Raw genomic sequence first — 71778 nt, 5'->3', positions numbered from 1 at the left:
AGTTTCATCGTGGAGTTGCCATTAGTAATCAACTCAACTCAATTGACTCTTTACATATTGGAATACCAGTATACCACACATTCATTCATTCTCAATTCTTTCGATCGATTGGAGATATTTTCCTCCAAGGGATTCTGTGAGTGATCCTCACTTCTTAAGTCGTGTTACTTGTATGTAGATTGTTTCTAGTTCGTTTTTCGTTAGATCTTGATTAATTTTATCTCGATTGTTGAATTAAGCAAGTACTATGATGAAAGATCGCTAATTTTCTGGACAAGGAACGTAGCAGAAAATGGTGGAACGAATAACACTTGGTTTCAGATGTTAAAAGAGTTTTTTTGATACAACCAAAAATATGAATTTGAAAACTAAGATTCGCAGAGGTTTTTGACAATTTTAATTTGTCTTGTGCTTGCTTGTTTCAGATTTTAAGGAGCAGTCATGATGTTTTGGAGAAAGAATTCCCATAAGGAGAATGGATGTGTTCATCAGTTTCAGGCTGATGAAAAGGTAATCAGAATAACTTCTTTATTTATTCTCCACTCATGCTAGGGGAAACCCCATATCTGATTCAACCTACATCAATCGATAAACTGGCTTTGTATTGACTTTCTCGTTGCTATTTTCTTCAAATTAATGAAAATTGCAGACTCTCGCACTTGCTGAATATGGGACATTTGCTCATTGCAACACTCCCATGTTTAGGGTATCTGCATTTAGATTTAGCAGTTGTGTGATATCAATCGCAGTAGGGCTCTATGTTATCTGAAAATAAGCAAACTTATTATTCTCTAAGCAGGTCAATGAGCTAAGAGCTGCTATGGGGAGATTAACCAAAGCCAGTGAACACTTCTGCACCGATGCATGCTTGAAAAGATATCTGGAAGCTCGAAACTGGGACGTAGACAAGGCAATGAAAATGTTAGAAGAGACAATTCAGTGGAGGTCAACATTTAAGCCTGACAGTATCCGTTGGGTAAGAGGTTAAACATTTTTTGCGTACCTTCAATCTTTTTATTGTTTATAGTACTTGGTAAGCTGTAAGATGCTTAACAAATAACAACAGAGAACAAACACTGATTCACGTAAGCTTGCACATATAATGTTAATGTATTTTGGTTATCAGAATGACATCGCAATTGAAGGTGAGACAGGCAAAGCATACCGAGCAAATTTTTTTGATCGACAAGGGAGAACTGTTCTTATACTGAGACCGGGAATGCAGGTTCTGTAGTAAACCACTCTAACTCGCACAAGTTAAGCATGGGCCTTTTGATGGATTATGAGAAATTAACCTCATGATATGACTTGTTTTGCAGAATACAACAGGATGTGAAAATCAGATGCGCCATTTAGTATATCTCTTAGAAAATGCTATTTATAATCTTCCCAAGGATCAAGAGCAGATGGCCTGGCTAATAGACTTCACAGGATGGTCAATGAGCAATGCTGTGCCAGTTAAAACTTCTAGAGAGACTATTAACATTTTACAGAACCACTACCCCGAGAGACTAGCTGTAGCATTTTTGTACAACCCTCCAAGGATATTTGAAGCAAGTTGGAAGGTCTGAGATCTACTCTCTTTTCATTGCATCTCTTTGTGAAATATTTCAATCTTAATTTTCTGCTTCAATCTTCCTCATTATATTCTGCACAATTACCTATACAGATTGTCAAGTACTTCTTGGATGCAAAAACATTTGCAAAGGTGAAATTTGTCTATCCAAAGAACAAAGATAGCGTGGAGCTTATGAAGACATATTTTGATGATGAGAACCTTCCAGCTGAGTTTGGTGGAAGAGCTAAATTGCATTACGATCACGAGGAATTCTCAAGATTGATGAACGAAGATGAAGCAAAAGCTGAAAGAGAATGGAAATCGGAGAACAGTAACGGTCACATTAACAACGGGAAACCAGAGGTGTGTCATGAGGCAGCCATTGCACTTCCAGCTAGTTGAGCAGTTCATCTATCAGATTGCTGCTATGGTAAAACAAGTTCTAATCGAGTTCACTACCTCCTATGTTGCAGTCACAATCTTAGCTAATCATATATGTTATACACAACACTGATGATGTAAAAGTGTAATAATAAATGTGGATTCGAGGTTATATTTTCTGATAGAATAACAAGGAAGACTTGTTCGAGGTTATTGGTAATAATTCATCTATAAATTTCTGTTTCCTTCAAAAAAAAAATAAAAAAAAATCTCTTCCCGGTCTGTGACTGAATTTTGATGATTCCTTTTGTTTTTCTGAATGCTCATGGTATCCACAGTTATTTGTCCCCGCCATATTCAGGAGCGACTTACTAGGAATTTTATGATGAGAATCTCATGTATACGAAGTCCTGCTTACTCATTGGGTTTGAATACTTTTTTCAACATGGTCTGGTCTGATCACGGCCTTGGATAGACTTTTCAGATATGATCATAGGTCTGGGTAAATACTAATAGTTGTAATTTCCAAAAATCATTATCCAAAACAACAACAATAATTGCTCCATCTTAACCCACCCACCCTCCGCCAAGTTTGGAAGGAGGCAAGGGTAACTAAAGAGTCATCAGAGCTTCTCTATCTAGGTATCAATGTCTCAGCTATATCTTTCACTTGCTGTGCACTTCGAGAGCAATTGAGCATTTTGTTAGTTTCATACTTAAATGATGTTGCAGCTTGGATAGTCGTAATGTTTTGGAGAAGATATTCTCACAAGGAGATTGGGTTATTTGATGAGAAGGTATCTTACATCACTGTGGAGTGGTAGTCTCAAAGCTTTGTTTTCATTACTTCTCTGTATAGTTACATACAGAAAATGAAACATTAAGCACTTCATCGCCTACTTCGAAAATCACCAAATCTTTTGTCTTGAAACAGGTAAATGAGCTAAAAGCTGCTTTGGGGCACTAATCGAATCTAGCGATGCTTAATGTACTGAGGCATGCTTAAAGAGACATTTAGGAGCTCGGGATTAGGACATTGTTAAGGCAAAGAAGATGGTGGAAGAGGGAAAATGCTATATAACCAGCTGCATAACAGCTGAGTAACAGCGTTTTCCATGTGGCTACTTATGTGGCGGAAGGAGATTGTTCTAACTTTTGTCATGTTAGTCTGAAATTAGGAAAAAAAACGGCATAAATTCTTTCTTCTCTTTGTTCGTAAATTATTTTTATCCGAGTACCAGTTTATTCAATAGTGAATGGAAATTCTTCCTAGTTCCTATGGAAGATAAATTAAATTTAACATCATGCACAATCAAGCCATCTTTCATCTTTTGATCTGTTTTTCTTCTGCTGCGAGAATCTTCCACCGCCATTAATGGCTAGTTTAAAATCAATAAAAAATTTTTACATTAATAAGCCTCTAATTAAAACTAAATCCAGATCTCATGCTTGTGAGATATGATTGATTAAGAACACTATTCGTCGAGATGGAGAAAAGTGGGATTGTCAATTTGAGTTAACTGAAAACTCCATCTTTTTTTAAGTTTTTAAACTTTGTTCCACAGATTTTTCATTTGCTTTCGATCCTTGATGATAATCCTGGCTTCAAAAATTAGTCAGGATTTTAAATCCTGATCTTGCCGTGAAAAAGAACAAAAGAAGAGGATGTATGTTTCCAGAGAATCTAAACTCTACTTTCCGTTTGGTAAATCCAAGTTCCAACTGATGATTTTTTTCTTTCTTTTACTGTGACGTGTTAATAGCAACATATGTCTCTCTCCGACTCACACATTGCCATGTAGACATCGCGGTCAAGCAGTTGTTACCCAGCTGTTCAAGTAGCAGGATCGGTGGAAGAGAGAATTCAGTGGAGGTTAACATTTAAGCCTACCGATATCCATTGGGTAAGCTTAACTACGTGTTTACAACAATTTGCGGAGAATTTTATCTTCGTAGTTTGCTACTGTTAGACTGTAAAATATAATAATTAACTAGATGACCGCTGCCACAGTGCGGACGGCCGGCCGAAGAAAAAATGAAACACTGTTGTAATTGGATTATAAAAGAAAATTTGTGCCTAAAGTGAAAGTATCACTTTTCTTGAAACGGAGGGAGTCCATCGTTTTATTAGTTGCAATAGAAAATTAGTTGATGCATAAACCAAAATATGTTATTGCATCATTTGTGGTGGTTTTTGCATAATGACTATAAATCAATTTATGAAAATTGTGCCTAAAATGATAAATACCTCCGAATTTTTCGTAAAAACTTTAAATTTGATATCGTTGTGTGTACTCATCGCGTAGATTCTTTTAAAACTTTCCAACGATATAAAATTTATAAAATTCCAAGCAGGGCGGTTCCTGATAGGCAAGTAGGGCAAACCCCACTTGCAGGCGACACAGGTCCGGGGCAACAAAAAACTCATTTCTGATTGGGGTTTTCATTAAATAAAAAAACAGATGGACTAAATTATTACTTATAATATAAACGATTTTAGTTTTTTTCTCCATCTCTTTCATTCTCTTCCCCGGTCATGCATCCTCCCTTTTCTTCTCCATAGGCCAGTTTACTAATAACCACAACCAATAGACTATCTAAAATAGACTTTTATTTAAAAACAAAAGCATTTTTTTTTACCACTTCACCTATCTTCCATTTTTCTTCCATAAACTATACAAATATTCTTCATGATCATTTTTGATTATTGTTTTTTTATTTTAACTGTAGTTGTCTATTTTTGTAGTAGTATTCTATTTGTAAATTAGAATTACAAATTAACTACGCCATTCGTTCAAAAGAATTCTTTCCGCGGCCTTCGGCCGCCTCACATATTAGTGACATTCTAATCATACACAAGAAAAAAATTATCTCCAGTACAGGAGCAAAAGAAAAATCGTTCGCTTCGCGGCAAATTATTTTCAGGAACGGCCCTGATTCCAAGGAACGGATTTTTAGATATGTTATATTAAAGTTTGGTTGTCAATTATACCCTTAAAAAATAGGATAGTTAAGGAATTATAATACAATCAACAACCTAAAAACTCAATACCATCCCTCACTCCAGAATAAAAGTAGCACTGATGGAGCTTACCCTCTCTCCTATTGGTCGATGAGCGTAACCTCGCGCTCTCATTGGCTAATTGAGAAACCATTCGTATTCGTCGGATGAAATTTCGTTAGATATGGTGCGTTGATCTGACAATATGCGGTATAGATTGGGTGGATTATTGGGACACACGCGACGGACGGCCCTCATTATTTAGAAAAATTGCAAGATTAATTTCACGCATTTATTGTGAAAACCCAGAAAATAAAAAAAAACTACTATATTAATTTCGGACATTTATGATTAAAATAATAAAAAAATCAATTCAACATATTTATGGAATAAAATAATATAATTTATATTCTTTGAATCTTTTATAATTTCATGTATTTATTATAGAAAATCCAGCAAATAAAAAAAAATAGTATATTAATTCTTACATTTATGAATAAAATAAAAAAATCAATTCAACGTATTTATGAATAAATTTATGTGATTTATATTTTTAAAATCTTTTGTAAGGAAAAGAAAAAGAAAAAAATATAGAAATGACAAAAAGATTATTATATTAATCTTTATTAATCTTTTATAATTTCATTTAGTTATTATAAAAAATCCAGAAAATAAAAAATATACTATATTAATTTCGTACATTTATTGAAATAAAAATATCAACTCAACATATTTATGGAATAAAATAATAAGTTTTAAATTTGTAAAATCTTTTGTAAGAAAAAACAATTATGGAAATGGTAAAGAAAACACCTATATTAATTTTGGCATTTATGATTAAAATTAAAAAAATTAATTCAACATATTTATGGAATAAAATAATAAGATTTGTATTTGTTGAATCTTTTATAAGGAAAAAAATCATTAGAGGTAATATATTATATATTTGACAGCAACAGGTAAAAAATCCTGATGGAAAATCTTTGAATTTAATTTTTCAAATGTAAAAAATTTCTTTAATATGGCTTTAAAAAAAATCAAAGTTTTTACCTACACGGTTTAATATTGTAACTTTTAGGGGTTGATTAGTCTTATTTCCTAAACATATTATTTCTTTTATGGAATTTCTTGGCTTGGTTGTTCTCTATATAAACCACTCGAGTGGAGAAAGATCTCATCATTTTCACGTTGTTTTTTATTTTCTTAGGGTTTTTCTTTTTTCATCTCATATTTCTAGAAGTATGAAATTTTGTTGTCGATTTTTTAATATATGTTGTTGATTATGTTGTTTGTTTTGCAGTTGTTGATGGTATTTCTTGAAGAGGATCAAAAACAAAAACCTGCAAGAAGGGAAAATCTGAAAACATAATCAAGGTTTATTTTTTTGGATTTCCTGATAGGTCTGTTGTTTATTATTGTTTTTTTGATAGACGGTATTAAGAAATCTTTCATTATGAAAGCATGATAATATTCATTAGTTAAGGATCTTAGTTACGCTAAACAATATTTTCTGAGATGCTAATGAATTTAGCGTCTTTTTTGTTTTCAAATTGCAGGATGTCACTGCGATATTGCCAATAGTGAGAATAGGTTCTTCGAAGAAAAAAAGTGAGAAATTATGGAAAGATGTACATTTTCTTTTATCGATCGGCAGTGAAAATATCCTGTTGGCTATTACATGAGCAACATTGTTACCAGATCTATTTACATATTTTATAATAGTACCTAACTTAATAGATAGTTGATGCTTTATTTCATTTACAAGACCCTGATGCATCCACTGTACATGTGGGATAGCATCATTGATAGAAGAGACAACATTTTGACAATATGACTTAAGGGATAGCATCATTGATAGAAGAGACAGCATTTTGACAATATGACTTAAGCAAAAAAACGATCATACTCAAAGTTGCTGCCCCAATTTAGTGCTTCTTTTCTATGTTGAGGTCTCATGTTCTCTATATGTTGATCTTCAGTTTTTATAAGGCTCCTCCACTGCTTTCATTCTTGATTTTTCTTATAGTGGAAAATGTGTTTTTTAAGTCTGTTTGGGATTTATAAAAACGACTTCCGATGGCTTTATGTATGCATCAAGCTTGCTATGGTAGATTGTTGGGGTCAAAAACAAGAGCACCCGAGGGAGACTTAATATTCGGGGTAGTTCAGTAAATATAGATTATGCCACGTGGATTCTAATTAAGTCTGTTAAAGGAACTAGTTTATAGTCCCATATTCCAAGGCGGAATTTTTATTAGATTAATACCATTTCTCACTCTTCATATGCACCTTACAAATTAACCCGAGATCCCCTTCAACAAAATTACAGACCCTATCTTTTCTTTCATCACCATCAACTGTTTAACTTGAAGAACAGTTTATTCATTTCGCATACTCAAAATCAACGAAACCCTAGAATAAAAATCTGGGTTGTTTCTCGTTTCACAGATCGAAACTTGCTGTTAGAAATCATTTATCCTAACCTCTATCTCAAATTCAAAATCCATGTACCAGCAGAAATCAGAAGGAAACTTTGTAACTCTAGATCTAATTGTTTTGCTCCTGAAATCATTAGGGTAATATCGATTTAATTCTTGTTTCATAAATTTGATAAACTTTTTAGTATTATTAACGATTTGAATTTCTTCATCTTCTCTCATTTTTTGCAGGAAGCTGTTTCATTTTTCTATTTTTCCCGACAACAGAACTCATCAAAATGGGTAGAACATCACTTCTTATAGTGTAATAAACAAAATCCCTAAATCTAATTTGAATATTACTATGATTATATTTTGATCTTTAAACCTAACTAATGGTTTATTTTGTTGTTTTTTGAGTCTTTTAGGTTGAGGGAGACGTCTGCAACTTCACAAAGAAGGGTTTAAGAACATCATAGATTGGTATTAATTTCATGATTCTCATGGTATTGCTCAAGTTAATAGTTTTCTCTTAATTGGTTTATTCTTTGTTGCTTTTCTCCTGTTGATTTGTATGCGTTTGATTTTTTTTTGTTTTTATAAAGGTTGGTTTAGGTTTTTGATTAATGGGTTTTCTTAATTTTTAGGTAAGATATATTGCTTACAGCCTTGACACATTCGAAAGATGTGTGGGTTGTTTGTTGTCTAGATCTGTTTGCAATGAGGTTGTTTGTTGATGATTCCCCACGGAAGAAGGTTTTATTTCCAACACTCTCAGGTTAGTGTTGTCCTGTCACTTTTGTGGCCAATTGATGAATGTAGCTTGATTATGTGGATTTTCTTGTAAGAATTTGAACTGAGTGTGTAGTCTATTTGATGTTTAATTAGGTGAGTAGAAGCTGTTGACACCACAATCACGACAGAGGACAGGTTTCTTCTTAGTGCTGGAATCTAGTATGGTACCTCTTAGCAGTTAGCACTACGAGTGAAGCTTGGGTTATCCAAGCATGGAAAGCCAGTTGGTCTTGAGTAGAAGCTCAAGGTAGATTTGATAGTTATTGGTTCGGCTGTAGACTGGAGCATGGCTTGGTAAAGGTGAGGTAAGGAATTCAACTCGATTGTTTATACCACTTGCTCGTATGAAAATTGTTGGTGGGATTGAATTACTGCTGGGAATCAGAATTATTATTGTCATGGTGTACGAGAGTAAAACTATTAGATGAAAGAATTGATACCTATTGATTAGGATTAGTAGTTTGACACAAGGACATCTTTGGGTAAAGTGAGGGTAGCGATATTTCAAAGTATACTTCGGAGCGGCTACGATGTGGTCGGGCCACATACTTCAAGTATGTGGCCCCTATTTATATTTTGACACACATTGTAAAGTAGAAAAAAAAGTTTAAAAACTGTTTTATTACACAACTGTTTAACTAAAAAAGAAATTAACTTCCCACTTTTTCTCAAAAAGTGAATGCTTTACGGGGATTTAGAGGGGGCAGGTTTTTAGGTTATACAGGTGTCAAGAAATAAAGATGGGCCACATACTCATTGTATGTGGCCCGACCACATCGTAGACGGAGCGGATATATTAATTGCAGTATAATTCATCTTTCATTAAATAGCTGTAAGCAAATTTCTCGTGCACATGGTTTTGATAGTGGTACAACATTCTCAGAGTTTCTTTTTTATTATAGTTGGAAAGTCAGCATGATGCAATGTGAATAACATGAAGCAGAGTCTGTTGATTATCATTGTATGACATACTTATACATACTTTAGAATCACCCTTCCTGTTTCAGAACTTTAGAACTGAAATTAAGGTTGTCATTTTATTATTATGGATGGTGACGCCGCTGCAATGCGCATTTCAGATATGAACTGTTTATTTGGAACAGCGTAGGTAGGAGGATTTTGAGAATGTTAATCGTTACTCTTCTTGTTCTGTACTAAATATGAAGGTTGTCTAAAATTACAGTAGTGAACTGAAATGAGTATCCAAGATGTTACAGTGATATGCTAGGATCTGTTTATATACCTATTGGTTCTATTAAGTATTACACCTATTACAAGAAGGCTTCAGCATGTATGTTAGCTCTTTCCAGCGCTACAGGGCATGGAACCAACATGATTGCAGGCATTGGTTTAGGTTCATGATCAATTTCTCTTCCTGTTCTTGTAATGAGTGTGGCCATTATTTGTAATAAGCCACTTTTGATTGTAGAAATTGGTTCTCGGTTTAGTTGTTGTCGTTGTTGTTTCATGGAGTAATCATGGTTGTGGGTATATACACTTTGTCATGGAGTAATCAATTTGCATTTGTGTCTTGTTATATATACACTTTTGTTTCATGGAGTAATCATATATACCTATTTGTTTGTTTATATCTGACCTATATCATATAAGTATACATAAAGATGGTTCTGTTATTTCAACTCATAATTTTGAATTTACCTGTTGATTGCAGATGAGTCGAAGAACTTTCTGGCTCGCATAGCAGACCTGAAATTCCTTTACTTTGACAATCCTAGCGATGTCCTAGAGCTTAGATTTTGGGCTTCTTACCGCGGACAAATATTAGTCTGGACTGGTAATTTCTTAAAACTTTTTGTCATGTTTTGTTGGTTTTTTTTCACAATATAAATAGTAGTGTAAATGAAGTACAATTTTTTTGTCTTTAAGATGTTTGCTTCTACTATTTTCAGGAAACTCTTCTTGTACGTAAAGATTTGTTGACATCTGGTAGTTTAAATGATCTTGTTGGAGGGCTGTGTTAGGTCAAGTTTATCAAAGCTCATGATGTTAGAGTTGTATTGACCACCATATTATCGATATGGATTGTGATACTTTTTAGGTTAAGTTGCCTTGGTAGTTTTATCAAAAGAAAACTCAGATTTGGATCATGAGTAATTCCATTTTTTATAAGTTGTATAACAAATTTTGTTTTTTAATATAATGTTGATTCAAATTCTTGTTCGTTTTTAGGATAGATATTTGAATTTAGTTTCGTATTCATATACAGTTCTAGCTTAAGTTTCAGTTGAATCAGTTTTGGATTCAGCTGAATCCTTTTTTTATTTTAATATAATCCAGGAAAACGTCTACCCTGTCAGCACTTCTATATAGACAAAAACCAACGGGTCCCAAAAGCAGACGTTTTGAGAAATAAGAGTATATCCAGATGTTTCAAACACGCAACTTTAGTTAGCTTTGCTCTTAACTTGATTATGATCAACAAGTGCATGTTAAGGTCTTAGTTTACAACTTATTTTCGGCCTTGACAGCATTCATGTGTGCGATGCAGGTATTCCTGCACGAGGACTATCATTTTGTATACTCGATTAATTTTACGTGTTTAATTAATAAAAATCTAGCTGATTCTTATTGAAACTTCGGTGGCATATGTCACGTATCATACCTCACCCAAATAATAGAGGAAGGTAACCTCAATACATTGCTCATAGCTCATGAGACTAAAAAGGAAAAGAGGAAAAAAACGAAGCTACAAATGTAAGTGAGCACGAGTTTGCAATTACAATATTCAATTAGAGCTTACCATGGTTAACTTAAGTTGATATATATAGTTGGCCATGAACCTGATTAACATTTTCTTGACTATCAAAGACGAGATATATGAATTGGTCAACAATTTTAAATTCCTTTCTTAAGTTTGGGACTCCTTAAAAAGGAGACCATTGTGATTTTCTGTCCTGCCAAAGTCTCCGACACGCATTTATTTGGTTTCTATACAGGGGAGGACAACTGAAGAACAAAAATGGATATATGGATATTTCGAAAATGGTTTACTTCACGTAGACAAATATAAGTTGAAACAGATGTTTGCAAATTGTAGATGACTTCATGCCATAGTACGTAGTAATTTTTTTTCCACACCAAAAGTATTTTCCTTTCCCCCATACATCGATTTTTTTTTTTGTATGGGCATGGGTTTTTAATGTTGGTTTGAGAAAAAATTTTGTTGTTAACGGTCATGAGAAATGCAATGGGGTGGATGAAAGTGATCGAGGGTGGCGTTAAAATCTCATACTTACAAACGGAAGCTTTGCAGGAAAAATATGCCCCTGAAACTCCGAAACATTCAACTATGATCCATTTTTCCCTAATAACTTTTATTAAACATACTTTTCGTAGTTTTATGAGCGAGACACTATAGGTTGTCTCCGTCATCACTGTGAACACATAAATCACGAAGTCATCCACGTGTTCACAAACAATATTCACATACATTCTAATTCTAGGATTGTACGTCGTATGTGTAAAGGGGATGATTATATCGATTCATCGACTCAAAGCCTTCGAGCTTGTCATTGTCTAGTCGAATATTATCATAAGTAAAGTTCGTATAAAGGAATAAACAGAGAAACAAGTATAAATGTAAAGCACATGAAGTTCAACGCTGAATGTAAAGTGCTGAAATGTAAATAAGACAAAGATTTACGTGGTTCGGCACTAAGGCCTACATCCACGGGGCTGGTGTTTCACTATATATTGAATGATTCCAAAGATAGTAGCTTTAGAGTATACATAGGTCTGCGGAAGTAGGGTGATTACTTACTCTTCCTATTTCTCTCTCCTATATTCTCCTATAATTTCTATGGATTGGTCGGCCCCTTCTCTCTTAGTGGAGAGGGGTATTTATAGGGTTGGAGCGTGGGTCCTACTTCTGAGGTGCCGTTGTAATCTTATCTTCTTGTGCTTTGTGCCCATTACGCAGAGGTCTTAGACATATGCTGCGGCCTGAGCTTGAATACGAAGGGTTATCCTCGCCTCTTCCACGAGCTGATTGACACGTGTATATCTCTTTGGTATTTAATGCGGGTAGATGGATGTCTGCTCGTGTCAGACAAGTGTCTCTTTGTCTGGTCACATCTGTGTCAGTCAAACTTCCTCTCAGCCGTTGATCTGGGATCTTCCTCGGGATTGGGTGTATTAACTCCCAAGGGGTATTATCTGGTGCTCCTCTAAGCTATCATACCTCTGCGATCCTCTGTCCCTGACCGTCAGATCTGCTGACCGGTGGCATCTTCTGATGAGATGCTTGTTATCATGTTTTGATATCTTGTTTTGCATGCCTTCCACGTGTCTCTTTCTGTACACGTGGTGGATGATGAAAGGTGTACATACAATTTGCCCCTCTTCTTCTGACTTGGGCGCATTTTGCAATTTAGAAGAAGAAAGGTCGTCCTACACGTTTCCCACCTTGCATTAACTTTCTCCATAACTGCTCCTTGGTACGAGGGACAGTTATTGTCTTCTCTAGCTTCATAAATAGGAAAGATAATGTGAAAAGAAATTTTTATCCTCTTCTTGTCAGTGTTCATCCTCTTCTTGTTTTCTATTCTTGTTCTTTACTCATTTATTATCGTCATTCTTGTGAGGAAGATAACGGCATTCAATTTTCTGTCTCTTTCGTTCTCGATTGATGTTGCCCCTGTATCGCAGACAACTAGCTTCCGATCCTCCTTTCTTCGACTGTGGTTGGTGCTTGTCGTCCTCTTCTTATACAGGTATGGGGTTCTTCATTAGCTGCTCATCATTGATTTATCCATGTATCTACCCGTTTGTTTCCTGCTGTTGTATTCTTGGCTTTGTGATGAAGAACACACATGTTGAAGCATATATGCTTGCCCCTGTTCTTTGTTACAAAGTCTGTGAATCTGTATCTAAGTGTTATCCCTGGAGTTGGATGGAGTATTTCTGGTTTTTTAGTTCTTAGGGTTTTTAATGTTTATCCGGATGAACCATCAATTATGGGTTTTTTGATCTTTAGTGATCTCCTCGTATTCTTCCCTAAACTGTTTTTCTGTTTCCTTGTAGATATGTCTGATCGTCCGCGGGCTCCTTACAAAACCCCGTCGTCTAGTCCGCCAAGATCCCCTCCGCGTCGAGATTCTGAAAAATCTCCACTTGGGGAAGGTCCTTACAAGTCTTCGCAATCGGATCCTCGGGGTCATAGGGTTTCATCTTCCTCTGGTGCGAAGGTTGTGCCTACTAAGAAAGGGGATGTGCCGAAGGGTCCTTCTGGGTCTAGGTATGCTGTTAACCGTGCCCCTTATCGTTCTCATGAAGATTTTAGGAGTGCGCAGGCTCCCCCTCGTGATGACTCTAGGAGTACGCGGGCTCCTCCTCCTCGTAAGGAAGCATTGGATGTTCCGCCCCTTCCTTCTATGGATCCTCCTTCAGTGCCTCCGCAGAAATATTTTCCGCCTCCTCCCACGGTTTCTTTCAAAGGGAAGTTCTCCAAGGGTACTATGTCGAGAGTTGATCCGTCTAAAAATCTTCCTTCTAAAAGGAAAGCTTCGGAATTGAGTCCTACTACTGATTCCGCAGACGAAGAAGAAACTGTCCCCGTGATACGCAGCATTTCAGTTGGTAAGAAGAAGGTCACTTTCAAGCATATTGATCTTGAGATGTTCAAGGAAAAACATGATCTTCAAGCTTTTGAGGTTCGCTTCTATGCCCCTGACGATGATATCACTTACGAGCTCCTTGCTAAGTATCATTTTGACGAGTTTCATCTGTTGACTACGGTTGGAGCCTTCGAGGCGGGTCTCATGTGGCCCCTATATAAGTCGGGTGACTCCTTTTATTATGACGTGTTGGCTAGTCGCGAAGGCTCTTCCACGAACACTCATAATCTTTCCGTGTTACAACTATCTGGGAATTATCTTCGTTCACTGAAGGAATGTTACCTGCGAAGCAAGGGAGAGACTATGATGACCTGCTATGTTCCAAATCCTGCTGAGAGAGAGTGGTACACTCCTCAGAATTTTAACAGTTCCTTTGGGGATTATGTCAACAGTAGAAACCGTAAGCCGTGGAGTGTTAGTCTTCGTAATATTGCTGCTCCCCGTGGTGAAATTCGTCTTTTGAGTGAGGTGAGTGATGCCAAGATGAAGTATGTTCCTGGTACTGAGGGATCTGCTAAACGGAAACTCTTTCCTGCTCGTGAAAGGATTAAGCGTGACCATGATTATGAATGGCATGCTACTGTTATTGAGGTAGTTGGTCCTTGGGCTTATGATTGGATTCCTGGTCCGCGCGGCTGGCGTCTTTCTGAAAACAGCAAGCCTCGTGAAACTCCTCCTGCTCTTTATGGAGATTTCTGTCCTTGGTGTCCGAATTTCGCGGGCATGAATTTTCCTTACGCTCTTGATGTCGTTGATGGAGATGAGGAGGAGGGTTCTGGTGCTACCCATCCACCGAAGAGTGCTGCTGCTGCCAAGGTATAGTTTCTTCTTATATTCTCTATTCTATTTGCCCCTTTTTCCTTGCTTGAAATAATTTTCATTTTTGAAGTGAGGGAAAAAATGAGCCTTTGTGGGGATGTGTACTGATTTGTAGGTGTCGAAGAAGAAGAAACTTGGACCCAAACAATCTTCTACTGTGGTTACCGGTGAGGCTGAGTTTTATGAGGAGGTTACGAGTCCTGTAAACGAAGGGTATGCTGAGGTTGAAGAAATGTCCGATGGAGAAGAGCGTACCGACACTTCTCACCCTGATGACGAAGGTGGTAATGGTGAAGAAGAAGTTGCCGCGGGTGGTGATGGTGAAGAAGGAATTTCCGCAGGTGGTGATGGTGAGTCTGAGGGCAATATTACCGTTGGTGGTACTGGCGGGGGTGGATATGCCCCTGTTGGCGATAATATTGTTGGTGTGGGTACTCTTCCCGTCTCCCCTGAATTTTCTTTCGGTAGGATATATTCCGCGGGGGAATCCTTTGATGTGAATGCTGCCATGGGTCTTGCAGAAGACTTCTCATTGCTTTCCCCAAATGATGATTGGGATGTGGTTGGGGATATTGGTAGAGAAGATGTCACCGGTCAGCAGGCTGAAAACGCCGGTGGTCATACTGAGGCTGGTGATGTCGAGACTTGCGCGAGTGAGGAGAGAGCAGCCAAAGGGAAGTCTGCGGTTGAATCTCCTTCAGAGGATTTCCCTTACTCGCTAATACCTGAAGGCGAAGATGCCATTTTGGCTTGGCTTAAGAAGAAAAATCTGATGTTCGTCCCCAACCCTGCCCTAGTGGTCCCCGGTGAGAAGAATTCTGACGCTTATACTCGTCAGATGGTGCAAGTGTCTTCTGAAGTCCGCGTTGCTGAGATGTGGGAGAAGAATCTGAGAGCTTCAGAAGCTAACCTAGTGGTTGACCCTCCCTCCTCTGTTGCTGATATGATGTCCATAGCTGATGGGTACCAATACGGTTTTCCCCAGCAGTGTGTCTTAGAGGTAAATCCTTCTACTGATTCCCTCATGATATACGAACATTGTATTTTTCGTGATATCCGACCCCTTGGGTATAATACTGTTTGTCGTTTGTGACATAGATGATGAGGAGCGAACATTGTAACCATGTTCTATACCAATTCTTTAAAGCAAAGTCTTTAAAGTTGGAGGCTAAGCTTCGTCATAGAGAAGAAGAACTATCTGCGGACCAGATGGAAATAAGTGAACTGAAGGGTCGCCTGAAGGAAAAGGAGCGGCTGGGTAATGCCGAGGAGAGTCTCCGTTCAGAACTTGCTATAGTCCGCAACAAATTGGAGAAAGCTCGCAGAAATGTATCATCCCTCACAGGTTCGTATTTTTTATTGGTCTTTTACTCCTCGTTATTCCCTATGTGTATTTTGGTGTTCTGTCTCAGTCTCCCCACCCTATCTTCAGTGGGTGGAGTCCCCGAGCTTATATGGCTTCGGAAAGAAAGGAAACGACAGAAATCCCGCATTGCAGAGTTGGTGGGTAAGTTGAAAAGAGAAGCCGTAAAGTGGAATGCTCGTGCTGATGAGCACAATGCCTTAGCAGTTGAGTGGCCTGAAAATCGAACACTGATGGTTGATATGAAAAATAAGTACAATCATGACCGTTGTCTGTTTAATGGTACGCTGCTATGGACGCGTGACAACCTGCGTGATGCTCGAGGACATGCTTCGGACTTAGAGGCTAGAGTGCGTTTTTTGGAAGGAGAGTTACAACAGGCTCGTTCTTTCTTAGGCCCCGGGGTTAGGGATAGTATGCTGCATCTTTCCGAGGAAAGAGATAATGCTAGGGATGAGGTTGGTGCTCTTAGTAAATCCCTAGCAGCGTCTCGAGCTGATGTTGCTAGCCAAGTGGAATATGAAAGAGATCTTGAAGTGAATGTGTATCGACTCCATAAAAGGATGGGGGAGATGAATGACTAAGTCAACCATCTTCGTCACTTGGATTCAATAAAGCAGGTAGACTTAGACGCGAGTCAATTTGCTCTTACGAACCTTCAAACGGATTATAAGAAACTATCCGACGAATATGACTTTCTTGATGAAGCTCGGGACGCAGTTGTTAATGAGTATGAAGAGGATTCGGCTAATGTCGAAGGTATAACCTCGTTTTATCGAGTGTGATTCTGTTATTTCTTCGTTTTAACCCCTTGGTATTTCTTGTTTTCAGCACTCGAGGGACAGCTTCACGCAACAAATGATGAGCTTAAAAAAACTCAATCTGCCTTAGTGCAGCAGGAAGGACAAGTCAACTATTTCAAAGGGTTGGCCGCGTCTCGTGAGGAAGCAGCGGAGATTGCCTCCAAAGAGGCGGAACGCCTATCTGCATTGTTGTCTCAGGCCAACCAGCGGACCGCTGTTATCACTTATAAAGCTCGATGTCAGTTGGCTGAAGAGACCAACAAAGTCCTAGATAAGATTGAACTTGATCTTAAAGTCGAACATGGTCTTGTCAAAAATTATCCGCGTCGTCCCCTTCCCGCTCCCTTGCCTGGTTCTTCTGGGCCTTCTTCAGGTGGTAGCGTACCTTCATCTTGCAGAGACAACCCTGTTGATGGAGCTGTATCGTCCAAGTAGATTTCTTTTATTAGTCATAGAAAGTTGATCCTTGTTGATTATATAATTACGGATCATTTTTTGATGTGTTTCCTGCTTTATCTTATTTGCTGAACTTGTAATCAACTCTTTATGAAATGGATCATCCTTTTGGCATACCTGCGTTATCAATTCATCTTTATTTTAAGTATTGTGAAGTGTTAAACTAGAAATAACTTGCTTTGTAAAAAGTTGAGAGTGTTTGGGTGCGACACCGAAGGTAAATACCTTCGTGATCGTCTTGAGACTTGTCACCCCGCTGGCGAATCCTGGGCCAGAGGATTCCCAAACAGTGGGGGCCGAGGCAGCGTTCTAGGATATGAATGCTTATTTGAAATATTTACATGCACCCATTCCGTCGACCCGCTGCCTTAAAATTGGTTGGGTATCTCTTTCTGCTGGGTTCCTTCCCCCTGGTCTTACACTCATAGACACTGATAGGGAGCCCTGAGAGATTGTAGATTAACTACTTTCCCCAATATTGTTAATTTATTATGTAATGTACATGCGTTCACCCAGCGGGCCTTTTGACCATTTCGTTTGCTTGAAGATTTCCCAAAAAGTTTGTTTGATTGATAGGTTGAGGCCTGCTACTCCTCGTACAGAGATAGAAACATGTAAAGCGGTTACGCTGCCTTCTTCTTCTGGTATTTTTCACGCAGATACAAAGCTGTGCTGCTCCTATGGGTACTACGGTTTGAGACATTTAGCATTCCAAGGGTGCCGGAGGACCTCGCTTTTCAGATTGCGAAGATAGTAGGAACCGTTTCCCGCAATGTCGTGTATTATAAAAGGTCCTCCCCATGTAGGTGCTAACTTTCCCCATTTCTTCTCTCGTTGATACCGCGGGATTGTTCTTAGCACATACTTCCCTTCTAAAAAATTTCGAAGCTTAACCTTTTTGTTGTACTCTCTCGCTAATCTCCGTTGATAATTTTCCATCTTTTGTAATGCTGCTTCCCTCCTTTCTTCCAGGTCGTCCAGTCTCTCTAACATCATGTCTGTTGTGAGATTTTTCTCCCATGCTTCGGTCTTTGTGGTTGGCATGAGGATCTCTGTTGGGATGACTGCTTCATCTCCATAAGTGAGGAGAAATGGAGACTCCCCAGTGGCAGATCTTCGTGTTGTCCTGTATGCCCATAATACATTGTGTAGTTGTTCACACCATCGCCCCTTGTGTTCGTCTAATTGCTTTTTGAGGATAAGGGAGAGGGTCTTGTTAGTAGCTTCCGCTTGTCCGTTGCTTTGAGGGTATATGGGGGTGGACTTGTTTTTCCTTATTTTGAAAGTGTCAAAGAGCATGTATATGTTTTTCCCCTGTAATTGTTTACCATTATCGGACACGATTTCCGCTGGTATGCCGAACCTGCAAATAATGTTTTGGAATATGAAAGTAAACACGTCCACGTCTCTGATCCTGGCTAAGGCTTTGGCTTCCACCCATTTACTGAAGTAGTCCGTGGCTACTATCAAAAATCGTCTTTTCCCTGATCCTTCGATGAAAGGCCCGACTATATCTATGCCCCATTTTGCAAATGGCCACGGACTATCCACAGAATTCAACGTTGTTGCTGGTGCGTGTATCTTTTTGGCGAAACGCTGACATTCTTCACATCGTCGGGACATTCTTGCAGCATCTTGTATCATTGTGGGCCAGTAATATCCTTGCATTTTTGCTTTGTCGGCTAGTGATCTCATGCCGCTATGATTCCCTGCGTCACCATAATGGATGTCGTTTAGAATTCGATGCCCCTCTTTCCTGGATAAGCAACGTAGTAACGGTCCGAGGAAAGATTTCTTGTACAGGATCCCATCCCGAAGATCATATCTTCCTACTTGGGAGAGTATTTTCCTGGTTTGTTTGTGATCCGCGGGTAAGGTTCCATCATTGAGAAACGTATGGATCATCATTCTCCAATCATCTTCGTTGTTGAAATCTTTGTCTTGATTTGCTCTTGACAGGATATCTTCTTCGTCAAAATCGTCACGGATGTCTTCTCCCACCTGATCTTCGATATTTTCTTCCACTGTATCTTGATTTGTAGCAAAGGAAAATTGTGATGCAATCGAAGGCTCGTATACCCTTGTTATTTTGATAGCTTCAATACTCTTGTCCTTCAGCATGGATGATATATATGCTAAGGCATCCGCGTGCCTGAGATCCCTTCTGCATAAGTGCCGGAACTTGATGTTCGGAATTTGTGATGCCAATGTTTGGACCAAGGCCATGTAAGCTGAGAGGGTGTCGCCGTACACATTGTATTCGATCCCTATTTGTCGTATGACAAGCTGCGAATCACTTGTCATTCTTACATCAGTTACCCCCATCTCTATTATCAAGCGGAGGGCATGTACGACTGCCTCGTATTCGACGATGTTGTTAGTATGCTCTTTGAATTCTAACCTGAGTGCCTGTACGATCCTTTCTCCAGTTGGGGTGGTGATGACAATGCCTATTCCTGCCCCTTCCTTATTTTTGGAACCATCAACGAAGACTTCCCATTGTCTTTGACTCGTGGGTTCGAGGACATCAACTGGATCCTTGCTTTTCTCGTCGGCTTCTGGTATTCCTCTAATCTCTTCATCGTTGTCCAGGGGGAGGTCTGCTAAGAAATCCGCCAATACTTGGGATTTTTTGGGAATGTTGAATTTCATGAATGATGTTGAATTGGTCCAGGTGGGTGTTCCACTTGGCTATTCTACCTACTTTTCCCGCGCTTTTGAGGACTGCTTCCAGTGGTGCTTTGCATGGGACGCGGATGAAGTGAGTTAGGAAATAGGTTCTCAGATTTTGAGTATCCCATATTAATGCCAGGATGAGTTGTTCGATCTTCGTGTAATTCCTTTCTGCAGAATTGAGGGTCTTGCTGACATAATAGATAGGCTTTTCTATCTTCATATTGGTCTTGACCAACACTGCGCTAACTGCGTCTTCTGTCGCTTCTATGTACAATGCCAAAACCTCATCAGGGTCAGGCTTCTGCAGGATTAGAATTGAAGTCAGGTATTCCTTGATTCTTTGGAAGGCTTCTTCGCATTCTGCGGTCCATTCAAACTTACTCCCTTTTTTGAGAATATTGAAAAAATGTTTGCTTTGTCCGAGGATCGGGCAATAAATCTTCCCAAGGCTGCTAAGGACCCATTGAGCTTTTCAATTCTTTTAAATTCTTCGGAGATGGCATTTCCACTGTGGCCTGAATTTTCACGGGGTCTACCTCAATACCCCTTTTTGTTACCAGATATCCGAGGAATTTCCCTGAGGTGACACCAAAGGTGCATTTTTCTGGATTTACTTTCATGTGATGTTTCCTCATTGCTTCGAAAATATCTCTCAGGTCCTGGTGGTGATCTTTGCACAACCTACTTTTGACGAGCATGTCATCAACGTAGACTTCTATGGTACTACCAATCCATGGCCTGAAGATAGTATCGACCATTCTTTGGTAACTTGCCCCTGTGTTTCGAAGTCCAAAGAGCATTCTAGTGTAGCAATAAAGGCCATGCGGGGTGTAGAATGCTGTGTGTAGTTGATCTTCTTCTGCCAGGGCTACTTGGTTGTAACCAGAATATCCATCCATGAATGACAACTCTTCGTACCCTTCCACTGCTTCAATCAGTTGATCTATGCTCGGTAGAGGATAGCTGTCTTTTGGACATTCCTTGTTGAGGTTAGTAAAGTCGATGCATATCCTAACCCCTCCATTTTTCTTAGGAACGACGACCATGTTGGATATCCATGTAGGGTATTTGACTTCCTTGATGAAGCCTTCTTCTAGTAGTTTCCGAAGTTCTTTTTCTACCGCCTTATGATACTCTGGTGCAACTTTTCTTATTTTCTGCCTGAAAGGTGGCGTGCCTGGTTTGATGCGCAGCTCGTGTTGGATTATTTTTGGATCAATCCCCGGCATGTCTCCTAACTTCCAGGCGAATATATCCGAGTATTCTTTAAGTAATTTGCCTCCTTTTGTATGTATTGCTTGAGTTTGCCAGCATCAATCAATTTTTGGATCATTATTTTGAGGTTTTTGCATTTCTCGGTCTGGTGTCCATTGAAGCAATGATACTCACAGTAATCTTTAGACTTCTCGGTCCTTGGGGGATGTTTTCCCTTAGACCACGGCCACTCCAAATTTTCCCTTCCTTTGATCTCTCGCAAGATCCGAGCGTAGCTAGCATTGAGCTTCGTGTAAACCTGATCTTCGAATTTTCGATCGTCTTTTCGTCGTTCATCTCTTTGTTCCTTCCTATATTCGTGCGGTCGTTCCACTGAGCTATTTATTTTGGACCCGCTGGTTTGTTCTGCGGAATTGGTACGGTGAGACCTCTGCATTTGTGCCCTCGGGTTCTCACGCTGGATTTCTTCAAGACGAGCATACTTCTTAATAATTATTCGAAAATCTCCTTCTGTCTTAGGTACGCTTCCGTGGATCTCAACAAATAATGGACTCATTCGGTCTAATCCCCACTTGTAGCAGTTGATGCTTACTACAGGATCCACACTCCCTATGGCTTGGCAGATATTGTGCCATATGTTGGTGTATTACCTCGTGTTCTCCTTGTAACCAATTGCCAGAGAAAAAAGCTTGTCCATTCCGGTGTTGACAGCTTTGTTGTATATGTAGGTTCTCAAGTATTTCTCTGCGAGTTGATCGTAGGAGTTGATGGAATCAGGTGGCAGGTTGTCAAACCAAGACAAAGCCGATCCCTTCAGACTTGACGGGAAATACCTACATAGGACGGCGTCGTTTTAACTCCATCGGGCTAAGATACGATTATAATACCGGATGTGTGCCGCGGGATCACTGGATCCGTCATAGCATTCAAAAGTTGGGACAGGGCACTTTAACAGAATGGGGGTATTTGCCAGGCGATGAGTTAGGGGCGTGGAGTTAGCTTCTTTCATCACCTCTTCAAGCCTTCCTCCGCCTTGTCTGGATTTTAACTGCCTGATCTCAGCCATCATCTCATCACGCGGCTCCTCCATTGCGCGGTAATATCCCACGTTCTCATGCTCAGTTGAGCGTTTCTTTCTTCGAACTTCACTGTCATAATATTCTAAGTCTTCGGCGGCATATTCCGGATCGGATGCACTGCTTCCCCTAGCGGCGTTTGCTAGGATGATTCTTCGATCTTGATTAGGCTCTGGTGCCTTAGAATTTGCTTCGTCCAGTTGTTGGCTAGTCTTCGTGCTTTGGGCAATCATATCTTTCAAGTCTTGGTTCTCCCTGGCCAGAAGAGCTACGGCATCTGCGTAGACCTGCTGGCTTTTTTTCAATTCTTCGAGCTCTACCATCAGTCGGTGGGACTGGTTTGATCCCTGATTGGGAGTTCTGGCTTGTACCCCTACGGCCATAGTTACCCCTTCGTCTACCGTGTGTATTAAGGGTGGCAGAGGATCATCTTCAATTGTTGGTATCTCCAAGTTTGGTCCCCTCGGTTGAGTTTCCACCCGCGGTACTAAAACCACTGGTATGGTTTGATTATGACCGTTGGTTGACGGCATTCCGGAGACTGGTGGATGTGCGGGCTGATGTGTCATAGATTCTGCCACCCCTTCTCTTTGTTGATGGATTTAGTTTGAAACCAAAGTCTTGTTAGCTTCTGTAGCCTGGAGGGCCGCAACAGTTGCGTTTTTCTTTGTGGATGCTGCTTTGAGAGCCGCGGCTGAAATGGAGTTAGTGTTCATAGGTGAGGTGATTTCCGCAGCATCCTGCCTCTGAGTAGCTGTTTTAGCTTTGTCTCCTTTCTGCTTGCTTCGGGTCATGACCGGGGTAATCCTCAGTGTCTCCTTTGATGAGGCTTTGGTTTTTCCTGCCTCTAGTATCTTTTCCATTTTTAGTCTTTTTCTGCATAGGGGAATAAATAAAGAGAACCAAAGATATTCACGAGGATCGGGTTAGTGCCATTCGTATCCGCAAAATTATTGGAATAAAAGGAAATGAGCTGCCCAAGGGCCTTAATAAAAGAGAAACATAAAGACTCCATCGGTCTAGTTTTCGCAATGCAAATCCTCTAATAAACAATCATGGACCTTGTTTTCAGACTACTTTTGAAAAGGAAAACTCTTGAAAAGGCAGATTCGTCGCGAGAACTCATGATTCTGGATTATTAAGTCTTAGTTTTAAAAGAAAAACGCCTCATGTGCAAATCTGTGATAGACAGCCGTGGATTTGTCTGCTTTGAAATTGTGTTTGTGAAAATGAAGACCATGAACCCAGAATAAAAAAGGTTTTGAAAGCACGCTGAACCCAGAAAGCACGCTGATCCCATAATACGCGTTTAAGGTGAAATCACAGGATAAGATAAATCTTTTACCGAGACAAAGTCCCTGTTTCTAGCGCCAGATTGTGAACACATAAATCACGAAGCCATCCACGTGTTCACAAACAATATTCACATACATTCTAATTCTAGGATTGTACGTCGTATGTGTAAAGGGGATGATTATATCGATTCATCGACTCAAAGCCTTCGAGCTTGTCATTGTCTAGTCGAATATTATCATAAATAACGTTCGTATAAAGGAATAAACAGAGAAACAAGTATAAATGTAAAGCACATGAAGTTCAACGCTGAATGTAAAGTGCTGAAACGTAAAGTGCTGAAATGTAAATAAGACAAAGATTTACGTGGTTCGTCATTAAGGCCTACATCTATGGGGCTGGTGTTTCACTATATATTGAATGATTCCAAAGATAATAGGATGACTTTAGAGTATACATAGGTCTTCGGAAGTAGGGGGATTATTTACTCTTCCTATTTCTCTATCCTATATTCTCCTATAATTTCTCTGGATTGGTCGACCCCTTCTCTCTTAGTGGAGAGGGGTATTTATAGGGTTGGAACGTGGGTCCTACTTCTGAGGTGCCGTTGTAATCTTATCTTCTTGTGCTTTGTGCCCATTACGCAGAGGTCTTCGGCATATGCTGCGGCCTGAGCTTGAATACGAAGGGTTATCCTCGCCTCTTCCACGAGCTGATTGACACGTGTATATCTCTTTGGTATTTAATGCGGGTAGATGGATGTCTGCTCGTGTCAGACAAGTGTCTCTTTGTCTGGTCACATCTGTGTCAGTCAAACTTCATCTCAGCCGTTGATCTGAGATCTTCCTCGGGATTGGGTGTATTAACTCCCAAGGGGTATTATCTGGTGCTCCTCTAAGCTATCATACCTCTGTGATCCTCTGTCCCTGACCGTCAGATCTGCTGACCGATGACATCTTCTGATGAGATGCTTGTTATCATGTTTTGATATTTTGTTTTGCATGCCTTCCACGTGTCTCTTTCTGTACACGTGGTGGATGATGAAAGGTGTACATACAATCACTAATTTCACTTGGTCACACAAAACAAATTATGGATCCTAAGTTGTGTTGGTTTTGTGTGGGCACTTACAGAAAGATTACAAAAGTTTAGGTTGGTGTCTTATTACTTCCCAAGTTAAGTGCTTTATAGTGAACTTCGTGTTTATGTAGGAACCATCTTGGTGATTCTTGAATGCTCCATAAGCATGCAACAAAAGTTGGACGCAAAAACAACGAATTTCGTGATTCGACTAATACATCATTACGAACTTCGTCTTTTTCATTGATGAAATCAGTTGTTTTCGTTTAGTCGAATTTGCAATAATATTTGTTATCATCGGGAAAATACATCATTTTTATCACTACGAAACTAAATTTGCACTACGCTCGAAGGAGTTTACTACTAATTAGTTTTCTCCACTCTATTTTGAATATTAATATTATTCATCCCTGAAATTTTTTCCGTCTACAAATATTTTTTTGTTTATTACAGTTGTTGGACACTGGGTAGAAGGCAGTGTTATGTAATGATATGTAGATAATGAAATCCAGAGTTTGGTCCTAAGTTCCCAAGTGTTGCTGAGATTGTGAAGTGAGAGTGGATTATGTATTTCAATTTTTTGATTTCGTGTCTATAAAGATAGTGCCAAAAGACCATCCAAGGATGAATGTATACAAGACTGTCTTCGACCATACATTCATGATTGACTGTTTTTCTACATTTTTTTTAAATGAGCTGGCTCAATCTCTTGCCTTCCCATAGTCGTTGCTGCTTTTGGTCTGTACAAATCAACAACATGAAGAATTTTCCAGTATTTTTCCCGTTAAAACATGCGTCGCCAAGCATGCATTTTATATCACAACTCAAGAGAGATAAAAATGTCAAGATTAAAACATGAAAACACATACACTGCCAATGAATTTGTGTTATCTCAACATCAAGACCAACCACCAGTAGACCATCTCCTTTTCTTCATATTTAGTGCTTCCGGCTTACCATTTTTAAACGTGAAAGAGATAATAATATAAAATAAAATAAAGAGTATAAATCGAAAATGATATTTCATCATTAGGCACAAGAACTAATACCTGAAATGAAATCATCCATAGGTTAAATTTAGACATTTTCTAACGAATACTAAGAAATTGTCCGAGAAATTAACATTTGTTGAGTTCATCCAAAAATCGAGAGTGGTTCTTGGGCAAAACAAGTTTGGTAGTTAGATATTTCAAGAGCTTTAACAAGGTTTCTTTGTACTTGGATCATCCTTTTCATGAGTTTTTTTTTGTTTTATCTCCTTTCCTCGTACATATGCTGACATCTTTTTTGCAGGACTGCATATTGTCAGTCATATACCATGGTTCCCGTCTAAAACAGTTATTTCATCCGAAAATTTATCCCCTACTCATGTCCGCCACCAATTTCCACCACGAGGTGTCATGGACATAATGGTCTAATGCCACACAAAAGGCCCCTACTAATCCCAATCCAAGGAATCAAGGGAATAAAATTTGACACCTTACTAGCGCGTTTGGTTCAAGGAATTGGATTCATGGTAATCCAATTCCGGGGGAATGTGACCAATTCCTTGAACCAAACGGTCCAAACCAACTCCATGTAATTGAGAATTTTGATTCCTAGGAATCCAATTCCTCCCAAAATAATTGATTTCCATTGCATTGGTCTAGTAGTGCAATGGAATTGGATTTCAAGGTAAAAACACAAAAAATTGGATTACCTCAACCAAACGCTAATTTTTTGGAATTGAATCAAATTCCACGGAATTCAATTCCAAGAATTGGATTATCCCATAATTGAATTCCTAGGACTCCAATTCTTCCAACCAAACAAGGTGTACAGGAGAAATGGATGGGAGAAATTCATGAGGGAAGTGTAGAACTCTCGGTTTCATCCGGTATTGAAAGGATTCTCCAATAATTGTTGTAGGCTTGAGTGTCAATAATGCCAATATCCCTCTAAACAACAAGATCATTAGTTTTTACTTCTTACAGATTTTGACTGACCGAAATATAAAGATGTTATAAGTATCAATGAATTTAAAGTTTCAGTTTGTATCTTGATGTTAAACAACTTTTACATAAGCAATTAAATGTTTGCAGAGACTATAATATCGCAGGGAAAAGTTCTTTCAGGGATATAAATACGATTTAAGTTTAATTTTTTGTTATCTACTTTAATTTGAGGTTGTGTTATTAAAAGCAAAATTTGTTTTTGTTTCATCATTAGAGGGTTCTACTAATGAGGTTGTTCGTATTGAGTCGAAGAATCTCCACGATGATGAAGAGATGGTCAATGCACTTAAATGAGTTCTCCCCAATTTTTAAATTGATTGCCAATATTTTATGCTGAAATCCTCCTATGAAATTCGATCATAGTAGCAATGAATGAAGGATTCACATCTTGATCATCTTCATCAAAGTAATCTACTAATGTTGGTGTATATTTTCTGGATTTTTTTTCAAAATTCTGAAAATGAAGGTCGACCAAATTTATTAAATCGGGGAGAAATAAAAGAAATAGTTGGAAAAAAGGAAAGGAAAGGCCTTTGATGTGATTTGAACTAGATACCTTTGCATAGTTTATCAATCTGACGGATGAAAATGCCGAAATCCAAACGACGTAGATTTTTTTTTTTTGAAGCATGAAATTTATTAACAACTAAGGGATTACATGAGGGTATACAATACCACAAGATTCGTCAATTACAATTAGATTGGAAAGCCATGAATATACAGTAACATGATATTGGCGCAGAATAGCAGTCTTCAAATCAGAATTGCAACGGTGGTGGATGTCGGTGTCGAATGTCGATAGGCCTTCGATCAATGCTTTCAACAAGAAAAGCAGTATTTCTGAAGGAAACAACAATAACATGAGGATAATAATATACGAAACAATTTTTATTTTATTTTTGAAACTAGGCATAGGCCCGTCTTTCCCCCTGGCAGCGTAGCCACCGGCTTACTCCCCCTGAGCAAACTCGCCCCCCTTCCCCACAGTATGTTAGTAGTAATTACACGAGATCTCCAATGTTTGAACGGAGACTCGAACTGCTGATCTCCTACTTGAGAGTCAGACTCCTGGCCAACTGGGCTAACCCCAGATGATTATACACGAAACAATATTGTTCGGGATTTCAAAGGAGAAATCTAACGGCCGCTTCCATTTGAGTTTTAAAGTAGTGCTGCTGCACTTAAAAGGGGGAGATAAAAGATGAAGAATATATGCTTTCTTGATTTACAACATTCGTATTATGTATCCAACAAATATTGTTATATAACCTAATTTGAAGCTTCCATGGTACATAAAAAATGCATTATAGGAGAAGTATCTAATGGGTTATTATTGTAGGGATTTAAACAAATGATGATTTTGTGGGATGTCATACTCAAGTATAAGAAGATCTTTCAAGAAACCTTAAGGTGAGGCTGATCCAAAGTAGAAAAAAATGAGTGTAAAGGAAGTGCTATCAAAGATATCGGATGGCACCACAAAACCTAAGAACAAGACACTAAACAAATTATTAAAGACGGATATGTAATAATGAAAGTCCAAGTCAATCATGTGCTAGAAGAGAAAAAACATTTATCGTCTGAGATCGTGTTCGGGTCATTTAGGTTCTGGTTAGTTTCTTATTCGTTAAATTTCTTTAATATTAGATTTTTTTCCTATTTATTTTGATAGGGTTTTGCGTTTTTTGTTTTTTTGTCCATTTCACTACATTACTCGCATTAGTGTAGGTTATCTCTGACAGCGAGGAAGTCAAGAAAGGCCTCAAACAGGCAGTTAAAAAACATGCTTAATTTCTGAAAAAAGATATATAAGTGCATTTTCTTGATTACATCTTCTTTGAAGGGAAGAATTTCATGTGTTTTGCTGTATTTACTGTTGACAATTTATTTTATATTAATATCGTACATCTTTTATTTAACTATGGGGTGTTGGAGTCTGGAAGAGCAGTTCAGTTGATCGCTAGATTCTTAACGCATGTATATGATTTCAGAATAAAGACGTATCAGTCCATTTTCTTGATTACATCTTCTTTGATGGGAAGCACTTTGTATGCTTTGCAACTATTTAAAGTTGACAATCTATTTTATTTTAATATCATATTTTATCATTTAACTACAAGAAGTTGGAGCCTGGAAGAGCTGCTGAGTTAATCGTTTGATTCCTAACGCATGTATATGATTTCTGGAGAGAAAGATATATATCAGTGCATTTCCTTGATTACACCATCTCCAATAGGAAACACTTCATATATATTGCACTATTTAGAGTTCGCATTTAAGTGTCTCTAATATCAAATATTAATACAAATATAGCGGGTTTGATTTTTTATTTAACTACATGGAGTTAGATCTTAGAGGAGCAGTTGAGTTAGCACTTTATTCTCAACACAAGTATATGAATTCTGAAGAAATATATGGCAATACATTTACTTGATTATATCATCTTCAACGGGAAACACTTCATATGATTTACACTATTCATAGTTGGCAATCTATTTTATATTAATATTATTTTTTTTGTTGTCTCTAATATCATATACTGATACAACTATATAGTGAATGCAATTTTTCATCTAACTATAGGGAGTTGGAGCTGGAGGATGACATGGTCGCTAGATTTTTGATGCAAGTATATGATATGGTATGCACGGAGGGTGGGGAGTGTATAGCAGGTGAACTAAAACAAAATTGGCCGAACTACCCGTCATTACTGGTGTTTTGAGGTAGAATTGTTATGACTTTATTTCTTTACTTTTAAGTTGTAAACATTGATTAACAAAGAGATGTTGCATATGCATTCTAAAGTCTAGCAAAACTAAGCGTAGTTGTAGTGCTACTTTGAGTAACAGACTTCAAATCCAGACTTACCAATTATTTTTATAGTACAAATGATGGAAATGTCATGAACTACTAATTAATTTTAAAAGTAATAAGAGGATTTTTTAATCTTCCAAACTTTAGAAGTACGTAATTGGTGAATCTGGTTCCAATTGTTAGTCTACTAAACGATAATTGATGTTTCCATTATACATTGTAGTTGTTAATTGGGGCCTCTTCTGGGACGGGTGCGGGGCGAATCAAATGGGTCACCGAATGGGTGTCGATTTCCGTCGTATCCGGTGCATGGCACGGGTTTCAAACTAGTTTGACACTAATATCTATTTATCCTTGTTTTTTAATTTATTTACGAAAATTTCTAATACCTTATTGTCCTTCCTCTTTGGTTTATTTATGAAAATCTCCAATATCTATGTGCCCTTCATCTTCGGTTTATTTACGAAAATATCTAAAGGAAAAATAGAAAATTTTGATTCAGAGGAAAGTTTCGTCCTTTCATCATTGAACCAAATCCAATTTTTTGTGTCAATAGGAAAAAAAAGTCACGCTTCACATTGACACAAAGTCACCATATATAAGGTCCTCCCTCGCTTCGCTCGGTCGGCCCAATTAACCGAAAACCAAGATTGACTCGTGACATTTGGACTTACAATGTCGAATGTGATTTTCCATCAGCAAGATGTGGCCATTGAAGGTGAGAGCCCCCGGCTACGATGTGGTCGGGCCACGTACATTTTTTATATGACCCCTCTTTATTTTTTGACACCTATTCAACTAAAAAGAGTGCCCCCAAATCCCGTTAAATGTTCTACTTTTTGAGAAAAAGTAGGAAGTTAAGTAAAGAAAAAAGAAAAACAATTAGGTAATGAAACTGTTTTTAAAATTTTTTTCTTACTTTATAGGACGTGTCAGCATTTAAAGAAGGACCACATATTTGAAGTATGTAACCCGACCACACCATAGTCGCACCGAAGGTGAGACGGGCAAAGTTTACCAGGCAAATTTTCATGATCGACGTGGAAGGACTGTTCTTGTAATGCGACCAGGAAAACAAGTCGGTAATTTGAGCAACTTTCGAAGGTTTTCTCATCAAATATTGGTAAATTGACATAAATGCATGCTAACTTGTTTCACAAAATACTACAGGGGATGAAAATCAGATACAACATCTAGTATATCTCATTGAGAGAAAGTTTTATTGTGGAATCCGTCATATTCCAAATGTGGAAAAATTGTGGAATGTCAAGTCTAGTGGTTTCCATATTGATGTTTTCCATGAAAATCCAAGCAGTGTTCCATGGTTTCGTGGGAGGTCCCGTGGAATCCATATGAGCGCTAATCAGATTAGCGTAAAACGCTATTCAGAATAACGCACTAGAAGACGGAAAGCGCTAATTAGAATAACACACTAGAAGACAGAAAGCGCTAATCAGAATAGCGCTCAACGCTATTCAGAATAGCGCTTTTTTTTTATCCGTAGATTTAAAACGAGCCCTTGAAAATCTAATGGCTGAAAAAAAAACGTTAATCTTAATAACGTAAAGTGCTATTCTGAATAGCGTTCTAGCTCTATTCTGATTAGTGTTTTTGTTGTCCACCACTACACTTGCACTTCCATCCACAATTCCAAATACTGAGGTGGCATGGAAGATGGAATATGGAACTCTTCCACCATAAGACTTGCTCTGAGAATAGCATAAGTAACCTTCCTAATGATCAGGAGCAGATGCGTGGCTACTAGACTTCACTGGATGGTAGCTTACCAACAATGTACCCATCAGAACTGCTAAAGAAACTCTAAACATTATAGAAAATCACTACCATGAGAGGATTATCGTAGCATTTGTGCACAATCCCCCAAAGATTTTTGAAGCATTTTGGATGGTTTAACCACTATATTTTAACTAATTTATTTCGTAATCACAGTTTCCCTTATCTTCCGTCTGAAGTCTCTGAGAGCAACTGCAGTGGTGCGAGTATAACCAAAGAGCAAAAACCAAAAAAAACTTGGTTTACTCCGTTGTGACACGCTACGGTAGTAAAATTTGGTCGAGCGGACGTAATACATCCGCCTGGTTCAAGCGCAGTTTAAATGTTCGCCTCTTAAACTTACGCCCCACTATCATACCCTCGCCCCACTTTATACTTGTTTTTGATTCAAACGTAAACATAATCTTCGCCCCACCATCATACGAATGTTAAACTTACGCCCCACTATAAACGGACAGTATACCTACGCTTGGTATCAAACGTACTTTTAACTTTCGTTCGACCAAATATAGTTTATGTTTGGATTTCAGACCAAGTATACTCCGATTTTTAGTTTTACTCCACTTTTTACTCTTTACTTTTAGTTTTACTCCATTTTTTACTCTTTACTCCGTTCCACTACGTTTAGTTTTTGGACCAAATTTTTAGTTTTGATCGTCTATTGTGGACGCTCTCAGACCTGCAAATTTATCCATACAGATCGTCAAGTACTTCTTGGATCCAAAGATTCCGATAAGGTAAAATTTGTGTACCTACAGAACCAAGATAGTGTGGAGCTAATGAAGACCTATTTTGATGACAAGAACCTCCCAACTGAGATTGGTGGACGAGCTAACTTGCAATATGATCATGAAGAGTTCTCTAAATTAATGGTCAAGGACGAATTGAAAGCTACAAGGGAAAAGGAATTAGAGAAGATGGAGCACACTAACAATGGCAGTCTGAAACCATAGGCGGCTCAAGAGTCTGTCATTGCTCCTGCATCTATCTGAGCAATTGATATCATATTCAGAATGCTCCTACCTTAGAACAGGCTGTAACGGAGTTTCTGGACTCTGATTTGATATGGTAATGGGATTTACGCCATGGTATAAATTAAAATTTCGAGACTGGTATTTTTCCGTATAATATGGTCACTTTTATTGAGTGCCAAACATATACCTAGCCTATCTATCATTAAAAGGCAATCTTAAAAATTGAAGGCGAGGTTAAACTACAGGGAAGGGGTGGCTAATTGGTAATTCTTCACGTCCACAGACCCATCAGTTGATAAAGTTGGTACTAAATTAAGTCGATAGTATTTTTTATACAAACTAAATTAAGTCAGTTGATAGTACATGATGTCAAACTAAGACATCCAACAACTAGTAGCAAATATTTTATTGTACAAAGTTCCAAAAGCAAGCTTACATATTAAAGCTCATTTGAATATATGCATTCATCCACGAGCTGACGAAGATTTGGATTCTCAAGAGCAGCCACAACTCTTTCTTTATCATTCAATTGCTTATTTACTGCAGAAGGATACATATACGCGGGTTTCTGATACAGTTTAGAATAGTTAAAAAGGAACAAGTAGAAATGTAAAATCCTTTGCGTTAGAACATTGCTCGGTCGAACTCGCATGCGTTGCTATCTCAAGCATGTTTGTCAATGTTAGTGATCAAAACTATAAGTTTTGATTTCTAGTCTACTATAGCTAAGGTCTCGGATTAGGATAGAAAGTGTAGTTGAGCTCCATGGCAATCATCATACAAGACGAAGGACTACTCAAGGAACCGGTGGATCTTCATCGACTAAAAGGTATATGGAGACTTGAACTTATCTATCACTCAAAAGTCTATTTATCTCCTATCTTGAGACAAAAGTCGTTTTGCTATATAGACTTAGATTATACACATTTGCTATTTCGATCCGAGTTTATCTCGTCTATCTATTTCTCGAAATATGTGTTGGTAAGCTTTAGATTTATCCAAGTTCATCTTTACCTAGTGACAAAAGTCATGACAAGTTTCAATCACTTTGAAAATTGCCTACTTTGACGAAAATAGTTTGTGAATAACAACTATAGAATATCAACGTCCTCTAAGAATGTTTCAATGATTGAAATGAGAGTTTAGATAATATAACCATTGGAGGATATAAGCATTGTTGTGGAAACACATATATGTATAAGTCCTTATTCCTTGAACCGAAGTTTGCAAATTTGTTGATCAAGAGAACCGGAATGGTGGCGTGAGCCAAGTCCGCGAACTGGCGGAAGTTCTCGTCCCGAGAAATTCCGCTGTATTTTGTGAACTCCGTCCGGGAACTTAAGTCCGCGAACCCCGTCCGCGAACTTGAGTAGGTCATATCTAAAAACGATTTTTGTAGATATAAGATTTCCTAAAAACGATTTAATTCGAGTGAATCAAATCGTTTTTTCTTCAATTCTGTCTTGTGTAGTTACATAAGATTTCCTTGCAATTGAAAAACTCTCTAACTAGTTCATTTGAGTCACTTGAACTAGTTATGGTGAAGAAGAATATGGTTGATATGAAAGTGATCATATGGCTAACCATTTGGTTGACTATTGTTGAACCAACAAATGTACAAGTTTGGGTACGGTTACACAAGCCTAGAAACGTGCATTTCATTTGTGTGTAACAAGCTAGTTTTCGATCTAACGGTTGAAAGATATTAGTTTGAATCTAATCAGGTTTTCATCTAATGGTGAATATTGAATGCTTTGTTACCATGCTAACATTGATTGCAAACCCTGAATTGAAAGACTATATAAGGGAGAACTCTAGCAACTGGGAAACCTAATCCCCACACCTTCTGTGTGATACTAGTTGTGCTAAGCTAGAGTCGATTCTCCTTTAATCTTTGGTTTCTTCTTCTAAACCAGGTTAACGACTTAAAGACTTCATTGGGATTGTGAAGCCAGACCGATACTACTTTCTTGTAGTTGTGTGATCTGATCTTGTTGTTTCTATCGCATGAGTACAATTGTAATAATTGGCTTGAGATTGATGCCTCTGATAGGCAAGATATAAAATAAATCACAAACACTTCGTCTCATCGTTTGTGATTCCGAAATATCTTTTTTCGCTGCGTCGATTAAGATTATTGTGAGGTGATTGATAATACTAGGCTGTTCTTCGAGAATATAAGTCTGGTTTATCAATTGGTTCCTGTTCATCTTGACTTATCAAAAGACGGAACAAAACTCGTAGGTATATTCGTGGGAGACGGATTTATCTATTACCGTAGACTTTTCTGTGTGATACAGATTTGTTTATTAAAGTCTTCAACTTTGGGTCGTAGCAACTCTTAGTTGTGGGTGAGATCAGCTAAGGGAATCAAGTATGTAGCATCCTGCTGGGATCAGAGACGTAGGAGCATAACTGTACCTTGGATCCGTGTGAGATTGATTGGGGTTCAACTACAGTCCAGACCGAAGTTAATTTGGAGTAGACTAGTGTCTGTAGCGGCTTAATACAGTGTGTGTTCAATCTGGACTAGGTTCCCGGGTTTTTCTGCATTTGCGGTTTCCTCGTTAACAAAATTCTGGTGTCTGTGTTATTTCTTTTCCGCATTATATTTTGTTATATAATTGAAATATCACAGGTTGTGTGTTGTTCAATCAATTAGTACATCCGACCTTTTGGTTGTTGATTTAAATTGATTGATGGTGGACCCGGGAAAGCGTATAAAATTGAAGCGAAATGAAAACGGGCCTACAGTAATACCGCAAGTGCACGGTCGTCAGTTGTAGCTCGTGCAAGTACGGGTCGATCCACAGAGACTGGGGGTGTTTGGAGTTTCTAGCTATTTGGGCTCTAAATTGCTATTGGGCTTCTAATTGTGCTTTGGGCTTAGTGGGTTTGTTTGTAACAATGAAATGGTTTTGGGCTCAGTGGGCTTTTGGATTGACTGTGAACTTATGGGCTTTTGGTCTTTAGAGTTGCACTGGGCTTTGGGCTAACAGTGAACTGGGCTTAGTTACAGTGAATTGGGCCTTAGACCTTAACCTGAACTGTGGCTGGGCCTTGAACCTGGGCTTTTATTAAGTCCACAGTGGGCTTTTGTTATGAATCTGGGCTTCAGCAGTAGCAGAAGCAGTGCACAGCAGCCGCAGAAGGGTAATGCAGCAGATGCTCAGCAGGGAAAGGGAGAGCAGCAGCAGGGGGAGACAAGGCAGCAGAGCACTAGGGGAGAACAAGGCAGTAGCAAGTAGTAAAAGCAGTGAATGCAGTAACAAGAACAGGAGAAACAAAAGAGAAGCAAGAGCAAATAGTGGCAGTGAAGCAAAGGTAACAGTGGCAGTTAACAGGAAACAAAGCCAAATAAACCAAGGCTGTTAGCCAAGGGCAGGGAGGAGAAGAAGTAACAAAGCAAAGCCAAGGCATTCATCTAGAGTGGGAAGAGAACCAGCTTGCTCACAGTCACTAGTGAGCACTAGTTTCTCCCCACTGCTCAATCAACTCAATGCTCCAAATGCTTTAGCCTAACATTCACACAAAACAGTAAACTAATCCTAACATTTGAGAAGCTAACAGTTGACAAAACAAGAGAGCCTAGGCATACAACTAGAGTGGGAAGAGAACTAGTTTGCTCACAGTCACTAGTGAGCACTAGTTTCTCCCCACTGCTCAATCAATCCAATGCTTCAAAGGCTTTAGCCTAACATTCACACAAAACAGTAAACATCACAGAGATAACATAGTAACATACACAAATCAGGAGCATTTACAGTGAAATTAAACAGTGCAACATTCTAATTAAACTATCCTAACATAGATTAAACAATGAAACATTAACAAAATTTACAAAATAAAATTAACAGTAACACAGACAATTAACAGCAAAACTAAGAATAAAATTGAAATTGAAATTAACTGAATTTGAAATTAAAACAAACCTAAACATGGAATTAAACAATAAAGTATGGAATTGAAATTTGGACAGTGGCAGCAAATGAAGAACCCTAAATTAACAGAACCCTAACTGTTTATGAAATTGAAATTAGAATTTTACAAACTAAAATTAAACCTAATTGGTAACTTGGCTAGTCCAAGAACAGTTTTCTACAACACCCCAGCTCTCAATTTATAGTTCTATACATTTTCCCCAAATTCCCCCCCCCCCCCCCCCCCAAAACAGTTGAGGCTAGGGTTAGGGATTACTCACCCAATTTGACACAACCACTCCAGTTTGATGTCGACCCATGCTTTTATTTGTCCTCCTCTACCTCTCCATGCCTTCAATTTCTCTCTAGCACACGTTAATCCATCAACCCATAACCTAGGGTTTAGGTTAGGTAATAAGTTGATGGGATAAAGGGCTAGAAGGATGGGGGAAGCTATCAATCGCGTGTAGGATGATAGGGTGGCAGTGTGTGAGCTCGAGGTGGTTGTGGCAGGGCGTTTGGTGGCGCGGCAGGGAGAAGGTGGTGTTGCAGGTCTGGTTTGGTCGGGGGAGAGGAAGAAGAAGAAAGAAAGAGGAGAAGAATGGGTCGACAGTTTAGGGTATAGGGTATCCGTTTTTAGGGTGTTGAGCGGGCGCATCAAAGTTAGATGTTGGCGAAGCTGAGCCACTGGAATCGAAGCTGGTAGGTGAATCGGACGGCTCCGCCTGAAGAGGCTGGTATCGACCGTCGGATGTCTTGATACAACGAAGTTAACGGCTCTAGATGGGGTTAGGTGTTGTAGTGTTAAGCGGAAGTACCGATATTTGATGCACAGGCAAAGAAGCGACCGTAGGATCTAAATATGATCTAATCTGAAGGCTTGGAATTTAGGCACTATGGTGTTTTGCAGGGACTTCAGATTTTGATGAACGATGAAGAAGCGACCATTGGATGATGAGATGGATCCGATCTAACGACTGAGAATGGAGGCGGGTATGGATATAGAAAATGGGTTTGGGTAAGGGTTTTGGGCCTTGGGTATGCCAAGCCCATATCTTCTTCAAGAACAATTCTTCCTTCTTGAGCCCATTCCTAGCTTTTTGGACGTGCGCTCCATTCTTTGCGGCTTCCTTACGTAATTTCTTCCGGCTTTTCACTACTTTTCTGCTCTTTTCCGCTCCGCAAGTCATCCAGACTTTATTTATTACCTAAAAATGCAAAATTAAGTAAGAAAAATATTTATTCTTGAAAACAATGAAAATACAGAATATGGGATAAAATGTAGAATTACTGCACAAAAGATGAGTTAAATGCCAACAAAAAGGGATAAATATATACAATATTTGGCACTCATCAAATACCCCCAAACCTGAATTTTACTTGTCCTCAAGTAAAACAAAACTAAGGAAATCCTAACTATACCACTGTCGCTGGTCTCTCGAATGCATTTAGCGTATGCACTAAGCCTTTTAAACCACTAAGTGTCCCTAATGGACGAGTTGAAGTCTCGTGAAGGTTTGCTTAGAACGTACCTACAAAGTTCTAGGTCAAAATATAGCTCAGATTCCATCAAATGTGACATGTGCAAGTCAGTTTAAGCTCATAGCAAAATGGAGATGTCAATCTAGCTATCAAGGCACAATCCTAGCACTGATAACAAAAAAGACATGTGATAAGAGTGTAAAGTGTATCTACACATGTGTAAAGAAGATCTGAAGTTATGACTACTAATCACCAAGAGATAGTTTCTCAGGCTAAGAAACCAAGGTCGAAATCTAGCTAGCTGTCCGGACTTTACGAGAATTGTGAATGAGTTGGAGGTATTTCACAATTACTCGCGTTGTACATCAATGGCATACACCCTCCTTGCTTATTACAATGAAACAACAAAATGACTCTTTACATGACTCTTATTTACATTGACTATTCTCTTTTTATTTTTGGAACAAGAGATGATGGAATTGATAAATACTTGATTTTTTTTGTATTTTTCTTTTTTTTTTTTTTTTTTTTTTTTTTTTTTTTTTAACATTGATTTTTTGATTTGGACATAGAAACACTTTGATACATATACAAAAGGAAACAAAAGATTACATGACACTTTGCAAGAGGTAGCCCTTTTTGATGCACCCAGTTAAATTCGATGGTTGTCTTTCTTAATGTAACCTCCACCTTCTATCCCAACCAACCAAAGAACAAGCTAGTCAAGTTTCGTTCAGTATTTTAAAGTGATTGGCAATCGTAACTTCCTATCAAACACCTTGAAGATCGAGGCCATACATGTATTGGTATATCGTGAGCGTGCAAATTTCTTATCACTATGTGAATTGTGCTAGAATCAGGGTGCCTAAATATCTAGACTAAGACTCCTAATAATTACATATTTGCACAAGAGTCAACATTTCAAGGTAAATGAGCTCCATTTTTATGTTTTTTTTTTCAATTTTTTTGATTTTTTATATTGATTTTTCAATTTTTTTTATTTTTTTATTTTTGGAATTTTTCAATTTTTTTCAAAAAGATGGAGTTTTGTTTTCAATTATGGCATATTATCAAAGTATCTACTTTTCACCCCCAAACCTAAACTAAACATTGTCCTCAATGTTTCAAAATATGAACAAAATTATAATACAACATATGAAGAGGATCATGTTGAGTAGAGAAAAAGGAAAGAGAATACCCGATTTCGGCGAAAGCAATATTAGAACTCCGTTATTCAAGGCAAGAATCCAACATATGTCAGCCGAGATCATATTGGATTAGCAAAATATATACAAAAGGAACAAAAGGGTTTTTAAGAAATTTTATCTACTGGATTATATACAAAAATTCACCATACACTAACAATCTAAAGAGCTGAGGATCAACCCAAAAGACGAAGTGTAGAGGTTTCAACAGCTTCACACAAATATAACAGGAAAGAAACGCAAGTGAAACTGTGAAACAAAATGAGCTACCCCCAAACCTGGATTTTTCAACGGATAAAATTTTGGAAACAAAATCTCGCAGTTTTGGGGGTTCATCATGCACAAGGTCTAGCTCAAAGTGAACTGTGCTAGGGACGGGCAAACATGCTAATTCCAACTGTGGTTCCTCAAATGTATTATACTTAGAAGCAAAATAGTCCAAGAGGACTTGGGAAGCACACATTTCCAATCCTAGATTAGGAATTTTCAGAAAATCGGTTTGACAATATGGGTACAAACCAAATCTAGGTTGGGTGGAAGGCCATCAGATTGTGACTTAGGTAGAAGAATAGGCATATCATTATCAATCAAATCAAAATCCTAACTCATCTACACATGTCACATCATGCTCACAATCATCAATCAAATTGGCAAGATCACAATCAGAATCATCAACATCATCAACAGATTTATTCTCGTGTATCGGCACATCAGGGGAAACATCACATGGAATACTAGAAGAAATATCATGCATTAAGGTCGGGGCAGAGAAGCCTAATGTATTTGAACCCAAAGGTTCCATAACATTTTCAGTATAGACATGTTCTTCTAACATAACATCATAATCATCATCATCATGATAGGGATTTTGCAATCTAGGATAATTTCAATCCTAAGGTCGGAGCTATTACAAGAATAAAACTCTAATTCATGGGGGTGACTCATATCATGTGGTGTTGTTCCTGTTTCCCCAACGGATTCCCATTGATGGGTTTTCTCTGCAATCTCGGCTAAAAAATTCCATGCATCATCCACAGATTTATCAATAAACTCACCATTACACATAGACTCAACCATGGTTCGAGATTTAAAGTCTAGTCCCTCATAGAGGATGACGACAAGTCTCCACTTCTCAAATCCATGGTGCGGACATTCGCTCAACAAATCATTAAAACGTTCAAAATAGTGAAAAACAGTTTCCTCATCCAATTGGACAAAACAATTGATACTTTGACGAATAGCGATGGTCCTATGATGAGGAAAGAATTTTTTGAAAAATAGATCTGTGAGTTGGTCCCAAGTGTTGATTGATTGTGGTCTCAAACCGTAAAACCATGTTTTGGCCCTTTCCTTTAAAGAAAATGTAAACAAACGCAATTTCAGAGAGTCTTCGGACATATGATCAGGTTTCATAGTCCGACAAATTTGTTCAAACTCTCTTACATGAGTATAGGGGTTCTCAGAATCGAACCCTCGAAATATAGGAAGTATTTGTATCATGCTTGCATTTATTTTAAAAGGGTTATTGGTTTGAGGTAATACAATACATGATAATGGAGTTTTTATTGTGGGATACATGTATTCATGGAGAGCATGAGGTTGGCCCATTTTGAAAAGACACAAAGCCCACTATTTGGTTTTAATGGGATTAAAAATTTGGTTTTCGAAATTAGGAGCAAATTTTTTTTTTTTTTTTTTTTTTTTTTTTGTTTTTTAAACTTAGCCTAGCATAAATTATCACACCCCACAAAAGAAAATAAAAACAACAATAAATAATTACAAGCCCATAAAAGAAAAATAAAAGAAAATAAAAGAAAAAGAAAATAAAAATAAAAATAATTATTACAAGCCCAAATTAAAAAATAAAGAACAACAAAAATTATTACAAGCCCACAAATTAAAAATGGAAGCCCACAATTCGGGTTCTCTTAAATGGGTTACCTTTTAAGCACAGCCCAGCTGCTCTGATATTGTTGCAAAAACCCAGTTGGGCTTTGGTTCTTTTCCTTGGTGGCGTCCCAGCAGAGGAAAAACTGGTTCAGAACAGCAGGTCCAACAGCAAATGAAGTGAAGCAGATGCAGATGCAAATGCTATGCAGTGAAATGCAAAAATAGCTAATAAAACTACAAGAAAAACACAGCACCAGTCCCCGGCAGCGGCGCCAAAATCTAGACATGATTGGCTCAAAAACTAAGTAACTATGTACAAAGCTCAGAATTTGGTTTTTAAAGGGTTTGGATTTTTGGGAAAAATTTGGACTTAATAAATATAGTTAATAAAATGTAGAATTACAAATATAGTTAATAAAGCTAAGTAAGTAAAACAATGCTAAGCTAAGTAAGTAAAACAATGCTAAGTAAGTAAAACAATGCTAAAATGTAGGGTTTGGACTTAATAAATATAGTTACAAAGCTAAGTAACTATATTTATTAAGTAAGTAAAATAATTATTCTTGAAAACAATGAAAATACAGAATATGGGATAAAATGTAGAATTACTGCACAAAAGATGAGTTAAATGCCAACAAAAAGGGATAAATATATACAATATTTGGCACTCAAAAACTTGGTAGGCCTCAAAGATATTATATTTAAATGCAAAATGGTCCCCGGCAGCGGCGCCAAAAACTTGATGTGCCCGGGAAAGCGTGAAATTAAGCGTAATAAAAACGGGCCTACAGTAATACCGCAAGTGCACGGTCGTCGGTTTTAGCTCGTGCAAGTACGGGTCGATCCACAGAGACTGGGGGTGTTTTGTAGTGTTTAGCTATTTTGGGCTTCTAAGTTGGCTATTGGGCTTTAGGTATCAAAGGGTTGTGGTACCAATGGGTTATGAATACCCTTTGGAATGAGTTGGGCTTTCAGTGGTTTTGATGGGCTGAACTTGGGTTCAGTTGGTTTCTGATGTGAATTGAACTGGGCTTGATCTTTGGATTGAACTGGGTCTTTGCCTCAGTGAACTGGGCTTCAGTTTGTACAAACAATGGACAGTGGGCTTAGAGAGTTTTTGGTCAAGAAGAAAAGAAGTGACCGGGAGAGACAGGTAACAGTGAGCAACAATGGCTCTAGGACAAAACAGCAAAGATAGAGGAAGAAGGCAGTGAGGCAATAATACAAAGGCAGTTAGCCCAAGGCAAAGACAATGAAGAAAATTAAACAAGACAATGACTAAACAGCAAAGAACTAAACAACAGTGCACTAAACAAAGCAGTGACAAAAGATTGTGAAAGTGATGAAGATAGTAGTGAAATAATGAGGCAATGGATGATAAAACAATAAACACAAGGTAATAGTGAAGTAAATGTGACAGTACAATGAAACTACAAGCAGAGAACAATGGAACCAAGGCCTAAGCCAAGGGCAGGGGAGATGGTGAAGGTGAAATGGTGAAGGTGAGCCTAGGCATACTACTAGAGTGGGGAGAGAACCAGTTTTCTCACAGTCACTAGTGAGCACTAGTTTCTCCCCACTGCTCAATCAATCCAATGCTTCAAAGGCTTTAGCCTAACATTCACACAAAACAGTAAACATCACAACTAGGTTATGAATCCACCTTGTGACCTAGCCAGACAATGTAATTCTAGGTTGAATTCCTAATGGAACTAAGTGACAGCTAAGGTCAACTTATGATCCTAAGCATACAAATGGAATGGAAAGAGAATAAGCTTGCTATGAGCACTAATTTCTCCCATTGCTCAATCAAAACAATGTACATGAATTATAACCTAGCATTCCACCACTAACAGTGACTTAAGGCATCATCTCAGCCTAGCTATACACATACACATGAGAACTCACATAACAGCAACAACAACAAAACAATTACTAAACAGAGCATTGAACTGAACATAAACTAACACAGAAGACATAAAACAAAAACATGAACTGAATTGAAACACAAAAACAGCAACTGAATTGAAACTGAATAAGAGTAATGGAATAAACATAAAAATAGTTGAAAATTAAACACTAACCCTTGAGACACTGGCTATTCCAGTGCTCTTGGGTGACACACTGGCTAACCCAGGCATAAAACCTCACACACAAACCCACAGTTCCCTTTTATACCCAATACCCAATTTAGGGTTTATAGAAAAATACCCAAATTCAAACAGTGAAATTAGGTATATGATTTACCTAATTTTTGACAGTACAAATTGAACCCATAACTAATTCATTGCTTCTCCTAACAGAAATTAGGGTTTTCTATAAAAATCCCAAAAATTGAGAAATTAGGGTTTCGTAAAATCTTACTTTGATGGCGCAATTTCTTCAATCAATCGCTGACCCATCCTTCCTCTGACTTCACTGCTCCTTCCCATGCCTTTTCTAGCTTCGATTGATAACATGCAATCATTCTCATCAATTCCACACGTCACTGAAATCGTGTGATGTTGATGAAGTTGATTGAAAGTTACCATGTGCGGTAGGTGGTGGTGATGATAAAGAAGGTGGTGTGGTTGTGGCAGAGGTATGGTGGCGGAATGGGTGTTGCAGTTGCAGCTCTGCAACTGTCGGGTGGAGGAGAAGAAGAAAGAAAGAGGAGAAGAATGGGTCGACAGTTTAGGGTATAGGGTATCCGTTTTTAGGGTGTTGAGCGGGCGCATCAAAGTTAGATGTTGGCGAAGCTGAGCCACTGGAATCGAAGCTGGTAGGTGAATCGGACGGCTCCGCCTGAAGAGGCTGGTATCGACCGTCGGATGTCTTGATACAACGAAGTCAACGGTTTTAGATGATGTTAGGTACTGTAGTGTTAAGCGGAAGTATCGAGATTTGATGCGCAGACAAAGGAGCGACCGTAGGATCTAAATGTGATCTAATCTGAAGGCTTGGAATTTAAGCGCTGTGGTGTTTGGCAGGGACTTCAGACTTTGATGCTCTATGAATGAGCGACCGTAGGATGATGAGTTGGATCCAATCTAACGGTTGAGAATGGAGGCGGGTATGGATATAGAAAATGGGTTTGGGTAAGGGTTTTGGGCTTTGGGTATGCCAAGCCCATATCTTCTTCAAGAACAATTCTTCCTTCTTGAGCCCATTCCTAGCTTTTTGGACGTGCGCTCCATTCTTTGCGGCTTCCTTGCGTAATTTCTTCCGGCTTTTCACTACTTTTCTGCTCTTTTCCGCTCCGCAAGTCATCCAGACTTTATTTATTACCTAAAAATGCAAAATTAAGTAAGAAAAATATTTATTCTTGAAAACAATGAAAATACAGAATATGGGATAAAATGTAGAATTACTGCACAAAAGATGAGTTAAATGCCAACAAAAAGGGATAAATATATACAATATTTGGCACTCATCAATTGACACTTGGATATTGGTCTTTGGTACCATCCATGTTATCTCTGTAGTATTTGATAAAGACTCGCAGATTTCTATTTGCTCGAGTATATATCAAATCGAGAGATTGAGATATAAACTCTTTGATATACTTTTTTTATCTAGATTGAGTCTGATTGTTTAGTTGATTCTCTAGAAAGTATATTGGAGTTTGTCTATATACAGATTACTAAGCGAAATATTGGGTGTGGTTATTGTACCCCCACTTTTTCAATTGGTATCAGAGCATGCAAACACGTTTAAGACCTTACACGTCTGTGTTTGTAGCGATCTGACTCTATGGATAGAGGTGCTATCTCAATTGACGTACCACCAGTCTTCGATGGCTCTAATTACTTGTGGTGGAAAATTGTTACGCGAGCTTTTCTTCAAGCACGTGATTTTCAATCATGGGTATATGTTGTTAATGGCTATAATGCTCCCATCGTGGCAGATGGATATGTAAACGTTCCCAAAGATATTGGTGAATACACCCCTGCCGAGATAAATGTTGCAAAGAAAAATTCCGACGGTTTGAATGCCATTATACATGCCATTACCCCAAATCTTAGGCACCATGTGTCAAATTGCACGAGGTCTAAAGATGCGTGAGATATCTTAGAAACTGTATTTGAAGGTAACTCCAGTGAAAAGGAAGCTAGGCTCCAAAACCTTAATTCCGATTGGGAAAACCTTAATATGGCAGATGAGGATACATTTGATGAATTTAATCACAGAGTGTCTGAAATTGTTAATGCATCTTTTGCATTGGGTAAGATTATTCCTGAAAAGGACATTGTGATGAAAATTCTCAGATCGCTGCCATCTAGATACGACTTTAAGAAGCATGCCATCGTTGAGGGAAATAACCTTGATAATCTCTCCAGAAATACGCTGGTTTGGAAGCTTAAGATCTTTGATCACGAGCATTCATCCAAAACTAAGGATGTTGCGTTCAAAGCACAAAAGGACACTAAATTACTTGATAAGAGTAAAAAGTGTATATCTCTGAAGATGATCACTCTGAGACAGATTCATCAGATGAAGATCTTTATAAGTCAGTCTCGATGATCACAAGACAGTTTAGGTATCTTCTGTTGAAGAGAAGTAAACGGTTCTCCAGAGATAAGCCTAAAGCATCAGTTAAACCTCATAATCGTATTCCTCCTAAAAACAGGAAAACAGATGAAATTGATGATGAGGATATGCCTCAGTGCTTTAAGTGTAAGGGATTTGCTCATTTTGCAAACGAGTACCCAAATCGTAGAAAATACACCGGGAACAAAGGTCTTGCTGCAACTCTTGATGAAATGTCTGACAAATATGATTCTAATGAAGACGAGAAATTAAGTGTTGCACTTCTTGGTGAAAATATTGATTTTGTTAACTGTAACAATACATACATCAATCTCGATATTCTTTCAGAAGAGAACCCAACTAATCTAGAAGAAAAAATTGACCCATTTCTTGGAAACTCTGTTTGTAATGTTTCAGGTTCCACCATGTGTCTAGCTGCGTGCACATCTCAGAAGCCTGACTTTTATTCCAGTTTGACGTGCTCGTATTGTTCTCTAAAGGGTCATGAACTTTCAAAGTGTTACAAGTACAAACACCAATTGAGGCACGTCAACAAACTTCAACGAAGAGCAAATCAATTTACAAATAAGCTTAAACTTGCTCAGAAGACCGCTGAGGTATGTAGGATTTTATCTTCGTCTAAGAAGTTAGTTTCCAAGGAAAAACCAAGACCATTAGAGAAGAAAGTATGGTCGAGTCGTTTTGATAGACAGAGGTTTGTGGATTCCTCTCAAGAGGAAAATGGTGGACAAATTGTTGTTCACCACAACGCAACTTGATTGTGTTGTTTTGGAAATCTTGTCTCATGTGCCTGATCAAAAGAGACAATGATTTTGTACCTCTCAGGCTTTAGGAAAAGTTTTTTGTTTTCTTCTTTTCTCAGTTTTGTTCTTCTCTGTCTATCAACAAAAGAGGGTTATTATCGACAATTCTACTCTTTATAGGGTTGTGAGTTGGAGGTGTACGAAACTGTTTAAAGGTTTCGAAACCCTGCATTCCTTTTTCCTTCCTCAAAAACTCTTTTTATCTCAAGACTACTTGTTGAGTTCAATTTGTGATTTCCTCTCACAAACCCATACGTTATGGATACTCCAAGCATGATGTCTTCTGATGGAAAAGATGTTAATATGATTGTTAAGCCATCAATCATGAAGGAAAAAGAGAAAATTCGTTATCTCCGACCTTGAAAAGAAACATAAGGAATGTGAGGAAGCCCAGAGCCGTTTCTTCAAACTCTCAAAAGTTTTCTGATGTTCTTGAAGAGTTGAAGGAGATGCGAAAGGAGATTCAACAAATAAAGGCTTTTGTGTATAAGACTCGTTGATTCAGAAGGCCCTGGTTCGACATCATCAGCCAAGAAGGTTTATTGATATAAGGTCCTACCTGAATGAACTTTACGTCCCAATGGTTGTTGACGACAAGGAGTTCGGGGACGATAAAGAATTCTTAAAAGGTCTTATTGCCTAGTAAATCTTCTATTTTCTTGTTTTGTTAGAAGAATAACTAGAGTTTTGAATAACCATTATTGTGATTACACATAGCTATGTCCAACGTTTTCATCTTCATGTTTTTAGATTTATTGGTTTAAATTCTAAATTTGTTTGGAAGATGATTTTTGCAGTATTAATATTTATGGTTTTATATATTGCAATATTGTTATGGGATATGGGCGTTTACGTCCGTGAACTATGATTGTCCCATACCTTGTCAAAAGTAAAGTCTTTCGTATGTCGATATGCTTATATTGATAAAAGAATGAATAGACTTTTGACAAACACAAAAGTTAAGCCTATTATGTCAATTATTGATGGAAGATAGGTTAAAATCTTTTGTTTGTAAGGATTATGTCTATTGAATGTCGTTATGCGAATAGTGATGGAAAATAGAATGAATCCTTGTGTATTCCGCAGTATTGATCTTCCCTGATCCATATTTTATGTATTACTGTGAGACTCCATAAAGTGTCTTATGTTGAGCACTAAAACGTCCAAGTTGATAATTTTTATGATTAGCTTAGTTGTTGTTCCGCGAGATACTTTATGTCGAGCATATTCAACTAAATTAATCATCTTGTTTGGTTATTTAGTTGTTGCTCCGTAAGTTTTCTTATGACGAGTATGACCAATTAAATTGATTACTTTTGTGATTAGTTTGGTTGTATATTTCAATTAGATTAATTATGGGTTCTCTTGTGATTAATCTAGTTGTATATTTTTGAGTCTCCATAAGTTTACTTATGTTGAGCATTTTTCGATTGAATTAATCATGGATTCTCTTGTGGATAATTTAATTGAGTTTTTTGGGATTCAAATTCATACTCGTATATGATTTGTTATGTCCAAAGAAATCTTCTATTTTCTTGTTTTGTTAGAAGAATAACTAGAGTTTGGAATAGCCATTATTGTGATTACACATAGCTATGTCCAACGTTTTCATCTTCATGTTTTTAGATTTATTGGTTTAAATTCTAAATTTGTTTGGAAGATGATTTTTGCAGTATTAGTCTTTATGGTTTCATATATTGCAATATTGTTATGGGATATGGGTGTTTACGTCCGTGAACTATGATTGTCCCATACCTTATCAAAAGTAAAGTCTTTCGTATGTCGATATGCCTATATTGATAAAAGAATGAATAGACTTTTGACAAACACAAAAGTTAAGCCTATTATGTCAATTATTGATGGAAGATAGGTTAAAATCTTTTGTTTGCAAGGATTATGTCTATTGAATGTCGTTATGCGAATAGTGATGGAAAATAGAATGAATCCTTGTGTATTCCGCAGTATTGATCTTCCCTGATCCATATTTTATGTATTACTGTGAGGCTCCATAAAGTGTCTTATGTTGAGCACTAAAACGACCAAGTTGATTATTTTTATGATTAGCTTAGTTGTTGTTCCGCGAGATACTTTATGTCAAGCATACTCAACTAAATTAATCATCTTGTTTGGTTATTTAGTTGTTGCTCCGTAAGTTTTCTTATGACGAGCATGACCAATTAAATTTATTACTTTTGTGATTAGTTTGGTTGTGTATTTCAATTAGATTAATTATGGGTTCTCTTGTGATTAATCTAGTTGTATATTTTTGAGTCTCCATAAGTTTACTTATGTTGAGCATTTCTCGATTGAATTAATCATGGATTCTCTTGTGGTTAATTTAATTGAGTTTTTTTGGATTCAAATTCATACTCGTATGTGATTTGTTATGTCCAAAGAAATCCTTCATTTCTTTCGAAATTAAGGTCTCTCTTGTTGTTCTTTCGGGATTGACATTTTATGGGGGAGAGTTCTTAATTGAACTTGTGCTTAATTGCCAAATCTTTGTGGGGAGTGCGGCTGTGGAATATTATAGGGGTTATCTTGTATCTTTATAAACTCCTTGATGAATGCATTTAGCTTCGGCTTTATGATTGCATCTAAATAAGATGATATGTGTTTTTTTTCTTTTCTTTTGGTCATGAAATGTCTCTTTCGAAAATTTCATTAGGATCCCGTTCTTGTACCTTTGCCAATTTTATTGACAAAAAGGGGAAGAATTAATATGTAGTTCACACTACAAATACATATGGTTTTCGGATCATTATGTAAGGGGGAGTGGTTTTCATGTGAGATGGAGTATTGACTAAGGGGGAGTGATACATATCACCATAGTATTGTTGTTGAAGTTGTGATACAATTGAACTTTGACGTTGTGTAATGATAATATGACACTGTATAACAATGATTGAGAACTCTTGTTTTCTCGTTGTTATAGCTACGGATTTTCAACAACCATGATGCTGAACTTACAACCTTTGGGATCATTGGAGTACTTGGAAGTAACGAAGATTTCGAGTAATGTTGAAGATTAGACATGTGGAATAAGAGCTACAAAAGTTTTTTTTTTTTTTTTTTGTATTCCATATGTATTGATAGTTTTGTCACTAAAATTGACAAAGGGGGAGATTGTTAGAGCATTGCTCGGTCGAACTCGCATGCGTTGCTATCTCAAGCATGTTTGTCAATCTTAGTGATCAAAACTATAAGTCTTGATTTCTAGTCTACTGTAGATAAGGTCTCAGACTAGGATAGAAAGTGTAGTTGAGCTCAAGAACTCCATGGCAATCATCATACAAGACGAAGGACTACTCAAGGAACCGGTAGATCTTCATCGACTAAAAGGTATGTGGAGACTTGAACTTATCTATCACTCAAAAGTCTATTTAATTCCTATCTTGAGACAAAAGTCGTTTTGCTATATAGACTTAGATTATACACATTTGCTATTTCGAGCCGAGTTTATCTCGTCTATCTATTTCTCGAAATATGTGTTGGTAAGCTTTCGCTTTAGCCAAGTTCATCTTTACCTGGTGACGAAAGTCATGACAAGTTTCAATCACTTTGAAAATTGCTTACTTTGACGAAAAATTGTTTCTGAATAACAACTATAGAATATCAACGTCCTCTAAGAATGTTTCAATGATTGAAATGAGAGTTTAGATAATATAACCATTGGAGGATATAAGTACTGTTGTGGAAAAACATATATGTATAAGTCCTTATTCTTTGAACCGAAGTTTGCGAACTTTGTTGATCAAGAGAACCGGAATGGTGGCGTGAGCCAAGTCCGCGAACTGGCGGAAGTTCTCGTCCCGAGAAATTCTGCTGGAGTTTGTGAATTCCGTCCGGGAACTTAAGTCCGCGAACCCAGTCCGCGAACTTGAGTAGGTTATATCTAAAAATGATGTTTGTGAACTTATTCTTATATAAACTAAGGAATGCAAATTGCAAACTGTGGCTGTATAGTTCATGAACCGATTCGAGTGAATCAAATCGTTTTTGCTTCAATTGTGTCTTATGTAGTTATATAAGATTTCCTTGCAATTGAACAACTCTCTAACTAGTTCATTTGAGTCACTTGAACTAGTTATGGTGAAGAAGAATATGGTTGATATGAAAGTGATCATATGGCTAACCATTTGGTTGACTATTGTTGAACCAACAAATGTACAAGTTTGGGTACGGTTACACAAGCCTAGAAACGTGCATTTCATTTGTGTGTAACAAGCTAGTTTTCGATCTAACGGTTGAAAGATATTAGTTTGAATCTAATCAGGTTTTCATCTAACGGTGAATATTGAATGCTTTGTTACCAAGCTAACATTGATTGCAAACCCTGATCTGAAAGACTATATAAGGGAGAACTCTAACAACTGGGAAACCTAATCCCCACACCTTCTGTGTGATACTAGTTGTGCTAAGCTAGAGTCGATTCTCCTTTAATCTTTGGTTTCTTCTTCTAAACCAGGTTAACGATTTAAAGACTTCATTGGGATTATGAAGCCAGACCGATACTACTTTCTAGTAGTTGTGTGATCTGATCTTGTTGTTTCTATCGTACGAGTACAATTGTAATAATTGTCTTGAGATTGATATCTCCGATATGCAAGATATAAAAGAAAGCACAAACACTTCGTCTCATCGTTTGTGATTCCGCAATATCTTTTTTCGCTGCGTCGATTAAGATTATTGTGAGGTGATTGATAATACTAGGCTGTTCTTCGAGAATATAAGTCCGGTTTATCAATTGGTTCATGTTCACCTTGATTTATCAAAAGGCGTAACAAAACTCGTAGGTATATTCGTGGGAGACGGATTTATCTATTACCGTAGACTTTTCTGTGTGATACAGATTTGTTTATTAAAGTCTTCGACTTTGGGTCGTAGCAACTCTTAGTTGTGGGTGAGATCAGCTAAGGGAATCAAGTACGTAGCATCCTGCTGGGATCAGAGATGTAGGAGAATAATTGTACCTTGGATCAGTGTGAGATTGATTGGGCTTCAACTACAGTCCAGACCGAAGTTAATTTGGAGTAGGCTATTGTCTGTAGCGGCTTAATACAGTGTGTGCTCAATCTGGACTAGGTCCCGGGGTTTTTCTGCATTTGCGGTTTCCTCGTTAACAAAATTCTGGTGTCTGTGTTATTTTTTTTCCGCATTATATTTTGTTATATAATTGAAATATCACAGGTTGTGCGTTGTTCAATCAATTAGAATATCCGACCTTTTGGTTATTGATTTAAATTGATTAACACTTGGATATTGGTCTTTGGTACCATCCAAGTTATCTCTCTAGTATTTGATAAAGACTCGCAGATTTCTATTTGCTTGAGTATATATCTAATCGAGAGATAGAGATATAAACTCTTTGATATATTTTTTATCTAGATTGAGTCTGACTGTCTAGTCGATTCTCTAGAAAGTATATTGGAGTTTGTCCATACAAATTGCTAAGCGAAATATTGGGTGTGGTTGTTGTACCCCCACTTTTTTCACTTTGATATCCAAGGGGCAGCATAAATTAAGTGGTTAACCAAGTGTTAACTATATACATACCCGATTCCTCATTTGCATGGGATCCTGGAGTCACTTTTATGTCAAGCTGGCACAAGTGCACAGGGATAAATATGTTACAACATAAATATAGGATTTTCAGAGAGCACAAAGAATAATATTAAGTTGACCTCTTAAACGTAACAATGTTAAAAGGCCTTTTAAAAGGTTTCACTGCTATTCTTAATCTCATATGCAAATTTGAACACATGGAAAACGGTTGCTTCATTTAACTATGTTCCCTCTACAAGCCAAAAGTTCCAAGAAAAAAAAGGCACTACTGAAAGACTGAACGTTTACTTCCCTTAAGAGGATGTCAAACTGTGAATTATCACCCCACCGTGGAAAATAGTCGCCATAGGCGATAGGCAATAAATAGACATAGGTCTATTTCAGTTTAAAAGAGCATAGCTGTTAGCAAGTAGGCATGAAAGCGTCCGCAACATGGACCTGAAAAATCTTAATTAGAACCTCTGTGTCCTTCACAGTTGGTTTTCTCTGCTCTCTCTAGGAGAAGAATACAGGCAGTGCGAGAATGCTGGAACCTTACTTTCCCTTAAAGATGTCAATTACAATCCCACCTACGAAGAACAGTCACCAAAGACACTGGGGAAAAACTATACATACATAATTTTTAAATTTTGAAAGCAGAAATGTCAATAGGTAGAGCACATACACATATGCATCCTCAACATGGTCCCCACAATCGAAGAGGAGAGGACCAAATGACAACAATAGACATGAAATATTTTTACTAGAACGTCCTTGTGTTTCTAGGGTTCTCTTTCCAACTTTGTTGATATCATACCGGTCAATGAAAAACTTCACCGCTACCAGCTACTCGATCATTATCTAGCTAGCTAGTGCTTGGTAAAGCGCCATATTCCTCATCCACACATGATTTATATCCGTTACCAAAACCTAGTCAAGCTTAAAATGTACCACTTACAATATGCTGGATTATCAACCTATGTGTTTCTAAACGTCAATTGGTCAATGAATTGTATTTACCTTTGAAAAATTACAAACCTTGGTAGTGATTATTACCAGCCTGTTTTGCAAGCATAACAATTTAAGGTTTGAAATATATGCTTGCAATATAAAAAATTAAAAAAAAAAAAAAGAACATATGCAAGACAAAGATGCAATTGAAAAGAAAACCTTGCAATATTGAGGTAAAACTAGATTACACAAGGGGTCACTAGAGATTTCTGGAGCATGAATAAATGAAACTTTGCTCTACATACAAGAACCATCACGAGACAGAGTTTCAGATTAGAACTGAGGAGTATTGATTTACCTTGAAATGTGGAGGGAAATAACGCATCAGTTTAACTCTCAAACATAGACCAATAATAGTTGCCATGCTACAGTGTTGGATGGTTGGGGTGAAAGTTATCCTACATTTCAGAAAGTCGGTACAGAGACCAGATGACCACTCAGTAAAATGCGCAGTAATAGATCTTGCAAGACAGGATGTTAACCGGAATGAAACATTAGCAGAATAATTAAAAAGGGGGTTAGCATATAAGGCAGTATCAGGTTCAGAAACTTCACAAAGTTGCATCTACCAAATCTAACTTTGCAAATTTATGGTATCTCTGGAAAATATTTGTATAAATACCAATTTTGACCATCGATAACGAGATTCGGAAGAAAAACAAATAGTGCAATAGATGAAACAGTTTTCAAGTTGGGTGATCCCCCAAGTCGTACCCATTGATGAATGCTCACCCTAGCTTTATGAGAATTAAATTTTTATAGTCTCCCTTTACTTGCCATTCTTTTTTAGCATAATCAACCAATACTCCATAATTTATTGTGTTCCATGTCAAACGCGTATCAGAAAAGTACTAGCTACTCTCCAGAAGTCAATTACAACAACTAGACGGACAAACGTGAGTCACACATTCCTATCTATACAAGGACTAGTGAAGCTTTGAATAAGTCGTCTAAGTCGCTTAGCTGTTTCTGTCACGCACCTTTTCAAAAATCTCCATCACACTCCACCAAGTATATAATGATACTATGTTTTCTTAATTATAATTTTTCTATACTTCCATCCAAGCCACATGAAGATTCCTTTGCCAATGCAAATTAAAACAAAAACTTTCATCTTCATTGTGCAATCCCTAAATCCAGCATAACTCATGTCTGCAATGCGCATGCAGATACCTTATTGTGAATTTGTGATAATGTACACATTGATCATGATCACTTCCAAAAAAGCAGACCTTATAGCATACATTTGTTGGCTCAATAGAGAGTCACAGAAAATTGTATTTGCATATAAATAGGATGAATAAGACATGATGGGAATTACACACACACACACAAATAACAAAGGTGTATGACGAAACCGCTCAAATAGAATAAACATAACTGAGTTATCAAAAGCCTCTTAACAAATGGTAGAGAAAATATGTAAACTATACAAAATCATATCCTTTGATTTCAGATATCTTGGAGAATAAATTGTGACCGAAATACAACTAGTTGTTTGTCACTCTCCTCGAAATAAAATTATGTTGTTAAGGGCTGCATGAGGCGTAGTAATGGTAGTTTCCAAAAGACCCCAAAAAAAAACGTACACATTTTGGAATCCAAATTTGAATTTAGGTTTAGCAATTCTAAGATTCATACCCAAGGAAGCACCAAAGACATATATTTTCTTTAATTTGACGGAAGTTTGTTACTCTAAAAATCAAGAATTAAGCAGCAAAGAAAAGAACGAGAAACTTATAGAATAAGGCCAAGCTTGTGATCAACAGAAATAGATTCCTCAGATAGTACACTAAGCTGTTCAAGTGAGTATGGATGCTCTGGATCTCGTATATCTCTTACAAAATTTGTGGCCCTTGAATTAAGGAATTCAACACAAGAAGAAAAATTATACTCCGCGTACTAAAAGAAAAACGTACCAAAACAATAACGAGAAGAGGAGGAGTAGGATATCATAAATTTCAAGAGGATCAACAGCATCATCATCACAGTCTTGATGAAGATCAGCTCGAACAACTCTTTCCTTCTTTGCGTGTACGATTGGGTTCGCATTTATCAACCCTAGCGTCATTCTCCCTCCCTCCCTCCTCCCTCTTTTTTAGTTTTAGTCAGTGTCACCTCTTTCTTTCCCATTCACAGTTTGTGCCGTCAAGATCTCACCTTTTGCTTTCCGATTTGATGGTCAATAATTGGGCCGACCGACAGTAAGGCCCGAAGGGCCTGAACGGAGGGAGTCCCTTTTATGACCACTTTTTTGTCAAATGAAATCTTTTTGCAGTGGAAATATAGGGGAAAGTATAGAGGCAGAGTATTTTCTATTCATCAAGATAATAGGGTTACATGGAACAATATTCTTTGTATACATGTAGAAGGGAGACCCTAGATATCTAGCTGGGTCGCACAACTATGGGCCGTAGGCCCTACAACACTCCCCCTTGTGCGGTCCAATTGAATTTCATATGCATTGCTTCACATTTAGTGCTTCGAATGTAGTTCTTCAAATGTCGTCCTCTCCTTGATGATTTTTGCCGAAATCAATTCTCTCATTAAAACTTTGACAAGGGAAAACTCAGTGGGACAAAACCTTCGTACGACTCTTCACGTGTAGTACTTCACATGTTATCTAGTACTTTCATGTAGTTCATCACATGCAATACGATCTTCAAGGACCGACTAGTCTAAGTTAATTGCCTCGTTAAAACTTCGTCAGGAAAAACCCGGAGGGACAAAACCTGACCTAAAGAAAAAGAGTGCAATATTAAGCAAACTTAGAACATAGATGAACTCGAATATGTTGCCTCATTAAAACCTTGACAAGGAAACCCAGTGGGACAAAACCTTTACGAAGGGAAAATAGTACAACGTGACAGATGCAAGTAAAGTTGATCAGTTGCAGATGATCACTTTGCTCAGTTGAAGTTGACTAGTTTCTTCACAACTCTTAAGGCAGAAAATCCTCGTGGGAAAGACAATAGCCTTAGTTGGGAAATTACTTCCCGGTGTTTATTTTTGTCTCATTAAAAACCTTTCCGAGTAACAATACCATGTGGGGAAAAGTAACCTCGATGAAGGAAAATATTTCAACACACCATTAGATGCCCCCTGATGTCAGACAATTTTCATTAGTCTAATGCAGTCAAAAAGGATTTTATCACACTTTACTTTGGTGACTTGAATATTTATAAGACCATGTTGTTGATTCTAGAAGTTACGTCGCTTAACAGACAATCGCGTTTCATTTCTTTGATTCAGATATTTTCAGTAATATCAACGCGATCTTTATGTCTTCAACGTTCAACATACTTGATGTTTTTAGTATTGTCTCTCTAAAAACCTTGTCGAGTAACAAAAACTATTCTCGACCGAAGGGAAAAAGATTACAACACAACTTCAATTTCGAAGTAAAATATGTCGACATCATATCCTTGGATCCTCCCCCTGATGTCGGCATCTCCCCCTGATTACTTTCAGAGTTTTTCAAGAAAATTCCTTTAGTCATGTACTTTTTGAAGCTGAATATCGGTAATGACCTACAAATAGTCTAGCATATCTCCCCCTAATGACTTTCGTTGGAGAAGAGGTTATTGTTCCTTCATAATCAACAACTTTTGGATTGCATTTTCATTAGCATTCCTTTTAATGTCTTTGCAGGGATAAAACAAAGTTATGTTAATGGTTACTTTTAAGTACATGATTACATTCATTATACCATTCCAATGACGTTAAGTTGGCGCTGAGTTATATCTAGCCAACAAGTTCACTGAGGATGTGACATTTGGTCGAGTACATTATGCTAAGTACAATAACGCGTATATTGTACTTAGATAAGGGAAATTCATCTCCCGACACATCTTCGTCATCTACCTTTAGACGAATTGGTCATTTACTTACATCTGAACCTCGACTAACCATGGGAGTGCTAGCAGGATGCATGTCCTTGTTAAATTGCCTGACAACTTTAGACATATGCAAACTGGTGGAATAATATACCACAAGCTCAATTTTCGGTCGAGCTTTCCCCAGATTTCTCATCTCAAATTTGGATTTAGAGTAGCTTGTAGGATCTCTTATTACGTCAAGAGCATCCATCATGTCTATAACATCAACATATGTAGCTAGAATTCCAAATCAGGAACTTGCTTGTGAATACGCAAGGAAAAATACCTTACTTGTCTATCCCCTCCAAATCAATTGCCACTTAGACGGGTATACAACATCTTCCTGATTGCTTTCAATCTATAAGTGAGTGTTCTATCTAACTGTAAACGCACTCTGCGGTTTAAAGTCACTTGCTTTGGGAAACAAAAGGATATCAAGTACTTTTGTAAATATTTGTTATCTCTTTATTCTTTCAGAGATACGTAATAACCACATACATATGCTGCATTTCAAGTCCTTTTGAAATTATCAAGCTAACTAAGTAGCGAAATGCTATAACGTTCATTATAAGAGGACAATTCCAGGGCTTTGTGAGAAACCTTGCGCCACAAGGCGAGTCTTGATACTTTGAGACTTCATTCTTCCCACGGTGCTCTATGACAAATAATCATGTATGTGCCATATGCTTTACACTTGGTTGGTTAGCACTACCATACCAAATACCCGTATATCTGCCAAAGAACTAATTTCTACCTGGATTGTATAAGCGAAATATGTTATTTATTTAAAATTAATCAAAATAAAGCATGGTTCGATCTCATTGTGCTCTACTTCTGGAGCAACTATTTATGGATTATATCATCATTGTGCACGCATGATCCTTCCATTGACTCATGTGCATTCTCATAATCCGTCAGGATTTCATTGTTCTCTAGAATCATTTTAAAACTTCGGAGCGTCCTTCATTATTGATTCATGGACATAGTCAGAGTCAATAAAGTGAGATGATTTCATTAATGATACAAATTAGGTTATGCCTTACTCATCTACTTCCTTTCTAGGTGAGTATTGACCGAACCTGGTGGTCTCTCCATCTTCCTTTGTGGAGCCACGGACTTAACTCTTCCACCAACTGCAGTTACAATACCTTAGTCTATGGTGTACCCCATACTGAGGATTTGTAACCTTGCAGGATTATTTGCAGCTGGTATGTGTAATCTTGTCACGTTGTCGATATCAGTGCACTTTCTGAAATCGATTATTCTTTGTCACTTCACATTTACATTTGTGGAGTACAAGAACTGATGTGAGACACAGTGGGAACACATCACGACAATTCTTGTCATTCCTTTAGAAACTACTTTTTCTTATCTCCCCCTAACGACGGGAAGATTGTCTCATTAAAATGACAACCCGCAAATCTAGCGGTAAGAAATCTCCTGCCAAAGGTTTTAAAATGCGGATAATCGTTGGAAATTCTTGTCCAACATAGTCACTTAATCATTTTGATGACCCATCATAGTACGATGTGGACTCGCAAGAGCATATATATAGTGCAGCCAAAAATGCGTTAGAACAAAAAATGTCAGGCTTATATCCAGTTACCAACTGGTACACAAATAATGGTTAACCAATTGTGGGTATAAAACGGAATAAGTGAAGACGCGTGTAATATTGCATATTCCCCAAGCAGTTAAAGGTAGGTTTAAACGCATAACCATGCCTTAGGCACCATCTGTAACCTTTTGATGATAGCCTTTGCGAGACCATAAGGTATAAGATGCTCTGCATTGATCCTATTAAATACGCAATAAACATCAAGTCCTTTTGATGTACACTAGCTAGCATTTACAAGTGGTGGTGAGCCCTTACATGATAATATGTGTTAGTAGTTTTCCAAACGCAAAATTTCTTGGGAACTATAACTAGTCCAAAATGTCAAAAAATTCACGAAAGCCATAATCACTTTAATGGTCCGCATTTTTCCTGAACATTTTTCTAAATTTCACCTTGTTTTCTTTTTAATATGGATTGTTTACCATTTGCATCTTAGGATGGTCTCGATCCTGTTTTACTGAAGACTTTGTGAAATGAGCGATATGCTTTCTTACTTAAAAGCAATAAGGGGAGTGGGGGGTGGGTTTTCCATCTAGTACTTTAGAAAACATTTATTGAGAGATATGCCGTCATTTCGCATTCTTTCAATCTTTCTCCCATTTTTGTTCACTCAAATAAATTTATATTCGTATGAGTCCTTTCAAAACAATCATCATGTCACAACCAAAGTGGCTTTATGGTTATGCCCAAAGCATGTATGAGTCAATTCCCAACATTTCATCATCGGAGTAAATATGGATTCAATAATCCAAATACTATAGTGATTTACATTTCACTAGATTGACTCACTAGTTTCTCAAATACATTAGAGACTATAAAAGATGCATGCAGTTACATTCTCATCACTGTGAGTTTCCACATGATATCCACTTGCATGGGTTTTTGTGGAACTTAACAAGGTGTGATTAGTACATGTAGAGATTTTGTGACGTCTTTTTTTCTATCTTGAAAACAAATTTTGAGTAGTGCTTCGCTCGATGATCCAATTCTCGTAGTCACATTATAAGGAAATAGTTGCACAACTAGTTTAAATTCCTTAAGATAATGGAAGAAAAACAACTATGAGTTAGACACTTGGGTCTTGAGAGTTTTAATAAGTGGTGTGGCCTTATTACGTAATAAAAGTGGGATCAATCTTAAGTACTTTAGAGTGAATATATATTGCGTGTCACCCAATATATCTCAAGTGCTTTAGAGAATTTATGTCTCGTGTTTTCATTCCATAAGTGCAGACATTGGATCTAATTCAACTCAATAAGATAGTCAATTGGCCCGGCAAAGTTCTTGTTGCCATTAAAGTTGATGTGAAAATTGGTTGCTACTATGATACAGACATTACATTGTATATACCAACACCTATGACCATGTGCATTTCCAACTCTTTCATTTATGATGGGAGCTACAATTACATTTTAGCTTAATTTGAGAAATTTCTTTATCTCAACAAGCCAAGAGAATCTCACTATACATGTCAACCAATTACTTTAGGTTGAATAGATTACTAAAGATAGTTCTCTTGTTGTCATACTTCAACATATGCTGGTTCGTTAGTATCATGGATGAAGTAGAGAAATGGAAATTTTCTAAATCATACCATCTTTTGTGGGTTCTTCCACAAAAATTTGGGATATATGTGATTTTATTTCCAACGTATCTTTTGAAAATACCGACTCTTTAATAGTCGAGAAAATGAATTACATCCCACAAAACATTCAAATTTGGGGAGAAAAGAATGGTGCTCAAGTATTTCTAAATTTCAAATGAATACATTGGAATCGATTTGGTACAACTAATTGAACAAAAGACACCATTCAACTATAGCCAATATCATATTCAAGAGAAAAGATAGCATTAAGACCAAAATTCTTAATGATCAAGAGCAGCAATCAAAATTTAAATTGACCGTTTATATGATGTTGACTTATCTTAAAACAAAAATAAACAAAACTAGGCATGTTTTTGAACAAATAAATAAGCCTAGCAAGTGCTCAACGTAAAAACCCACATTATAATTACATACCTCGGGCTTTGGTTCTCTCCATATATACATAGAACCGGAACGAACTTGCTCACGTACAACCCAAACAACACCAGGACGGGACGGGACAATAGCTGGAACGGGTGACCAGATCCGAACCGGGTTGGTCTAGGTGGATAGGTCCAAGCCGGGTGGGTGGGTCTGAACCGGTTAGTCCGGGTGGGTTGGCCTGAACCGGGCTGGTCCTGGTGGGTTGGTTTGAACCATGTTGGCTTTTCCTTCTCCTCCCCCACGTCAAAACTTTTCCTCTGTTCCCAGAATATCCCAAGCGGCGGGCACCCAATCCCAACATAGATTAGTTATCGCAGCAGATCGCAACTACTTTAAAATCCAATCACTCAATTAGTTATGGGATTATCACAACATAAACGTCATACACATCTATTATGCACACAGTAAGATCAAATCAATTTTCATCATGATTTTAATAGCTAGTATCTACATACACGGACATGATTATATTGGATATGCCGAAATCAAAAATAAAAGATCAAAATCAAGATGAAAAAAAATAGATTCAACTTATCTGATTGATTCGATTCCAACAAAAATTTCCTAGCTGATTCCAGCGGAAAATAAATAAATAATATCAACCGATCCAATCTAGCTCTATGGTAAAACATCGTACTGATAATGTTTTGTAGTGGAAATATAGGGGAAAGTAGAGAGGCAGAGTAGTTTCCATTCATCAAGATAATAGGGTTACATGGAACAATATTCTTTGTATACATGTAGAAGGGAGACCCTAGATATCTAGCTGGGCCGCACAACTATCGGTCGTAGGCCCTACAACAAATCTAACAATTTCATAAAAAGATTCAATTTCTCATGTCCAACTGTTGTCTCCCGTTTCCAATTAAATGACCAGAGTACCCTTACACTTTAAAACCACTTCCTTTCATTATCCCCACCTCTATTTATTTTCATCGCTACCATTCCCGTTAACCGACATCACTTGATTTCTTCGCCTAAAACCAACCATCACCATCATCATCACGACCTCTGCCAGAACCACCACCTCCGCCAACACTTCCACCACCACCAGTAGCACCTCCACAACCACCAGAAGCCCCACCGCCACCTCTAGAGATAACAATTCAACCAGCCACCACCAGATCCATTCTCAAACCCGTCTTGGAATTCCATCAACTATCTTCACTGCATCACCACTCCAAAAGACAGCAAACCCTAAATTATGGAAACCACCGTCTCTGCAATTCAGTACCACCGTCAACATCAATTGGTAGCAAACTCACCCTCCAGCATAACCGGATACCTCCACCACTACTATCACCACCACCACTAACTTCCTTCTACGCCACTAACACAATTACCATTAACACTATCTTCTCTCACCAAGTCACTGCCGCCGCCGTCGTTACCTCCGCCACCACTGCAAACATTTTTAAACGAAACATTAATATCAAAGATTAACAAAAAATCATCTTCGGAAGGGTTGATTATCTTCAGTCACATAAATTTATTATAAACATGAAATTAATAGACAACAAAATCAAAATAAGATCAACAATTGGGAATTAGGGATGCTTAATTTAACATTCACATTTTTGATTTTGAAACAAGAGTACAAACTACCAAGAAATTAGATGGTTACTGAAGAAACCAAACCTACTGTATGCCCTAAACTAGAAAAAAATGAACTCATAATTTTCAAATTATAGAATTTCTGCCCTCATGATTTCATTAAGTTTCTAAACAACATCATATTAGATCATCTTATATACTAATATAAAGAAAAAAGGGATTTTTGATAGTAGACCCCCTAAATTACTTAGTTGTCCCCATTTTTTACATATTTACGTAAATATCATTGTTTTAAAAATAGATCTAAATTTTTAAAAACTTAATATCTTTCAAAATATACACCGGATTTTTTAAAATTTATATATTTGAAAATCTCTTTCTATATTTGAATAGTAAATTTTTGTTTTAGGAAAAGAATTTCATGGCTTTCAAATTTAGTATCGTTGGATGAGTAAAAATTCAAACATGTGCATCGCACATGTGCCCTTACTATGGAACAGAAACAAAACCCATACCACACTTTCCCAAACTCATTTTGAAACCATTAACAAAGATTAACGTATAATCATGATAAAACCCGAACTCAAAAATTAAAATCAGGGCATCAATGAACTTAATCAAGTTATCCAAATATCTCTTCAAAAATATAATTAGTTTGCTATCTGAACTGATTGTATCAGGCTAACACCATGTATGTTGGTGACGGCTGATGAATTCCGATGACGATGACAGAAACTGAAGCTGAGTTAAAAAGACAATTTAATTCATGTGTTTGACACGTGTTTCTTTAAGGTAAACTAACATGCCGTCCTATAGGCACACCCACGTGTTTCTTTACTTACAACTTTTTCTGCCGGTGATTGGGCCGACTGACCGGAGGGTACGAAGATAGGGAGTCCCTTTTATGATCACTTTTTTGTAAAATGAAACCTAACACAAATGTCCAATTTGATTAAAAAAATGGATTTGGTGAGGCTTTTTTTGGTGAAGCCTTTTCACATAATTCCTTATGTATCCTATTTTCTCTTATGTATCCTATTTTTTCAGGGGTATAATTGGAAAGAAAGTTAAAATATAACGTATCTAAAAATCTATGCCTCGGAACTTTACAAATTTTATCTTGTTGGAAAGATTTTAAAGAGATCTACATAATGAGTACAAACAACAATATCAAATTTAAAGTTTTTACGAAAAATTCGGAGGTGCTTATCTTTTTAGGCACAATATTTGAAAATTGATTACGTAGCGATTATGCAAACCACCACAAAGGATACATAACACATTATGCAGCCACATTTTGGTTTATGCGTCAACTAATCTTTCGTTGCAACCAATAAAACGATGTACTCCCTCCGTTTCTGAAAAGTGATACTTTCATTTTCTTTCAATTTGGTCTATTTGTCCTCTGTTCGGTCGGCTCTCCCCACCGTGACAGCAGTGTTCTAGTAGTAATGTGTTGATTCTGATAGTCCGAGCACTATTTTTTTTACTTTTTTGTCTATATTTTGTTGTCATGAACTCGTGGGGAATTTTAAGTATTTATTCATTTCTTAAAACAACATTTGTTTTACTAGTTCAAGTTAAAGCATTGAATCGTGAAAGATTATGGAAATTCAGGATATGATTTTTTTTTTTGGTAATTTATGTTACCTCCCTTGTAAAAATTGATAATTTGCATTACCTCCCCTATAAAAATAAATTTAGAAAAACCTCCTCTCCTCAATAATTTCGTCTATTCCAAGTTATCTGACTCAGCACAAACTTACACGTGGTTTTTTATAGGAGAGGTAATGCAAATTATTAATCTTTACAGGGGAGGTAACCCAAATTATTCCAAAAAAATAAAAACCACGTATAAGTTAGTGCTGAGTCAGCTAACTTGGAATAAACAGAATTATTGACGAGAGAAGATTTTGCTAATTTAAATTTTGTAGGGGAAGTAATTACCAATCTTTACAGGGGAGGTAACGCAAATTACCCCCATTTTTTTTTACAGTCCGGTGTTCCCTTTTATTTCGGTCGGCCCTCTTCGCGGTATTCTAGTTTTTTCATGTAATTAAAGGATTTTTAATAATACACGAACTTTTTGTTTAATAATTCGCATCTGTCCGTTACTTTTGCGGAACAAAATTTCCTTCGCTTCTTCTCTCTCTCCAGGGGTTTTGAAGTTTTGCTCTACTCATTCCAGCTCGAATCAAAATTAGGGATTTTTGGATATTGTTTATCCAAGGTAAGGTATGTATTATCTACTGAATTTTTTCCGTGTTGTTAGGTTTTCTTGCTATGTTTTCTATAATGGGATTAGAGAATCTGAAATTAGGGTTTGCGCATTGATTTTGTGTTGAAGTTGGATTTGGCTTTGTACTTCAAACCAATATGATTTGGAATGTTACTGCAGCGCGAACGAGGGATTTAACCGAGTGTTTCAACTAAAGCACAATGCCTTCCAACTGCAAATGGATTACTAAAACTAAAAGTGATCAGAAATTTATAATAAAGTTAGATTCATTCTTAATGTACAAGGATCCTTGTGTATCGATCATGTTAGGAAGCATATATATATATATGACAACAGAGATGTTATATGAAGCTTGGGTTATCAATTAGGTTACTCAAGGGAATATTTTGGTGGTCTAATTGCTTCTTACATCATAATTGTTACAACAACTTTTCTGCTACAACTTTTCATCTTTTCTTCTTTGCAGAATCCTTTCTAATGGCGGACGGCGAAGAATTGTATCTTGAGAAACAGCTGGAGTTGCAGTTAGACGAACAAAAGGAATCACTGACAGCTATAAATGAAGCCCTAGTTTTAGATTCAACAAATACTGAGCTTCTTTCTGTTCACGAGGAGCTTGTCCTGGCGATCAAGGATGCGGAGGAAGGAATTTTTCATTTAAAACGCTCACGATTGTGGCAAGAAGCCGATGTAATGCTTTCACAATCCGGTTGTAAGGATTCCCAGGTGGAACCTCTTAATTGCACAAGCAGCACTGAGGTGCAACCATTGGAAGCAAACATTTACTCAGTTGGATCAACATGTAGATTCCGACACACTGACGGGCGTTGGTACCACGGACGCGTAGTTGATAAGGATGGGTCTAGTTCTGCAAAGGTCACATTCCTTACACCAACGTCTGACAACATGTTGGTCTGCAAGTTCTTTCTACAACAGCGATGTCGATTTGGTAGTAACTGCCGCATGTCTCATGGATTTGATGTTCCTATATCTTCGCTGAAGCATTACGTTCCAACAAAATGGCAGAACTCATTGGCAGGTTCCAGCATATGGGCCATCTCAGACATCAATTCTGGCATCTGGAGGAGGGCAGAACTTGAATCGTGGGATGAAAATCTTGGAATAGGTCGTGTCGTTTTTCTTAATGATGGAAGTTCTGCGAATCTTGGGAGTGAAGACATTTCATTATCCGAATATGCTCAAATGAGCGACGAGGACAAACAAAATCAGTTTAGTTCCGAGGAATACGATTCAAGTGGCAACGAAGAAGAAGAAGAATTCCCTCAAGGTATAGGATTTATGGAAGCTACCATGTTACAACGTGGAATTCAGACGGATACTGCTGTATTTGCTAACTGGGAGCATCACACACGAGGGATAGCTTCCAAGATGATGGCCAGCATGGGTTACCGTGAAGGAATGGGATTAGGTGCATCTGGCCAAGGTATTCTTGACCCTGTGTCAGTAAAAGTCCTTAAACCAAAGCAATCACTTGATCATGCATTTGAATCTCGTGAAAATGGAGAAGGTAATAATAAAAATGGTAATGAAAATCATGTGAAAAAACGTGGTAGAGGTGGAAAGAGAAAGCGTGATAAGAAATTTGCAGCTGCAGCACGTGCAGCAAAAACTGCAGATGAGTTAACATCACCAGATGTCTTCAGTTTCATCAATGGTCAGCTAGCCTCACAGGGAAAGATCCAACAGTGCAAAAGCTTGAGGGAAGAGAAGAAGCAAGACAGGAGATCCTTAGTTGCTTATGATAATGACATAAAAGAACTGAGAATCCAGGTTGACAAATTGGAAGAAATGGTGAATCGAAACCGTAAAGAGAAGGCAGTTTTTGAAGCTTTCTCAAGGAAATTGAGTGAGACCCGCAAGGCATTGGCTGATGCAGAGGCGGCCCAGGCATCAGCATCCAATGCAGTTGTCAGCAAAGAAAAAGAAAAGAGGTGGCTCAAATTTTGATAAGAGTTCCTATTTCTCTTCTTTCTCCTGCTCGTAAATCAAAGTTCATAGGTATTATTTCATAAAGCTTCATTGATTCAATATTCCTTTGTTGTATCAGAGAGAAAAAGAAAAAAAGGAATGGCTAGGCATGTAGCTTTGAGATGCTAATGTATTTATTGGGAGGATCTATTAGACGACTTTAATGGTTATTAAATTTATGCTCGAAACTATTTTTTTGGGCTTTTATTATCTATAGTACTATCATGTTCAGTTTTATGTTGAACTAGGTATCACCGGGGCTCAACCTTTTCGGTTGTTTTGTGCTGTGTGATTTGCTTTTTAGGCTTATAGTTTGTTTTGTAACTTCAAATTTCTAATAAGATGCTTAATTAATATGCAATGCTTAAGTACCATTGCTGCAGTGTTGTTAATTTAGGAGGCATATGCCGCTATTACATATTCATACACTATTGAAAATGAGTTTGAGTTCTATCTTTCAAAATACTCATATATGTACCCAAAAAAAAAATGCACATCAAAAACTTTTTATACCAAAAGATGCGCTAATTAAGAACCACCTTAAATAATTATCTAGGCATTACATATAATACTTATTATCTAATGCGTCTTTTTTGCTTCAATAAAAAGAAATGCGTCTTTTTGTTCTTCATCGCTTCCACTGACAATAATGGAAATTACAGCTTCTATAAATAATGTTTATCCAGGCCATGGGTTAGTCGGGGCCGTAGTAAGTCGAGTCTTGTCGTTACCAACAGCACAACACCCACTACCGCTCCCTCTACCAGCACCCGCTAACGTCATTGCTTCCTACACCATTCCCTAACATTACCACAACCACCACTAAGGTCTAATTATAAGCAAAGATATAAGTTAGTCAATTCCTTGGTGTCCTAAATTATGTTGTGTTGCTACGGGTACAGCTAATGGGTTGTAAATGAAACAACTTTCTTTCGTTTTTTTATTTTTTTCCCGAAGTAATGAAGCACCTCGTACCAATAGAAACAATGGCAAAAGAATTTTTACTTCAGTTCGGCAAAACAAATAGTTCTGGTCTATTATAACATAGGCACATAGCAAAGTTACACACAATATGAAAAGGAAGACGTAGATACACATGGTTGGCCCCCATAAATATGGTCCGAAAATCTGGCTTCCTAAAAGTTGGACTCTTCGTTTCAAAGATCCCAAGAAGAGTCCCGAGTAGTTTGGTATAGTTCTGAAACTTCTGCGCACGTTACGCAGGACCTGTATTCTTACACCCTCGTCAAAAGTCTTGAGGGCACACAGTTGTACGTGATCTAGTTTGCACGGAAGTATGGAGGATTCCCATATTTTTTTTCTGAATTTGATATATAAAACAGCTGACCTTCAATTGAGTGTTGTAATCCACTAATCTTTTTCTCATAGCATGGAACTCAAATTTGAAGGATGAGGAAATGGAAACCCAATGTGAGTACAACGATGGAGTCTTGAGTTTGAACGCACACAGTTACATGAAATTGGGAAGAGAGAACTGACCAAATTTCATAGGCTGTCTCCATAGTGCTTACTGGCGAACTCAATTGATAAGAGATCCTCTACTACAGGTTTACAACCATAAGTTTACTTACCTTAGTAATACTAAGTTTGACAACGAATTTTTGGTAAGGACAATTTTACTAATAGAAGTATCAACAATGAGCAAATCTAAATTTGCTTATTGTTTCTAGGATAAAAAGATTGCACCATCTAGAAGATGGTTCCCTGACATGTCTTAGCTAACATCCAAATGTAATCTGGTCACAACAGTTATACTGTTAAAACAGGTATTAACATACGCCCTCATTTGTTGTACTTCGGCATTCTTTCATGAGCCCGGAGTCCCATGGATGGAAGAACATGGCTGAACTTCAAAAGTTAAACTACAAAGAAAACAAAAATAACATTGGTTTACTGATAAGTAGTAATTCAAAAGTTAAACTCCGTTAATATTTGGAAACTTCGGAATGGGCATCGAGGTTTTGAAAATTACGCACACACAAAAACAGACAAACCCTAATAAGGTCATCCAAATCTGGAGCTATTATTTCAAGACTACGCACACACAAAAACCGAACATCGAAAGCAAAGAGGATACCTGGTTGAGAATTTTCGTTTATGTTGAGAAAGAAAAAGTACATGGGAGAGGAAAGCCTTGAGAATTCTCGTTTACGATGAGAAAGAAAGAGTATAGAGAAGAGGAAATCCGTAAGTGAATGAGCAATGTAAATATACGTTTAGTGGTAAGTAAGGGTAAGCTTTGGCTTGGGCCGCTGTACAATTCTTACCGTCCAAATTTCTACTTCTTGTATCAAGGCTTTTCTTTGTTCTATATAAGTACACGATTAGAGATCATTGACAGACACCCGATTTTGGCATAAGAATATTTGGAACTCCGTTAATATTTGGAAACTTCGGAATGTGCATCGAGGTCTACTGCTCGGGCAAGGTGACTAATGGTCAGGCAAGGGTTATGTTTGGTCGGGCCGCCACATAATCTATGACGTCCAAGTTAATAATATGCTTAAAATCAAGGGCAATCTTTGACTCAAAGTCAAATTCCCAAGAATCAATCACGACCGCAGGATGACCCAAATCAATGGTCTTAATTGACCCATAGATAGACAACCTTCTTCCTTGTAATATAGACTAGGTATCATCCCGGCCCTTTTTCCGATTTATTTTTGTTGTTGTTAGGGCGATTCTAGTGTTTTCTGGTTGTGTCAAATTAGTCGGGGCCTACAGTCCCGGCCGTGGTCCCCTACGGAAATTCTAGTATTTTGTTGGTCGTGTCAAATTAGCCCGGGACTACAGCCCCGGCCGTGGTCCCCTACGCAAATTCCAGTATTTTGTTGGTCGTGTCAAATTAGCCGGACCTAAGTCCCCGACCGTAGCCCCCTAGGCAAATTCCTTTATTTTGTTGGTCTGGGCAAATTAATCGGAGCCTGCAGTCCCGGTCGTAATCTACACAAATTCCGGTATTTTGTTGGTCGGGCCAAATTAGTCTGGGGCTTGCATCCCGTCCATAGTCCCCTACGCAAGTTCCGGCATATATATATATATATATATATATATATATATATGTGTGTGCGCGCTTAATAATCTCATATTTGGTATTTGGTAGTATTAGAAGTGGCAGTCGGTTTTTATCATGGTAGGTCCTCTTTCTCAATAACACAATGAGGCACATGGAGTATGTTTAACGCCAATAAGGGATTAATTTTAAAAAAAGTGATAAATTAATAATAGCTCACATTGATGCTCATCGGATAATAACGGTGGGGACTTTTTCTTACTTGTTCTGGCCAGAATCAAAATTTTCAATTATACAAACTCTTCGTAAACTCCTACCCTGTACTGATCATATCATCGTTTATTTATAGACGATTTTCCCATCTAATCTTAATCTTTTGGAAAGTTAATAGCAATTGTATAAGATGATAGCAACCTATGGTGTAGAGATATAGAGAGAACCATTAGTGGGACCGCATGTGGTAAAAAATCACATTCTCTTTACTACGTCAACGGTCTTACTTTCCGGAATGAGTAGCTTGATTTTCCTTACTTGTTTTATTACAGTGATCAGCTTAGATTAGGAAATTGGGTTAACCATGTTTAGGTTAGTAGCTAGGTCTAAGGGTGCACACGGTACGGTTCGGCTCGGTTCTCACCGAGGCCGAGTACCTGTACCTTCCTAGGATCGGTTCCAAGATTTTGGACCGGTACCGGTACCGTGTACCTCGGTTCCGGTACCATTCCTTACACGTACGGTTTCGGGTCGGTTCCGTTTAGGATTTTCATTCTCTCGAGGTTTCGTTATATTTTTGGTGCTTATTAGCCTCAAAGCACCGTCTCACTGCTTCCTATATCTAACTATTTTGTCATTGCTATTGTTTTTTAACCTGTAAATGACATGACTACGAGTATCTTAAGCTGTGTACAATTGTATGCTTTGTATTTCAATCAAATTTTCAACAGTTACTAGAAAACATCATATTAAAATTGCCGATACCCGTTTTACCTGAACATCACTTACAGCTGTGCAATCTTGCTTGTAAAAGCTCACCGTTTGTGATGGTGGACTCATGGGAGGCGAACCAAACTAGTTATCGACGAACTTTAACGGTTTTGGGTAGAATCCAGAGGTGTTTGTGAGAAAGTGGATTGATAAGAAGAGAGTCACTCAAGGTGATGCTTGTTTGTGGTTCTGATTTACTTGAATCATTTACCATTCCCGGAGTATGGATCCCTGAGCAGATCGAGGCTTTATGTAGCGATTAAGGAGTTGTCTGCATTCACAGAGATGGCACAGACATGGAGAAGATTATTTTGGGGATGAAATTTTGAAAGCATATAAAAGCAACATCAGAGTTGTCGATGAGATGATACCAAACCATATTAGCTCTACAAGAATAAGGGAATGTGTTTCGAAAGGATTATCGATAAAGTATCTGACTGCTGATGAAGTGATTGATTATATCATACAAAAACACCTGTACTTAGATTCAAATCCACATGAAAAAAAAAATCCTTGAAATAGGGGATGGGTGAACGGACCATATATGATGCCAAAAGGGTAACAAATATCAGCTGCAAGTTCTAACTCGTTTGTGTCGAATTCATCATCACTTTGATGAAAATCCTTGTATGCGAGATGAGCATTGGAAGTTCCTGTTCGGTACTTTCGGTCCGGACGGTACGGTACCTGTATTGGACCGTGTACCCGTACCTCCCAGACCTCGGTTCCTATTTTTGGGACCGGTACCTGTACCTTGTACCTCGGTTCGGTCCAAAATCAGGTACGGTTCCGCCGGTTCCGGGACGGTACCTCGGTCCGGCTCGGTTCCTGTGCACCCTTAGCTAGGTCATGTTTAGTTTCTGTCCGGCTCATTAGCGGATGGTTATTATTGGTTAGCAGAAGGCGAGGGAGAAGATTTTAGTTGCAAAGAAACAATTCTTCTTCTGAGATGCAGAAACAAATAATTGGAGATGATGACGAATTTAATAGAGTGATGTATATTAATATCATGAGCTGGTACCGATTAAGGAAACCGAAACAGCAACAGTTCGAAATCGGGAAACTCAAGGGATGTGAGTTTGTTTTACATATAATCGAAACATGACCATATCAGGAAACTCAACGGATCGGACGGACGTTTATATAAAACATATAACGAACCGATCCGTGCCGTGGGATGACGAAATCGATGGTCGGATTTGTAAGGCTACACACACCACTTCTTTTTATAATAGAGATTGGGGAAATCAAAGCTCTTTGCATTAACAGAAAGACTGCATAATAAGTCCAGCTGAAGAGTTTGTTGCCTTCGAGGATTAGGTAAATGTGCATACATTGAGAATCTTCTACCACAGGTGGCAGATGCTGTTCTAGAAACTGGCCTAGGGCAGTTCGGAAGTATCCTAATTATTGTGTTGAACCCAAGAACAGCCTACAGTGTGCCTTGGCGGAGATGCAAACAAAAAATCAGGCCAAGACAATTATTTTGCAATGAATCATTGGTCCATTACCTATTTATGATATCTGGGATGCCAAGGCCAGTTAAGAAACTTGCTGCTGAAATGGAGATGTTAGTTCGACAAAGCCTGGCTGACGGACAACCTGCCAACGGTTGGAATGCAGTGATCCAGACTTTGATGTGACACAGAAATAAAGCAACTTCTGCAGAAACATGCTAACGAGGCTTCATATGGAGGCTTCATATGTTTTGCAGGTAAACTTAAAAAGCAAAACTGTTGTTTTTTATTTTTATTTTCGTTATTATTTTTGGCCAACACAAACTTATATACATTTAAATCATTGTATAACACTCAAGGAGGGTAAACTATCAAAAAAAAAAAAAAACTCTGGTGGAAAGGGCCATCATAAGTACAGAGCAAGTATATTGCAGGTTCTTGGTATATAGTACAGGGCATGGACTTA

At 37.8% G+C, this 71778-nt stretch overlaps 3 protein-coding genes, 1 long non-coding RNA gene and 2 pseudogenes across 12 annotated transcripts in view; 5 read left to right on the top strand and 1 right to left on the bottom strand.

The window, feature by feature from the left end:
* Positions 1 to 2198, top strand: part of LOC113342321 (phosphatidylinositol transfer protein 3-like) — a 2219-nt gene extending 21 nt beyond the window's left edge. The window contains exons 1-6 of one of the 3 annotated variants that reach the window (XM_026586899.1): positions 1 to 136; positions 426 to 510; positions 800 to 976; positions 1127 to 1225; positions 1320 to 1565; positions 1670 to 2198. The exon at positions 1 to 136 is cut by the window's left edge and continues 21 nt beyond it. In XM_026586899.1, coding sequence (XP_026442684.1) covers positions 442 to 510; positions 800 to 976; positions 1127 to 1225; positions 1320 to 1565; positions 1670 to 1960 — 882 coding nt within the window. In that variant the 5' untranslated portion in view covers positions 1 to 136; positions 426 to 441 and the 3' untranslated portion in view covers positions 1961 to 2198. The other 2 variants (XM_026586900.1, XM_026586901.1) reach the window with 2 other exon arrangements.
* A 4991-nt stretch (positions 2199 to 7189) lies between these two features.
* LOC113342160 lies at positions 7190 to 10329 on the top strand. 4 transcript variants are annotated; one of them, XR_003356463.1, is made up of 7 exons: positions 7190 to 7516; positions 7610 to 7682; positions 7786 to 7863; positions 8005 to 8135; positions 8246 to 8452; positions 9825 to 9947; positions 10063 to 10329. It is a non-coding gene; the product is annotated as an uncharacterized LOC113342160 (long non-coding RNA). The 4 variants fall into 4 exon arrangements; XR_003356462.1 differs by having other exon boundaries at positions 7191 to 7516; positions 7786 to 7840; positions 8246 to 8457; XR_003356459.1 differs by having other exon boundaries at positions 7191 to 7516; positions 8246 to 8457.
* Positions 10330 to 30052: 19723 nt separating this feature from the next.
* On the top strand, positions 30053 to 32124 carry LOC113342199 (annotated as a pseudogene).
* Positions 32125 to 51453: 19329 nt separating this feature from the next.
* Positions 51454 to 54681, bottom strand: LOC113342159 (protein AE7-like 1). Of its 3 annotated transcripts, none has more exons than XM_026586795.1 (3): positions 54450 to 54681; positions 52829 to 52928; positions 51454 to 51577 (listed from the first exon to the last, which is right to left on the bottom strand). In XM_026586795.1, the coding sequence occupies exons 1-3, from the start codon at positions 54599 to 54601 to the stop codon at positions 51497 to 51499; spliced, it is 333 nt and encodes a 110-aa protein (XP_026442580.1). In that variant the 5' UTR covers positions 54602 to 54681; the 3' UTR covers positions 51454 to 51496. The 3 variants fall into 3 exon arrangements, with proteins under 3 accessions (XP_026442580.1, XP_026442581.1, XP_026442582.1); XM_026586796.1 differs by lacking the exon at positions 51454 to 51577 and adding an exon at positions 51718 to 51978 and having other exon boundaries at positions 54450 to 54679; XM_026586797.1 differs by lacking the exon at positions 51454 to 51577 and adding an exon at positions 51718 to 52109 and having other exon boundaries at positions 54450 to 54678.
* Positions 54682 to 63687: 9006 nt separating this feature from the next.
* On the top strand, positions 63688 to 66198 carry LOC113342292 (zinc finger CCCH domain-containing protein 18-like). Of its 2 annotated transcripts, none has more exons than XM_026586881.1 (2): positions 63688 to 63844; positions 64315 to 66198. In XM_026586881.1, exon 2 carries the CDS (start codon positions 64326 to 64328, stop codon positions 65814 to 65816), a length of 1491 nt encoding a protein of 496 aa, XP_026442666.1. In that variant the 5' UTR covers positions 63688 to 63844; positions 64315 to 64325; the 3' UTR covers positions 65817 to 66198. The 2 variants fall into 2 exon arrangements, with proteins under 2 accessions (XP_026442666.1, XP_026442667.1); XM_026586882.1 differs by having other exon boundaries at positions 63697 to 63839.
* A 288-nt stretch (positions 66199 to 66486) lies between these two features.
* On the top strand, positions 66487 to 70372 carry LOC113342198 (annotated as a pseudogene).
* Positions 70373 to 71778: the final 1406 nt, after the last annotated feature.

Source organism: Papaver somniferum, unplaced genomic scaffold (assembly GCF_003573695.1).
Source record: "Papaver somniferum cultivar HN1 unplaced genomic scaffold, ASM357369v1 unplaced-scaffold_35, whole genome shotgun sequence".
Classification (NCBI taxonomy): domain Eukaryota; kingdom Viridiplantae; phylum Streptophyta; class Magnoliopsida; order Ranunculales; family Papaveraceae; genus Papaver; species Papaver somniferum.
Note: the sequence above shows the minus strand (reverse complement) of the source record. Positions and strands in the feature narration are given on the sequence as shown.

What these genes read in the sequence shown, in the direction of transcription:
- LOC113342159 (XM_026586795.1), bottom strand. Translation starts at nt 54,601, where the DNA reads ATGACGCTAGGGTTGATAAATGCGAACCCAATCGTACACGCAAAGAAG. An exon ending in CTCTTCTCGTTATTGTTTTG is followed by an intron (nt 52,929 to 54,449) that starts GTACGTTTTTCT and finishes TCTGAAATGTAG; the next exon opens with GATAACTTTCACCCCAACCA. An exon ending in ATTTCCCTCCACATTTCAAG is followed by an intron (nt 51,578 to 52,828) that starts GTAAATCAATAC and finishes CACTTGTGCCAG; the next exon opens with CTTGACATAAAAGTGACTCC.
- LOC113342292 (XM_026586881.1), top strand. Translation starts at nt 64,326, where the DNA reads ATGGCGGACGGCGAAGAATTGTATCTTGAGAAACAGCTGGAGTTGCAG.